General features: G+C 38.0%; 2 protein-coding genes, 2 long non-coding RNA genes and 2 pseudogenes across 8 annotated transcripts in view; 4 read left to right on the top strand and 2 right to left on the bottom strand.

The window, feature by feature from the left end:
- Positions 1-822, top strand: part of LOC306649184 (N-alpha-acetyltransferase 20-like) — a 3,337-nt pseudogene extending 2,515 nt beyond the window's left edge. The window contains exon 1 of the transcript in view: positions 1-822. This exon is cut by the window's left edge and continues 2,515 nt beyond it. The product of the transcript in view is annotated as an N-alpha-acetyltransferase 20-like (transcript).
- A 370-nt stretch (positions 823-1,192) lies between these two features.
- Positions 1,193-9,719, bottom strand: LOC306649201. The gene is made up of 3 exons (XR_013760603.1): positions 9,152-9,719; positions 5,929-6,014; positions 1,193-4,334 (listed from the first exon to the last, which is right to left on the bottom strand). It is a non-coding gene; the product is annotated as an uncharacterized lncRNA (long non-coding RNA).
- Positions 9,720-12,974: 3,255 nt separating this feature from the next.
- LOC306649188 (cytochrome c oxidase assembly protein COX20, mitochondrial-like) lies at positions 12,975-14,325 on the top strand. The gene has a single exon (XM_079119976.1). It carries the CDS (start codon positions 13,259-13,261, stop codon positions 13,619-13,621), a length of 363 nt encoding a protein of 120 aa, XP_078976102.1. The 5' UTR covers positions 12,975-13,258; the 3' UTR covers positions 13,622-14,325.
- Positions 14,326-24,009: 9,684 nt separating this feature from the next.
- LOC306649169 (uncharacterized protein) lies at positions 24,010-57,522 on the top strand. 3 transcript variants are annotated; one of them, XM_079119936.1, is made up of 6 exons: positions 24,010-25,003; positions 25,587-25,643; positions 40,961-41,038; positions 42,652-42,778; positions 44,054-44,149; positions 51,297-57,522. In XM_079119936.1, exons 3-6 carry the CDS (start codon positions 41,030-41,032, stop codon positions 53,072-53,074), a joined length of 2,010 nt encoding a protein of 669 aa, XP_078976062.1. In that variant the 5' UTR covers positions 24,010-25,003; positions 25,587-25,643; positions 40,961-41,029; the 3' UTR covers positions 53,075-57,522. The 3 variants fall into 3 exon arrangements, with proteins under 3 accessions (XP_078976062.1, XP_078976061.1, XP_078976063.1); XM_079119935.1 differs by having other exon boundaries at positions 25,590-25,643; XM_079119937.1 differs by lacking the exon at positions 25,587-25,643.
- Positions 25,650-34,668, bottom strand: LOC306649198. Its single transcript, XR_013760599.1, has 3 exons — positions 34,376-34,668; positions 27,594-27,674; positions 25,650-26,839 (listed from the first exon to the last, which is right to left on the bottom strand). It is a non-coding gene; the product is annotated as an uncharacterized lncRNA (long non-coding RNA).
- LOC306649182 (proteasome subunit alpha type-6-like) lies at positions 48,969-50,432 on the top strand (annotated as a pseudogene). The gene has a single exon. The product of its transcript is annotated as a proteasome subunit alpha type-6-like (transcript).
- Positions 57,523-61,195: the final 3,673 nt, after the last annotated feature.

The following is a 61,195-nucleotide window of genomic DNA, read 5'->3' on the forward strand; positions in this document are numbered from 1 at the left end:
AGGCTTTATTCATGACTCATTAATTCAGTCTATTAGTTTCTTCTTTAGAGAAACATCAGAAATATAATACAGGTCATACAGTACATCCAACATCAGAGAATACATCATGCAATCTATATTAATTTAGGAAATAATTTGCTTATTATCATCAGTTAAATTCTACTTATCATGGTTATATACTATGAATGACATCATAGTATGAATTCTTTTTTTTTTTTTTTTTTTCCTTGGTACTGGGGATTGAACTTTACCATTGAGCTACATCTTCAGTCCTTTTTATTTTTTGTTTTGAGACAGGATTTCACTAAGTTACTGGAACTGGCTTCAAATTTGCTTCCTGCCTCAGCCTCCTGAATCTCTGGGAGTGCATTGATTTTGAATCATTCTCTAAACAGAGATGTGTGGCACAAAGAATTTATATTTAATTCATGTAGGAAATGGTCCATCACTGCCAGAATCCTGTTGCATTTCCCCAAACCTCATACAAAAGCTAAGGTTATACAATCAATTTGGAAAAGCCTTGTTATGTTATTCAGCTTATTTTGCATATCTTGGTTTCAACACATCCTGCCTCTATATTTGCTGGAAAGTAACTTCAATTGACCTGTTTGCTTTCTCATTTGATTACAAGTATTGGATGACCTTGAAACTTGATGACTTAATGACCACCATTAGTATTAGTACTGCCATTTCTACAAGTGGAGGACTATAAGGGCATAATGATAAGATAAATATGCTGTGTCTTATTATAGCACAATGTTAATTCTGAATGGACACCAGTAAATTATAATGAAAGCTAGAAAGCCTTGATCACTGTTAATTTCTTATCCCCAACACCACCAAAACCAAAAAAGAACCTGAATCTCATAGTGGAAGATTAAAACTATTTACCAAGAAAGTATGTAAGAACTGCCATGTCATGCCTTCAGATATAACAAATGGCTTTCTCAACTTTCAAAAGATAGAAGTAATCAGTTGGCTTTAGAAGCCAAAAGCATGCAACTCTAAATAAGTGATACATTTATTCTCTTCCCCATAATTTTACTTATTATCTTATTTTAACCAATTACCCTATCAATTACTAACATTTATAAAAATACCTCTTCCCCACACTATGTGAAGAATTATTTCGTATACTTTTGCCACAAGCCTTACTCCAACCCTAATTTCTTTTTAATTTTTTAGTTTTATTTTATTTATCTATTTTTTAAATTTGGTGCTGAGGATCAAACCCAGTGACTCATATGTACTAGGCAAGCACTACCACTGAGCCACAACCCCAGTTCCCCAACACTAATGTTTATTCATTCAAACCACAAAATAATTATTTCAAACTGAACCTGAATGTCTATTCAAACTTTATAATTAATGCTCAATTCAAGTTAGATTGCTTCTCAATAACATCTATACCAGTAGCACTTTTTGTTACATGATCTACTATGTTAGTTTCAATGTGATATATATTTGGATGTAGAAATTAATCAATTCTGTATGTGTGTGTATTACTGGGGATTGAACCCAGGGGTGCCCTACCATTGAACTACATCCCAAGTCCTTTTTACTTTTTTTTTTTTTTTTTTCTTTTTACTTTTTGAGACAGAGTCTAATTTGATAACCTTGTATCCTTCTGCCTTAGCCTCCTGATTAGCTTGGATTACAGGTACCACCATATCTGGCACTTCTAAAACATTTTAAAACTCTATTTGTATCTTTGAGAGTTCCACAAAAAAGGTCTTCAACACTTTAGCCTGGTGAACTAATTAGCCTGGTGAGCTAATTCACTGTCCCACACTATTATTACTGGCTCATTTCTTCTCTCTCTTTTTAATCCTCTGCAATCAGGCTTTTATTCTTCTTGTTTCAAAACCTACTTGTTAGGGTCACCCATATCCTTTGTCTTGCCAAATCCAATAACTAATTCTCAGCCTTAATCTTACTTGACCAATTGGCAGAATCTCTCTTATAGTTAACTAAATTCCTTTTTTTTTTGGGGGGGGGGGGTAAGCAAGTTTTGGGTAACCAAGAACTGCACCCAGGGGGATTTAACCAGGGATTAAACTCAGGCACTCAACCACTGAGCCACATCCCCAGTCCTATTTTGTATTTTATTTAGAGACAGTGTCTCACTGAATTGCTTTTGCTGAGGTTGGCTTTGAACTCATGATCCTTCTGCCTCAGCCTCCCAAGCCTCTGTGATTACAGGCTCATGCCACCATGCCTGGTCCATTTTCCTCCTTTTAACTGAATGTTGGAATGCCTATGGTTTAGTCCTTGCACTTTACTTTGCCTTCCACCTAAATCAAGTCCTCCATAATCACATCCAGTTCCATGATACAGAATTAATCCCATATTTATCTCGTTGGTCCTGAAGGCTTCTAAATGCTTATCTAACTTCTCCATATGGATGTCCAATAAGCATCTCAAGCACACAAGTTGACTTCCTTCTGCCAGGTTCTTAACCTTGATGCCTCTATTTCCAATCTTCAAAGTATTTGATTTTAAAAATATTAATTCTATTTTCAAAATATCACTAATTCTCATCTATTAAACCCCATTCTAAGCCACTACCTGCAATGTGGCATTCTGAACTAGTCCTCTGGTCTTCCTGTTTTCATTTTATTTTATTTCTTTAAATATTGTTAGGTGTAGATGGACACAATACCTTTATTTTCAAATTTTTTTATGTGGCGCTGAGCATCAAACCCAGTGCCTCATATGTGCATATCCATATCCACACAGCACCTTCAGTGACCTTTAAACAAAGATCCCTTACTCATTCGTGCAAAACCAGTCAGGGGCAGGTTTCTATACACAGGATAAAATTTCATTACTTGCAGTGGCCTAGAAGGCCCTACAAGATCAAATCTCTGTCCATTTCTGTGACTTCACCTCTCCTTTCTACCTCGCTCTCTCAGCTCTAACTGCCCTGACCTTCTTGCTAATCCTCAGATAAGCAAAGCTCAGTCTATCTCAGGGCCTTTGTACTTCTGCTCCCTCTGCCTGAATATATTTCCCTGATTTTTTTTTTTCATGGCTAACTTCATGCTGGTCTCAATTCAAAGATTACCTCCCCTGAGAGATTATCTCCTGGTTGGATACTTGTCCAAGTTTAAATATAAAAGAATATTGGTAAAAGAATATCTAGGAGAAAAAACAATTCAAAAAATAGATAAAACGATTTTTCCCTGAAAGAAACCAAAGGTAGTTTTCCTTTCTAAAATAAAAGGGGAAATAAGTGAGAAGAGTGATATACGTAAGTTAGGAGGATGGAACTTTAGAAACTCATTCTGATATAACCTGCCTGCTATCCCTAGATTTCAGACCTTCCTTTCTCAGGCCTTTAATGTGAGTTTCAAACAAACATCTCAAAGAGCTGCTACTTCACAGACCAACCATAATATCACCAGCAATAGAAGCTCTGGGGTGACTAACTCTTATTCCTTTGTCCAATAAGGAAGACTCCAGGCTTTGGCATCATACTTCCAGCTTAAAAGAAAGAGACAGAACATGATGATTCTATAGGAGTTGCAGAATCGAATCTGGTTCATTGGCCAACTATGAAGAGACAGTGACAGGGAGGTATCAGGATCTAAAGGATGAGGAATAAGAAAGTACACAGCGAAGCACTCCATTTCTACCTCTACAAACTGAAACCTTTCCTTAGAAATTCACAATAAAAGAGGCAGGAATTAATTACAGGAGAACAGATTCTGATTATTATGTAAGATCTCCTGAGTGAGGTCAGATTGCTATAGCTCTCCAACGTCACATCCCTGTCCCTCTGGGCAAGGTCCAGGCATTCCCATTCCTCCTGAGAGAAGTTGACAGCCACATTCCTGAAAGTCACCAGTCACTGGGACAACAAATGCATTATTTATGAAAATATGGTAATGATTCTGAGGTGAAATGAGAAAGGATGAAGGAGGTCATGGAAGGAAGCAATAGGCCATGACTGATAATATTAATATTAGTGGTCATTGAAAAAAAATGGGTGCCTAAGCTGTAGTAGCAACATGATTCTCAAGTACTCTCATTGCTACAAACCTTCTTATGTATAATAGAACAGTTTAATTAACCAGAAAGGACTGGAAATAAAAAAGGGAAGATGAGTACATGAAACACTGAATGCAGTCAGAACATTAAGCTTTCTCATTCTAATAAACAATGAATTCTTTTTCTTTAGTTGTGGAGGGACACAATACCTTTATTTTTATGAGGTGCTGAGGATCGAACCCAGTGCTTCACATGTGCAAGGAAAGTGCTCTACCACTGAGCCACAACCCCAGCCCAACGACAAATTCTTTATGAAGACAAGTTCTTCCCTTCTCTTCTCCCTTTAAAGAAAAAGATAAACAAAATTGACAGACTCTTACCAAACAACTTTTACCAAATATCTAGACTAAGAAATAGAATTTGAAGTTCTGGAAAGCTTGGATTCATTATTAAGTTACAAAATTATATCACTGAGTATAATGGATATAGGAAATTTCCATTTTACATATGAAATGATTTACTTATTTGTGAGTATTTAACTAGACAAATTCTCTAATGTCTTTGAGCTCTCAGAATCTATAATTCTCAAGAGAGTATACATCAGACATATTTTATTTGTTCTACTTTCCATTTTCCTAGGTTACAGCAAGATGATAATGCTACTCCAGATGCACAGATAATAGCTCTGGACTGGCACATTCTGGCCATCTCCAACGCAAACCTCACTGATGACCATCCTTGCTCAATCATTCTTGGGCAAGATGGGTATGATAAGTAGAATAATGTCCCCCTCCACCATCCCCGGTGTCCACATCCTAGTCCTTCAAACTTGTGACTATGCTACCTTATATAGCAAAAGGGACCTGATGTGATAAAGGATGTGATGAAGGATCCTGAGATATGGGAAATTAGCCTACATTACCTGGTTGGGCCTAATGTAATCACAATCACAATCATAAGTGATTGAGGAGGCAGGGAAGTCAAAGAAGTAGATATTATGATAAAAGTAGAAGTCAGAATGATAGGATTCCTGATTTTGAGAATGTAAAGGAGCCACAAGCAAAGGACTATGGGCATTCTCTAGAACCTAGAAAATATAAGGAAACAGATTCACCTCTAGAACCTCCAGAAAGAACACAACTTGGCTGATACCCTGATTGAAGTCTGAACCATTTCAGACATCTGACCTCCTTGGTACTGGGCGTGAACTCAGAGGTACTTTACCACATGCTATATCCCCAGCCCTTTATATTTTTAAATTTTGAGTCAGGATCTCACTAAGTTGAAGAGGATGGCCTTGAACTTGTGATCCTCCTGCCTCTGGAGTAGCTGGGATTACAGGCATGAGTCCCCGGGTCCAATAATTTGTTGTTGTTTTTAGACAAATTTGTTGTTTTAAATCACTAAGCTTGTATTAATTTGTTACTGCAGTAACAGGAAGCTATACAAGGGTCAAGATCCCTTTCTTCACAGGACTCAGTTCTCACCCAATTTTAAAAGTTTCACAGAAAATCTTGCCATACACTGAGATAACATGCAAAGAAAAATACTGTGACTTCCAAGTGGAAAACCTGTGTTTGTAGAGAAGATCAAGGCTTGTTATGTGCCCCTGATTCATCTCTACCTCATCAAACCATGTATTAATACTGCTCTTAAGAGGAGGTGTTTCTGCTCCCTCAGTGCTCCTGGAAAAAGACTGTGCATATGAAAAATGTAGGCAGATCTGATGAATAAATACTAAACACTGGACAGAAGGAAAATGTCTAGAGAAGTCTGTGATTTTTTTCTACTATCACTTATTGGAATGGAAAATGTCTGGGACCAGTTCTAAAGGGAAACAAAAAAGGCCGAAAATTTTGGGATATGTAAAGTCCAATGTTCACATCACAATGAAATGATTGTCCTTCAAGAAGGAAAGACAGAACAATGACTCACACGTGCCCTAGTACTTAAAATTGTCAGAACACACCAATTTTCTGGGTTCCTCTCCTGGAAATGTGCTGAGTTCAGAGACACCAGTGCTGGAGAAAGAAAAGAAGTCATGATATCAGACTTGCCTCAGAGCTCACAAAATGAGCAACTCTGAACTACTTAACTTCCCATCTTTGAGGGAATTTGGAGACAGCTCAGCCCTCCCACAAATCCAATGAAAACCAGTTATAGCAGAAGGGATTCAGTATAAAATTTTCCTTAATCCCATGATGGTGAACAGAATCTTACAAGATGCTACTTTCCTAGGGTATAGTCACCACAAAGCATGCCCAGGAAACCCCACATCCAGGGTCTTGTGCATGGTAGGCAAATACCCTACCAGATTTACATCCCCAACCACAGAGGCTGGCTTTATAGATAAGGGCTGAAAAAAGTGGAAACAGAGCACATCAAACAGATTCATCATTTCAAAGTCCTGTAAAGTGGGAATAGGGAGAGAGAACAAAAGAAAAATGATTGGTTAACATTAGATTACTTCATATTTTTTTTCTTAGTTGTAAATTTTATTTTTATGTGGTGCTGAGGATCAAACCCAGTGTCTCACACATGCCTATCTCTCCTGATTTCTCTGACGATCAGATGACAACTTGTTTTTGGTTTGGAGGCAGGGAACCTCAGCTTGAGTGACTCCATTTTGATATTTAGTATGGTATACAACAGTCTAGTGAAGGAGGCTAGTCCAATACTATGGCCTCCTATAATTTTTATCTAATATCAGGAAGGCACTTTACTTATGCTTACCAATTTATTATAAAAAAGTACAACTCAGGAACTACAAAATGGAAAAGATGCATAGACAAGGTATGAGGGGAAAGAATTTTACCCAGTTTTCATGCCCTTCCCAGAAAAGCTACCATCTTAGGACCTCAACGTATTCTCCAACCCCAAAGACCTCCTGGATCTTGAGTCAGCGTGGTAACAACTCTCTGAACCAGTACTGCAGAGAACATCTCCAGAGCCACTGTCCACATACTCATCCCATTCCCTTGCATCCAGTTCTTTTTTGCCTGTTTGCTCTTTCCTATAAAAGAAAATTCCTTTCTGCCTGACCTCTGAGATGCTTGCAGATCTTATGGTTGTAGGGTTCTCCCAATTGTAGTAATCTCCTTCCCCTTATAGTAATGATCCTTTGAATAAAGTCTTTCTTTTCAATTTTTTACTCAACAGGTTGAATAACTTTTATAAAATAATAAAACTATTTTTATTAATTCACCAAGCTCAGGTCACATACAAAAAGCACTGAGGGTCAAATATGAACAAGATTCACAAGGCGACCAAAGTACACACAGCAGGCCACCTTTAGACTTCAAGACTGAAAAAGTGGGTTAGGGCTGTGGCTCAGTGGCACAGCACTTGCCTAGAATATGTGAGGCACTGGGTTTGATCCTTTCACCACATAAAAATAAACAAAGGTATACTGTCCATCTACAACTCCAAAGATAAGAAACAAGAAAACAAATTAATAAAAAAAAAGACTGAACAAGTAAAAGTTCTCAAGTTGCAGCCACCTGATTAAAATGTACAAAAGATTAAAAATGTACAAAAGAGCTGAATGTGATGGTGCATACCTGCAATTCCAGCTACTGGAGAGGTTGAGGTAGGAGGATCAAAAGTTTGAGGCCAGCCTGGGCAACTTAGCAAGACCTTTCATGGGCAGTACTCACTTTTTCCCCTCCATCGATAATGCATGCTTTAGAAGAAAGGAGAGGGAATTTTATAAAGGAAATATTAAGCAGACAGCACTTGTTTAAGTGCTAATGGATATGACATCACTAGAAGTGGGACACCACACTTTAAGAACCTCATCATGTGATGCAACAGGAAAAATACAGTACCAATGATGAACTACTTTTGCCTAAAAATGTGATTTAGGTAAAATCTGATCTGCATCTAGATCTAACTACCCTTTTGCAGAAATATGGGGGTTCTAATAAGAAATTTTATAACACTACAAGGAAGTTATTAGCCAAAAGCAAGAAGTGGAACAGGCTACAGGACAAATTATATAGGTTTCGTAAAAATCAGTAGCACCAATTAAATGAAGACAAAAGTAAAAAAACAGGAGGTAAACTGTCACGGATTAAAGAAGGTTTAAAGTTTAGCAACAAAACACAGTGTGTGGAATCTACCTGGATTAACTATAAAAATCTATGAAACTTGGGAAATTTGATCATGGACTGGTTATATGATAGTATGAAACTACTGTTAGTTGGTATAACAGTATGGTGGTTATTTTTAAATGTCCTTTTAGTAATATATGCATAGAGAAGGTTAAAATAATATAATTTTGAAATACTATGGGAAGAAAAGGAGGAAAGATTGATACAAGGTATGTTTTTAATTACAGCTATATTGTTAGACACATTGAGGTTCATACTTTCTATTGTGCTTGAAATTCCAATAAAGTTAAAAATTAAAAGGTCTTCAATTTTCCCTCCAGAAACAATTACTTTTATCAAAATCTGAGCCCAGAAAGGACTGACACGTAACTGGGAAGAAAGGAGAGGTCTAGTGTAGCCACGGAGTACAACTATGCTCTCAGTGGATGGCTGCTTCCTCCTCTATGTTGTAGGACATAGAAAATGAAATTCGAGGGGAGAAAGAAAATGGTCACTTACTTTATGCAAGACTTCCAAATGTGTAAATCTTCCCTGTGTACCTCTCTTGGAAAAAGCAGAACAAAGAAAAACAGAATCAAAGGACACAATAGTTTTGTGGATTCCACAAAACTATTTAGACCACTTCTACACCAACCTCAGGCAAGAAAGATGTCTTCCCGACAGGGTTCTCAGGGGACATCTTCCTTTTCCTAGCGTCTTCCTTTGACGCTTTCAGTCTGAAAGGGTATCTTCAGCAGAGCCTCGTTCTCTGTAAAGCGAAAGAACCGCGGCAGCAGTACGATGCGATTCTCAGGTGGCTGAAACCCGTCCCTTTTACTCCAAGGGGCATTAGAGAGGTGCAGGAGGGACCAGCAGCTACAAGCATTAGCCTACCACAGGTGACCCTACACGCGGTCCTGCGAGCGCGCACACACAAGCATCCGGCTTAAAATACTAGTTACGCCCTCCCCTCCTCCGACCCGCTCCCCTTGCCAAGATAACGGTGCGGACTGTGCCCGAGGAGTCGCCAGCGGGTACACTCATCAATTCAGAGCGATGGAACACACCTCGTAGCACCCTGCCCTCGCCGCTCTCGGAACCGAAGTGACAGTGTCAATTTTCCTGGCGGAGAGAGACACCGCTACCCCACTCCGGCGAAGCCGACCTCCATAACTAGCCGGGAGCACTCAGACCTAGAAGAAAGGCAGCCCGGAGCCAGCGGGCTTCCTCTCCTGTCAGCGCCGAGCCCTAGCCAGTACTCCGCTTTCCCCCGCATTCTATGGGAGCCGTCCCGCGCTCCAACCCTAACAGGGTGCAGGCTTTAGTGAGGGTTTCGGTTCACGTACGGCTGTACACCGGATCCTAGCATCAAGACGTAAGGGCGTACGTGTGCGGAGTGGCGCGGCGACGCAGGGGCCTTCGGGAAACGTGGTTTCAAGCCGGGTTCAAGCCGGTGCAGTGTAATTGTGCGCCGCGTGATGGGCGTCCGGTTTGACCACCCGGCTGGAACTATGAATCCCATCTGAGCGGTTTAATTCAGTTGGCTCCCCAGAACTTCTGGACAATCTCAAACAGAAGAGGTTAGGTCTTCAAGGAAATGTAGTCCGTGACTGGAAAAACGGCAAAAGGCTGCGAGGTAGGGTCCGAATTTTTTTCAGATTTCTGAGTAGGACAGAGTTGCCACGGTAACCAGATTGCTGAGCTGGTTAGGGGGTGTGATGCCTGCTTCACAGCCGTGTGTGTGTGTCTCCATCCGTCCCGCTTTTTGGGGGGAAAAGGTGGGGGAAGGCTGTGGCTATCCTTTGTGAATGTGATCTGTATCAGCTTGTGTTTGAGACTGAGGGGGATGTTATTGATCCATTTGGGATTGTACATGAGAGGGTCTTTGGGGAAGGACAGATGAGCCTGGACACCCGAAGAATTTTCAGGAAGCAGGTTTGTTTAAGCTGAAACGGTCCAGAGGGGCTAATGCCTAAAAATCTTTGGACCACGAGTCTGGAAAATTCTTTTAGATTTATAATCAGTGGGGTTGGAGGTTCCCATAACATTTGCTCTCTGTCCCATATTCGTAGGCTGCATGGAGATTTCACGTTTTGTCTGCAAACGTGGCATTACAAGAAAGGGGACATTTCAAACCACACTAAGCTTTCTGCATAACTCCTGTGAAATCCTGTTGACACTCTTTGTAAAACTCTTTCCGACAAGAAAAGAAGCTGAATTATGGCAAGGGTCTTTTGGATGGGGGTTATCTGGTCAGCTTCAGGATGACTAAGATTGAGATTGTTATCTGCGATTAATCAGACTTAGACTGCCACCTAAATTTCTTATAACTTGTTAAGAAAATGATGTTTACATAGTTATGAATTTAGAATAGATTCTTATGGAATTTTATAAATTAAGTGAATGATACATTGAGAATTCACCTTTGGTAGTGACTTTGGAGAAAGAAGTATGTGAATATAGTATTGTGAGAGTGAGAAAAATTGGTAAGTACTATCATTAAAACTCTTAAACATCAGTTTCCTCACCTGTAAAATAAGTCTTGTGAGGTTTTGAAACACTGCTATCCAGTAGAAAAAAAAAAAAAAACTGGATCCCATTTTTAATATCTGTGCTGTTCAGTACTGTAGCTACTAATGACATCTGGCTATTGAGAACCTGAAAATGTGGCTAGTTTGGCTGAGTAACTGAATTTTTAATTTCATTTAATTGAGCATCAGTTTGCCTTAAAAGATTTGAAGGGGGTGAGTTTAATTCATCTAGCAAATATTTGAAAAATGAAATTTATATTGAAATGAGAAAGAGATGAAAAGGAAATTCAAATTGAGCTTTAGTCTTTTTTTAAATTGAGGAATAATTTATGTAAAGTTCATAAATATTTCATGTTCACCTCAACTATCCTTTACATGCACAGGCAACTGCCACACAACAGAGATCAAGAATGCTTCTGTGTGCTGGGCACAATGGTGCATGTCTGTAATCCCAGAGGACTGGAAGGCTGAGGCAAGAGGATCACAAGTTCAAATCCAGCCTCAGCAACTTAGCAAGCCCCTATGCAAGTTAGTGAGATCCTGTCTCTAAATAAAATATAAAAAAAAGGGCAGGGGCTCAGTGAGTTCACAGCCCCTGGGTTCAGTCCCCAGTGCCTTAAAAAAAAGAATGCTTCCTTGTGCCCCATCCAGATTCCACCCAGACATGACCATTATCTGGACTTCTGACACCCTATGTTAAGTTTTGGGGTCTTCTTTCTCTGTTTTTTGTTGTTGTTGTTTGTTTGTTCGTTCTGTGGTACGGGGTACTGAATCTGGGGTACTCTACTCTGAGCTACACCTCTAGCCATTGTGATTTTTTTTTTTTTATTTTGATACAGGGTCTTGCCAAGTTACCCAGGCTGGTGCTGAACTTGCGGTCCTCCTGCCTCAGTCTTCCAAGTAGCATGTTCCAAAGAGCCCAGCAATTTTGGGGTATTCTTGAACTTCATGTGAACGCACTCAGAGAAATGATGTCTGGCTTGTTGCCATCCACAGTATGACTCCAAAATGACTTTTCTATTGGGTGTAGCAATAATTCCTTCAACCAGCTATTAAATATTTTAGGTTAGGGAACTGATGGTCTCTGTGACATCTGTTTGACCCCTTTAAGTGGAATGAAGGTGGTCACAGACAATATATAAACAAATGATTATGACTGTATTCCAAATAAAGGTTATGGAGCATTGGAGTTGGTGACACACACTTGTAATCCCAGCTACTTGGGAGGCTGAGGCAGGAAAATCAAAAGCTTGAGACCAGCTTTGATAACTAAGCAAGGCCCTATCTCAAAATAAAATTTTGTAAAGGACTGGGGATGTAGTTCAGTGGTAGAGGACCTCTCTAGCATGGGTGATGCCCTGAGTTTAATACCCAATACTAAAAACAAAACAAAACAAAAAACTTTGTGGACATGGAAATTTGAATTTCATATAATTTTTACAGATCAGAAAATACTATTTTTTAACCATTTAAAACTGTAAAACTGTTGTTAGGTTACTGACCATGCAAAAATCCAGTGATGGGCTAACTTTAGTCTGCCAACTATAGTTGTCCAACCCATATATTTTGTATTGGTAGACACTTGTGTGTCTTCTAGTATTTTTGCTATTATGACTAAAGCTGCTTTTAACATTCTTAAAATATCTTTTGGTAGACTTAAGTTCATATCTGTTGAGAATCCAAAGTGTAAGGACTGGGACTTAAGTAGGCATATATTCAATGCTAATGTGTGTGTACATACATATATACATGTTTGTATATACTGGCAAAGTATCTATATACCTTCACATACTTTTACAAAGTGGTTGTGCCAATTTACATATCTATCAGTAAAGGGTTTCAGCTGCTCTTGTTAATCTTCCTAAATTTTGCAATATTAGTAGTGGTAATTCAGTGTGATTCTTTTTGGGGGGGAGTACGGGGGATTGAACTCGGGGACACTTGGCCTCTAAGCCACATCCCCAGCCCTATTTTGTATTTTTATTTAGAGACAGGGTCTGACTGAGTTGCTTTTCGCCTCACTTTTGCTGAGGCTGGCTTTGAATTCACGATCCTCCTGCCTCAGCCTCCCAAACCACTGAGGTTACAGACATGCCCACGGTGTCCAGCCCTCAGTGTGATTTTAATTTGTATTTTTCTGACATTTGGTGGCCATTTAAATATGTTAGCTATTTGAGTATACCCTGTGTTGAACTGACTCTTCAGCTCTTGACCATTTTATTAAAATCAATTTGTCTTTTCTCTGTTTATTTATAGGTACTTGCATATCCTGGCAACGAGTCCCTTACAGGACATATGTAATGATACATATTGCAGGTATTTTCCCCCAGGGTATCGATTGCCCTTTCACTCTGATAATGAAGTCTTTCTGAAGAAAATATGTTCTTAATTTGAATGAAATTTAGTTTATTAGTCTTATTTGTAGTTGATGGCTCATTGTTCAAAACTTTTACCTACCATAGCAGATAAAGTGCTATGTTTGAATGTTTTAGTCCCCTTCAAAATTCATGTTGAAACTTAATCCCTAATGTAGCAGTTTTGGGAGGTTGGACATAACTGGAGGTATCTAAATTATCAGGGCCCAGTCCTCATGAACATATTAATGCCACTATAAAAAGGACTTGCTGGAGCCAACTGGTCCCCATGGCGGCAGTACAGGAGCCAGGCAAGCCCAGGAAGGGGAAGCCCTTTAAGCTCCTAGGAATTTTAGATGTTGAAAACATTCCCTGTGCACGGGATTCGATATTATATGGTTCGCTGGGATCTGTTGTGGCTGGACTTGGACATTTTTTGTTAACTAGTAGAATTAGAAGATCATGTGATATTGGAGTAGGAGGATTTATCTTGGTGACTTTAGGATGCTGGTTTCCCTGTAGATATAATTATGCAAAGCAAAGAATCCAGGAAAGAATTGCCAGAGAAGGGATTAAAAATCAGATTTTATATGAAAGCTCCCACCTTGATCCTGAAAGAAAACAAATCAACAGCAGCAGCAGCAGCGATTGAACAACTCTGGCATAGAAATCCAAAACATCTCCCTCAAGTCAGTGTGAACACTGGGATCAACCATATAAAACATTATGTACAATAAAATCAAGTAAATGAAAAAAAAGGGGCTTGCTGGATTGGGTTTTCGTTCTCTCTTTTGCGCCTCTGCCATATGAGGACACAGCATTTGTCCCCACCTGCCCTTCTGCCTTTCCCTGTAGCAAGAAGGCCCTCACCACAAACAGGATGCCAGTGCCTAGATCTTGGACTTCTCTTCCTCTGAAAGTGTAAGGAAATAAATGTCTGTTCTTTGTAAATTACTCAGTCTCAGGTACTATTATACTAGCACAAAATGGACTAAAACATGAGGGTATTCTGTTTTTCTCTTAAAAGCACTATTGTTTTACCTTTCACATTTAGGACTGTAATCCATCCCAAATTTTTTTTGTTTGTTTTTATGTAGAGATCAAGATGTATATTTTTCTCATGTGTATAACTTGTTGCTCTGGCACTGTTTATTAAACTTCAGTGCTGGCTTTTTTAACAGATTTGTGATCTTATGTGTGTGGGTCAATTTCTATATTCTACTTTGTCTTATTAATTAATCACATTAATCTTTTACCAGTACCAAATTATCTTTAGAGTAAGTATTGAAATTTTATGATATAAATTTTATAAATTTTAAACTGTATTCTTTATCAACATTAAAATGGCACCTCTTAGTCCTAAGCATTTCCATATGTATTTCAAGAACCAACTGGTTGATTTACACAAAGAAAACTGGAATTTCCCTGGCTTTTCCTTGACTCTGTAAATATGGGATGAATTGACATCTTAACAAATACCAGACATATAAAAAAATGTTACAACTCAACAATAAAAATAAATAAATAAATAAATAAATAAAGGGCAAAAGATTCAAATAGCCATTTCTCCAAAGATAGAAAAATTACTAATAAGCATATGAAAAGATGATCAATTATATAGTCAGTGGATACCACTTCATATCTACTAGAATGGGTAGAATCAAAAAGACAAAAAAATAAATATTGTTGATGATGTGAAGAAATTAGAACCCTCAGACAATTCTGGTAGAATTTAAAATGGTATAACCACTGTAGGAAATAGGTTAGTTGTCTTCAAAAACAAAGCATAGAGTTATCACATAAGTCAGCAATTGTACTCCTAGATATGCAAGAGAATTGAAAACATTGTTTGAAAACTTGTGTTCACACAAGTTTGTACACAATGCTCCTAGAACGATTATTCATAATGACCAAAAAGTGAACTTAGTTATCTACCCATGCAACAGAATAATGTTCAGCAACAAAGGAATGACAGACTGACACTTGATACAGCATGAATTAACCTTGAAAACATGTCAAGTAAGAATCAGTCACATATACAAAATACGTATATTATATGATTCTATTCATATAACATTTCCAGAACAGGAAATTCTACAGAATAGAAGATTAGTAGTTGCTTGGACCTGGAGGGTTTGAGATCAATTGGGAATGATGGCTGATGGGCATAGAGTTTCTTTTTTAGGTGACAAAAATGTTCTAAAATGAAATTGTGAGAATGGTTGCATGACTGGGAATATTCTATAAATTAGTGACTATTTTAAATGGGAGCATTTCACATTAATTACATTTTCAATAAAACTTTTTCAACAAGGTGCAAAGCCTCTCCACTAAAATTTACAGAACAGGCTAGGGTTGTGGCTCAGTGGTAGAGTGCTTGCCTAGCAAGTGTGAGGCACTGGGTTCAATCCTTAGCACCCCATAAAAATAAATAAATAAAATAAAGGTAAAAGTCCATCTATGACTAAAAAATAAACTGTATAAAACATTAGTGATAGAAACTTAATAAAGACCTAAAGAAATGGAGAGACAGACACACTGTGTTTGTGAACTGGAAAACTTGGTATTTGCTAAGCTGTCCTTTACATTTTCATATGAATTTTAGAATCAGTGCATTTATCTCTGCCAGAAAGCCAGACTGAATTTTTACTGGGATGATGTTCGATCCCTAGCTCAATTTTGGAAGAATCACTATCTTAAAGTCTGTTTTCTTTCTGTTGACATAATAGAATACCATTAGGTCTTGAGGTCTGAGCCCTCAGGAATTTGATTAGCACCCTTAACAAAGAAACCCAAGAGAAACGCTTCACACCTCCACTACTCTGGGACACACCAAGAAGGCACCGCCTGTGAGGAAGCAGGCCTTCATCAGACAGTAAATCTGCAAACACCTTGATTTTGGACCTTTCAGTCTCCAGAACTGTGAGAAATTACTGTTGTTTATAACCCAACCAGTTTATGGTATTTTGTTATAGCAGCTCAGACAGAGTAAGACAATGCCCTTTATTAGGTTGAGGACGTTTTTCTCTATTCCAACCTCTTTGAGTATTCTTATCATGAAGAGATATTAAATGCTTCTTCCTGTGTCTTTGTGTTAATCAAGCTGATTTTCTCTTTATTTTATTAATGTGGTACATTACATTGATTTTTGCATGTTAATCCAAACTTGAATTCTTGGCTCTCCACTTATTTGTTCATGTCTATAGTCTGTTTTGTGTTGCTATAAGAAATACCCAAGACGAGGGACTTTAAAAAGAGGTTTATTTGAGTTTGGTGAACCTGGTGGTGTTTGGAATGTCCAAACAGTATGGTGCTGGTATCCTGGCAAGGGCCTCCTGGTGGTCTCATACCATGGTGGAGAAACAGTGAGAAATGGAAGTGATGACTTTCTGAGGTAACCTAGAGGGATTCAGGGATCAGGCTTGCTGTTTTTATAACAATCTATTTTCCTCTTGGGTCCCATGGGAACTACATTAATCCCTTCTGAGTATAGCACCCCCAGTGACCTAACCATCTTCCACAAGGTCCCACCTCTTAAAGGTTCCCCCATCTCAATACCACCACTAGGGACCAAGCTTCCCAGCACATGAACCTTGAGACAAACCATAGTACATAGTATATGAGGATTTTTGTGCCTGTTAGTTTTTGTGGGGTTTTGTTGTTGTTGTGTCAGGGACTGAACCCAGGGGTGCTTAACCACTAACCCACATCCCCAGCTCTTGTTTATATTTTTATCTAGAGACAGGGTGTCACTTAAGTTGTTCAGGGTCTCAGTAAATTGCTGAGGCTGGCTTTGAACTAGCAATCCTCCTGCCTCAGCCTCCCACAGCCTCCACAGGTGTGCACCATTGCGCACACCTTTTTAATTACTTGATATTAACACGTAGATATATCATTTGTTTTTATGTTTGTTTGCATCTAGTGATCATACTAAGTGTTCAAATAACTTTAGAATTCCTTTGAATTTTCTGCACATACAAACCATGTCATCTGCAAACATTTCTCTACATCATCTTTTTCAAGCTCTACATTTTTTCTTTTTCCTGTCTTTCTGTACTGGTTTGGGCCTCCAGTATGATCTCAAGTGTAAGTAGTTATAGAAGATTTCCTCATTTCATTCCCTCTAGTAAACCATCAAGTGTTACCTGAAGATTATTTTAAAATGCTCTTAATCAGATTGAGTTCATTTCCTTCTACACTAATTTTGTTGACAGTTTTTCTTTTTCTTTTTCTTTTTCTTTTTTTTTTGGAGGTATTGGGGATTGAACCCAGGCATGCACACTACCAACTGAACTATATCCCAAGCCATGTTGACAGTTTTTATGATGATAAATACTGGATTTTTCAAATGTACTACTGTCAAATATGACATGATCATATTTTTCTCCTTTATTCTGTTAAACTGATAAATTACATTGGTTTTTGAATGTTAAGCCATTTTACATTCCTGGAGTAAATTCCATTTGGTCAGCAGTTATTTTCTTTATTATTTGCTGAATTTGGTTAGCTATATTGTTTAATAGTTTGCATCTACAAGAAAGATACTAGCCTCTAATTTTCCTTTCCTGAAATGCCCACGGTTAGTTTAAAGTATTTTTAGCATTATAAGCTGGGAAGTAGTTCTTTTTCTGTTTGTTTGCAAGAATTTGTACTTGGTATTTTTAATTCCCTCAAACATTTAGAATTCATGAAGGAAAATATGTAGGTTGGGCAGGGGGCTGGGGCTCAGAGGTAGAGCATTTGTCTTGCACTGGGTTTGATCCTCAGTGTGAGGCACTGGGTTCGATCCTCAGCACCACATAAAAATAAAGGTATTGCGTCTATTTACAACTAAAATATTTTAAAATAAAAAAAAATATGTAGGTCTACTTGAATCACAGAGTTATAACTTATTTTAAAGTAGTTTTCTTTGTAGTAAAGTGATATGCTGTGTGTGTGTGTGTGTGTGTTACTAGGGATCAAACCTAGGGGTCTTGCACATGCTAAGTGCTCTGCCACTGGTCCACATCCCCAGTGGTCTGTTTTTAAGTCTTACCTGCAGTCACCTTCTTTGTGTGTGGGAGGTGGGCAGTGGGTAGGTGTGTTGGGGAACAGCCTAGAGATTTAACCCAGAGGCGCTGAACCCTGAGCTAAATCCTCAGCACTTTTTGGGGGTGGGGGAGCAACCAGGGATTGAACTCAGGGGCACTCAACCATTGAGCCACATCCCCAGCCCTATTTTGTATTTTATTTAGAGACAGGGTCTCACCAAGTTGCTTAGCACCTCGCCATTGCTGAGGCTGGCTTTGAACTTGAGATCCTACAGTCTCAGCCTCCTGAGCCGCTGGGATTACAGGCATGCACCACCCAGCACTTTTCATTTTTTCATTTGAGACAGGGTCTCACTAAACTTGTAACTGAGACTGACCTTGAACTTGTGATCCTCCTATTTCAGCCTCCCAAGCTGCAGGGATTACAGGTGTGAGTAACCGTGCCAGCTTGCAACCACCTTCTGCCCGGAGAGGTGAGAAACGAACTCACTTTTCTGTGCCCCCTTGATAACAAGGCTGTGTGCTGAGTAACAATGTCACTGATCAGCCTTCCAGAAATTGTTTTAAACCTTGCTCCTATCCAGATCTCTACTCTCAGTTTAAGGAATATGGATTTAAAATAATATTGAAGTTTGATCTCATATTCATAGATATAAATTTTCAATTAAAATTTCATACAAGTGATTAAAGAGACATATCTTAGTCCTTTTGTGCTCCTTTGACAGATCATAGGTAATTTATCAAGAACAGAAACTTACTGGCTTACTGCTCAAGAGTCTGGTAAGTCTAATATCAAGGCACTGGCAGGTGTGGCAATTCTGATTCTAAGATGGTACCTTTATTTTGTCCTTAGATGACCTAAGATAAAGTGGCAAAGAGACCAAAGAGGGCTAAATTCAACCTTTTATAAAAGCATTAATCCCACCTGTGAGGGCAGAGCCCTCAGCCTAATCATCTCTCAATCATTAGTACTGTTACAGTGGCAATTAAATTTCAATTTAAGTTTTAGTGGGACAGACATTCAAATGGTAGCAAGAAACAAGGCCTGGTAGAAGTTTAAATGATTTTCTAGAACTGGTTTATTTGAATCTCTGCAGAATTTTGTGGTAAGAAGATAGAGATATGGGTATGGGTCTTCCCCAGTATAATTATTGCTCGCTTTCCAGACAGAGCACAGCCCACTATTTGATCTACAACCTATAGCCCAATATCAGAGCCACCAGTGCCCTCTACTTCTATCTAAAAACTACAAAAATATTGGCTCACAGGGAAAACAGCACACTATTTTTAGAGTGGAAATTTGAAGCCCTTGAGCTGCAGGGCAAAGCAGAAGGCTAGCTGGGGCACAAAGCCAGGAAACTAGACTGACTGGTCTGTCCCAGAGGAGACTTACATCACATTCATTTAGAAGTTGCTTTTCTTTTCCAAACTGTTCTGTTGCCATGGTTTCATTTTCATTTTTTCCAGCTATGTTTATATACCCATGAAATAACTGACGTTTATATGTGACATTTAAAAAGTGAATTATTAATAATCTACATATGAATATTTGTTTTTTAATACTCTGGATTTTAATATTTGAATTGTTATGTAAGTATATATAATCTGGCACTGCAGATTATGGAAAATCAATTTATTATGAATATAAGTATTTTCAGTAATATTATCAGAATATCATAAGTTAACATAATGTTCAGAAAATTTGTTATCCATGTGGGAAAGACAATAGATTCTTACTTCCCATTAGTTGAAAAAAAATAACTCAGTAGGCTTAAGTATGGTAATATAAAAGAAAATTATTTAACTCTGTTAAGAAAACAAAATATCTTTACGACTTTATACTAGGAAAGAGTTTCTTAAACAGAATTTCTAATATTTAAAGGGATGATAAATATTTTTATTGGTCAAAAAGACACCATTAAGAAGGTAAAAGCCAAGTCATGAACTAGAATACCATTGCAAAACTATAAACCAAAGGTAAGTATCCAGAGGATAAAAAATAATTGACACAACTGTATAAGAAAATGACAAAATAGTAGCAAGAACAATAGCCAAAATATTTGAGGAGTGGAAATAGCAATAACCAATGAATATAAAGTTGCTCAACTTCATTAATCCAGGAAAGTAAATTATGACCAACATGACATATTTTGCTAACAGCTAATTGACACCCCCCCCCCAAAAAAAAAAAGGTGTTGTCAAGGACATGGAACAATTTTAAATCATGCTGGAACTAATGTTTAGTGTTTAAATGATTCTGGAAGGTATTTGATATCACCTAGAGAAGCTGTAGTGGCAGAGGCTCTAAAAGTAAATCCTGCTTTTAGGAATTATACTCTAGAGTTTTCCTAACACATACACACTTTTAAAGGCACACACAACTGTTCAAAGTAGCACCATTAGTGATGGGCTGGGGGCTGGGAACTAACTCAAATGTCCAAATAAAAATTAGCATATGCACACAGTAGAATACCACCCAGCAGCAAAAAAAAAAAAAAAAAAAAAAAAAAAAAAAAAAAAAGAACTAAGTAGATTTATGGAAAAAATACCCAGAACATAATCTTGGGTTTAAAAAACAGTGATAGACTAGGTATAGTGGTGCACAACTGTAATCCCACTGACTCAAGAGGCCAAGGCAGGAGGATCAAAAGTTTAAGGTCAGCCTTAGCAAGTTAGCAAGGCCCTGCACAACTTAGTGAGATCCTATCTCAAAATTTAAAACAAAAACAAAAACAAAAAAAAAAAAAAAAAAAAAAAAAAAAAACAGTGCTGGGCAGTGGTCCACACCTGTAATCCCAGTGGCTCAGGAGGCTGAGATAGAAGGATCATGAATCCAAAGCCAGCCTCAGCAATTTAGCAAGGCTCTAAGCAAGTGAGCAAGACCTTATCTCAAAATAAAATATAAAAAGGGTTGGGGATGTGGCTTAGTGGTTAAGCGAACCTGGGTTCAATCCCAGGTACCAAAAATAAAAAAGGTTGGGGGTACAGCGCTTGGTGGTAAAGCACCCTTGGGTTCAATCCCCAGTATCAAAAAAAAATGAAAACAGAAGTGACAGAATGCATAGAATGCCATTTCACAAAACTTCAAACACCTGCAAATGTGAACTATTTGGGGGGATATGGGAAGGTAAATATAAGGAGAAAATCAGAATGAGTAACACTAAGTTCAAATGATAGTTACCTTTGTGGTAATGAAAGACAGGACTGATTGGGAAAGAACATCTTAAGAGGCCTTAATGGAATTGACAATATTTTTCTTAACCTGGTTTATCAAGCAGGCATAGGCACAGACCTGTACAGTGTAATAATTTTATTCACTCAACTGCATTTGTGTTTATGTGTACATTTGTGTGCGGAATTTTAAGCTAGAGAGTGAGTTCAAAATGAAATGGGGAGAAAATAATGACAGCTGAAGAATCATTTTAGTTGGTTCAGGCCAAAAAATTCTCTTAAAACACACCTTAAAGAGTACAGCAGAACAAGAAGAGAAACCCTTAAAATATATTTAAGATAACTTGATGAAGATAAAACTAGAAAATAATATAAAATTAAAGAGCACAAGTAACTAGGACACAGTTATGAAAAAATGATCATTATCATAGAAAACAGCAAGACTTGTGTCTACAGTACTTTGTAATGACCCACACATTTATTTCCCATCACACTCCTCCAAAACAGCAATGAGAGCAAAAACAAATGAGAGAGGGATACTACAATGAATAAGAAAATTTGAGAAATTCTGGTACCAAAAGGACATGAGTGACATAAGAGGGGCAATTCACTGTGCAAAACCCAAGTCCCAGCTGAGCATGATGACACACACCTGTAATTCCAGCAACGGAGACAGGAGGATCCCAATTTAAAGGCCAGCCTCATCAACTTACTAAGACCCTGTCTGCAAAATTTAAAAAATAAAAACTGGGGGTGGGGCTCAGTGGTAAAGCACCCTGGGTTAAATCCCCAGTGCCAAGAAACAACAAGCCCAAGGTCCGGAATCCACAGAAAGGGCCTTTGGTGAGGTGCACGTGAGCTTGAAAGTTTATACCAACTTGTAGCCCTGCCTCTCCCACTTCACTCTGCTTCCTTACATAATCAAATATATTAGGTGGTTTGATCTTTGGATAAACTGATCTGGACAAGATACAGGGCCAACTGAGGCACACAGACAACAAATCACACTCAGAAGCCTTCTTGGTCTCTTTTCCCAGATACCAGCAACTCAACACTTAGCCCACACAGGTGGAAGTCCTCTAAGGAGAAATTAAATGGCAAAGAGATTACACCTCAGTGGATCTTGTAAAGAAAAGGCTATAGTAGAACTCTTGTCAGTTGACAAGCTCTAACTCATGATTAGAAAGAAAGACCACCATGTATTTGAGAAAAATTCCAATATGAAAGGAAGCGAATAATTCAAACAGGGAAAAGGAATTTAGTCATAAGAGTACATGGAGCCATGATAACTTCAAATAAATAATAGTAAATGTAATTATAAATTAGTAATTCATATGGTTATGAATCAAGCACTAAACATACTGGATAATATTTCAAAATATGTAATTATGTAAGGGAAAATACTGTATCCATACAGAAGAGAATGCTATGAAGATGGAAAAAGCAAAAACCAGAAAAGAGCTCTAGGAAAGTAACAATATGAATAATTTAAAAATTAAATACTATTGAAAGATAAGGTTAATAAAATTTCAAAATTTCTTGAGTTGAATAAAGAAGTAAAAGAAAATAGGAGAAAAATATTTAGAGGCTCAACCCATGAAGTTCTATCAAATAATATAAATCCAGCAAAAGAGAAGGAAGAATTCAGAAAATTTCTTTGCTCATGAATATGAGAATCTAGAGTGCTTGCCTAGTACCCAGCATAAAAACATTAAAAAAGAAAAAGATGTTCCACACACCCAGACACAAAATTATGAAATTTCAGTACACTGGGAATGTAACTGACACTTCCAGGAAGGCTGGGAACACAAGATTACACACAAATAGGGAACAGATGACAAGAGTCTTTTTATAAACATTAGCTACAAGATTATGAAGTAATGCCTTCAAATTCTGATTTGTAGAATTCTCATCCCAGCAAAAAATGCCCATGTAATAAAGATATTTTCACACAACTTCCAACTTAAAAATATTTACATCAATATCATGCATTTTAAGAGAGCTGTTGTAGAGAGGCAGTCAGTAGTAATGAAAAATATGCAAAATCAGCAACACTTAGGACACAGGAATCAAATTAGGAAAAGGGACAAATGAAACCTTAAAGCAATTCTATAATCCAGATGCAATATGAGATAAGGACTGTGAAAGAGATTCTGCAAGAACAAAAAAGTTACCGAATAAGATTTAAACTTTTAGAAAAAATATTGCTGAGTCTTACATATTTATTGTAATACCTGGAAAAGGGTAGCAATAGGAACACACACACACACACACACACACACACACACACACACACACGGGCAGGGGTTGTGGCTCAGTGGTAGAGCACTTGCCTAGCATGTGTGAGGTACTTGGTTTGATTCTCAGCACTGCATATAAATAAATGAATAAAATGAAGGTATATCAATATATATACTGTTCCTTAAAAAAATAGGAATGCACACATACAAAAACCAGCATATACATTCAAGTCAGTTAAATCCAGGAGAAGGAAAAAATATAATTGGCTCCAAGGCCAAAAAAATATGTAATCAGTTTATAAACATCAACTATTGCTTTAACCAATAATTATAATATAGCTGTATTTGAAGGTGGGTCTGGGAAAGAGAAGATTCAAAGTTCTTGTTTTAAATGAAGTCTGAAGTTTTCATCGTTAAATATGACGTCTTTTTTTTCAGTTGTAGATGGACATAATACCTTTATTTTATTTTTATGTGGTGCTGAAGATCCAACACAGTGCCTCCCACGTACGAGGCAAGCGCTCTACCACTGAGCTACAGCCCCAGCCTCAGCTTTTTTTTTTTTTTTTTTTTTTTTTTTAACCATTAAAATCTTTAAAGAGTTAAGATTTCTTATCTAAGAGTGACGCAGGAACTTGTTGGACTCATCTAAGTTTCCTATAGAATCCTGCTTGTTTCAACGTTTTGGTTTGAGGAGTGTACATTCTTATCCTAACACCTTGTAAGCGACGATAAACCTTACTTCCTCCTTTATAATTTTGCCTTAAATTGTTTTATTTCTCTAATTGCCAGTCTTGAAGGCAACCTAACCAACCTGGAGTTCATCAGAATGCCACACCCAGTAATCCACAAACAGTCCCCGTGGAAAACAACCAGAAGCACTAGCTGTCAAAACCATCCCATCTGGTGGGGCGCATTCTCAGATAAACAGTCTCAGGCTGCGACAAACCAAGTCACAACCGCAGAGACTCCTACATCTGCGTCAGAGTTGAGCTTAACTGCGCAACGTTCTCTGCGCAGTCATTGCAGTACATCATTCAAATCACGCAGCAGCCCCACGCATAGGGGGAAAATGCAGTCCAATCTTCACAAGCGCGGTTTGGCACACTGACACCCGATCTCACTACGGAACACTGACACCCGGACGACCCGCGGTCAGCTCCGTCGCCCGGATCGAGGCGAAGAACCCCGCCACTGCGGGAGGCGTGGGAGGCGTGGGAAGCGCGTGCACTGCCTTTTGCGCCTGTGCGCTCAACAGTGCACCTAGAATTCCCGGCAGTCTCCGCGGCACGGCCCTCGAGAACCTGGACGCGGAGCCTATGACTCTAAAGAATAGCCTTGGTCTACGACTTTTCTCGGCCTTGAACTACATTTCCCAGAGGCTTCGGGCCCCTATTATTTTCTGCAGCATCAGTCACGAGTTGATCTTGCAGGTCTGAGTCAGCCCGCGTCTTCGGTCGTCAGCCGCCCGCTCCCTGCGCTGAGGAGTCTCTGACGAGGCTCTGACGAGGCTCGGGGCTTGCACCTGAACTGAGACTGGCACGTCGCGGAGCTCCAGCACCGCTGTCCTGGAGCCCCCCACTGCTTGAGATGGTGAGCCCCGAATCCCCATGGCCGCGGATTTTCTGAGAGGAATGAATGCGGGCAGGGCAGGTGTGACTGTTGACTGGGAACGCGTAGGGGAGGGCTTGGGACTTGGCCTGGCTTGTGGGGATGGAGCCTCTGGCTCGTTGACGTTTCAAGTGGGTTCGAGCGTGTTGGCGCGGGTTGGCGCAAGGTTGAGCTCATGTGACAGTAATTTGATGCAGGGCCTTTTGTGGCGCAGCTCATATCCAAATGCGAGATTGATTCTTGACCTCAGCTCTGAAATCAGCTGCAGAAAAAATCCTAAGGGGGATGTTGAAGGTGGAACCCCAGAATGAGGGTCCTCAACGACACGTTGGGGCTTGGACTCAGGGCGGGCAGCTGGGGCTTTAAGGACACGTAGGGACAGTTCCATGGAAAAGGTTAAGGGCAGCTTTCAGCATGGCTAACCTCGGGACGCCAACAGGCTAGTCTTCCATTGCGCATGCGTGCGGGAGTCGTGCCGTGATGGTAGCAGAGACTGGGTTCAAAAAAGGTCAGATGGCTCACGCATCCATATTTTTCCCCCCGCCGGCCCTGCCATTCTCAAAAGAAGGCTGGTGAGGAGGAGAGGAGAATCATTGCTGCATATCTGAAAAATAAATTCAAGGTGAGGTTTGCTTACTTTTTGTTCCACAAATTGCATTTTGTTTTTCAGAACATGGAAACGTCTGGAATCCTTCTGAAATGTAACATGTCCATTAATCTAGTCCTAAGTTTTCTTTCTACAGTGAGTCAGGTTGTAGGGGTAGATGCCACTCTTCATTGCAACCACCATGTCCTTCAGGTTATTTATATATCCATTTTGCAAATCTCTGTTTTTCCTGTTGACTTTCTTATAGAAATACAGCTCCAGAAAATATTAGACCATTATTTTAGGCAGTGACTTGTTAAAGAAGAAAATATACCTACTTGGAAATACATACCACATAGTCTTAATTTTCTGCACAGTCTTGAGTTAGAAAGCAGTGTAAGCTAGTGACAAGGACTTTGCTTTGAGACTTTCAGAAGTAAGAATTTGGTGGTTTGGAGCTGGGGTTGTGGCTCAGTGGCAGAGTGCTTGCCTGGCACGTGTGAGTCATTGAGTGCTGATTCTCAGCACTACATATAAATAAATAAAATAAAGGTTCATCAATGACAAAAAATATTTTTTAAAAATATTTGGTGGTTTGAGCAGGTCTGTTTAAACAAGGGTAGGCATCCAGCCTACTCCAGCAGCAATCCATAGTGAGGTTTTTGTACTACTAATCAGGCAGTATGAGTTTGTTTTAGGATATACCTTTGTGTGGTGTATATATAAGCAGCAGTGTGGTAGTATGGCTAGGAGTATGGATGGAATACCTTGGGGAAACTCCTGGGTCTGAACACTTGCTAGATTCGTGAGGTGGAGTAGTAGTTTATTCAACCTCTCTTTGCCATAGTTTCTTAACTGTAAAAATGAGAATAATAATAATAATGGTACCTACCTCATAGAAATATGAGGTTTAGATGAGTTAATAGTGTAAACTCCTTCAGACAATGTCTGGTACATTCTAAATCCTCAGTAAACACTACCTGTTATTCTGATGTGGTGATTCTGGGTCATTCACCCTCAGCTTTCTGTACATCAAGAACAAAAACAATGTGAAATTAATTTTGTTGGCATCCACTGGTGAGAAAATGAAATGTTGAAGTCATATAGAAGAGCACTTAACTATAGGTCATTCCCTTTTATTTATATGTTTCCAGAAAACAACAACCCCTTGAAATTGTATACAGGAATTGTTGAATATATCTGTTGTGTATATTCATGTGTGAAACTTGTACCTGGTAATATGAAAATTGTTAATTTAATCAAAATGTTACAGAATAATATGCAGCTAATAAAAACCTTTAAAGATACAGTCATAGGAAATTTGTATGTAATGCTAAACCATATTAATAGTATGAATAAGAATTCTCAAGAAATTGTTAGATTAGTTGTGAGTCATTATTCATATTGTAATTTGAAGTAATTCTGTAAGAATTATATCTAAGCTGATTGTTTAATGGAGAAGAGATCATTTTTATTGGACATTGATTTTTGTACCAAACACACTGATGTTTCTCTTGCCTATATTTGCTTAACTATGAATGAAATTATCACCCACCTAAATTTCAAACATTCAAAGAATGTTTTGATATGGAAAGTGTCTCATTGGATTAATGTGATATAGCAAAAGGATGTTCAAGAACAGTTAGATGTTTACTTCAGTTCCTTGATTTCCTGTTGGAACCCATATGGGGTTGTTTCCTCAGTTCTCTCAATGAGCAAAATGCACATGGAACAAATTGTATCAATTAATTTAAAGGAGACAGAGGACTGCAAGTTAGTCACAGGTTTATTTTACCTCTGTGCATATAAAAAGAAAATACCCATAATGCTCATTTGATTTGACAAGCCTTCCAAATATTCAAAACCTTTAAAGATGATAGAGATGTCTATTGCCAAGATAGCAAATTAAATAGAACAGCCATCTGAATTGCTTAATGTTTTTGAGATTTCCAGTTACTCTCAAAAGCTAAGTGTGGTGGCACATACCTATAGTTCCAGTGACTTGGGAGGCTAAGGCAAGAGGATCACAAGTTCAAGGTCAGCCTGTGCAACTTAGTGAGGCCCTGACTGTAAATAAAATAAAATAAAATAAAAGGACTGAGGATACAGCTTAGTGAAAGTATTCCAGGTTCAATCCCTAATATAAAAGAAAAAAAAAATACTCTCAGATTTTAGCAATAATCTCTGAAATCCAAGTATCTTTCAAAAACTCTTATTGCTGGGGTTGTAGCTCAGTGGTAGAGTGCTTGCCTTGCATGTGAGGCACTAGGTTTAAATCTCAGTAACACATAAAAAAATAAAGATATTGTATCCACCTACAACTAAAAATATTTTTTAAAAAACTCTTACAGAAACAGTTCCAAGAAAAGATTCTTAATAGAAAAAAAGAATAAGATAGTAATAACTACAATTATTCATATACCCTGTATTGAACAGGGTAATAAGATTAAGCCTTTAGGTCGCGCACTATGGTGCATGTGGCCTGGGAAGCTGAGGCCAGAGGATTGCAAGTTCAAAGCAACCCTCAGGAGACCCTGTCTCAAAAAAATAAGAAGGCTTGGGGTGTGGCTTAGTGGTTAAGCACCTGGTACCAATAATAATAATAATAATAACAATAATAATAAGCCTTCATTAATGCTCTTGATGTACCATTTGATCGCATCAAAAAAATTTTTTTTCCCCCCTGAGGCTTGTCTTGCTGTTGCCCAGGCTGGCCCTGAACTCCTAACCTCAAGTAGTCCCCCTGCCTCAGCTTCCTAAGTAGGTGGGACTTCAAGAACTCACCACCATGCTGGGATCATATCAGAATTTTTGAGCCGGTTTTATGATGTAGAATATACCTCTTTCTTTGAAGTTGGGTAGGGGTTATCTTTTTTTATGAGAAACTTTTTTGCTAATGTCATTAAGAAATACATTCTTCAAACTTAACTCTAAAATTCATAAATTAGCATTTTTAGCCATGATTGTAAATAAAGAAAACCTCCAATAATACAAAAAGAACTCTTAGAATTAATAAGTGGGTTTAGCAGAAGCACAGGATACAAGCTCATATATAAAAGTTGTATACCATTATTAATATACCAGTATATACCATTATTAATGTATACCATTATATATACCATTAATGAACATTTAAAAGTTAAAGTTTGGGCTGGGGGTGTGGCTTAGTGGTACAGCACTTGCCTACATCTGAGGCCCTGGGTTCGATCCTCAACACCACATAAAAATAAATAACTAAAAAAAAGGCATTGTGTCCATCTACAACTAAAAAATATATTTTAAAAAAATAAAAGTTAAATTTTTTTAAATGTACCATTTTCAGCTGGGCATGGTGGTGCACACCTGTAATCCCAGCGACCTGGGAGGCTGAGGCAGGAGGATCTCGAGTTCAAAGCCAGCCTCAGCAACTTAGTGAGGCCCTAAGTAACTCAGCAAGACCCTGTCTCTAAATAAAATATAAAAAAGGCAGGCTGGGGAGATAGCTCAGCTGGTAGAGTGCTTGCCTTGCAAGCACAAGGCCCTGAGTTCGATCCCCAATACCACACAAAAAAAAAAAAAAAAAAAAAAAAAAAAAAAAATATATATATATATATATATATATGGCTGGGGATGCAATTCAGTGGTTAAGTGCCCCTGCGTTCAATCTCCAGTACCAAAAAAAAGTACCATTTTCAATAACAACCCAAAAAGTGAAGTATTTAGAGATAAATCTAACAAAATATGCATAGAATCTTTATGAGGAAAACTGCAAAACACTGATGAAAGAAATAAATATATTCATGTATTCACATGTAGATTTTTGTTCATGGATTAGACAATGTAATACTAATACACTGTCTTCTAATTTGATCTATATTCAAGTCAATCCCAATCAAAATGACAGCATTTTTGTAGATATCAACAAGCTGATTCTAACATTTTATGGAAAATCAAAAGAACCAAAATAGCTAACATAATTCTGAAAGGATTCTGGGAGCTTCACTTTATTTCAAGACAATATAAAGGTACAATAATCAAGTACTTTAGTTTTGATCTGGTTTGTCCCTCAAAGGCCCATGTGTGAAAGCCTTGGTCCAAAGCTTGGCGATATTGGGAGACAGTGGAAACTTAAAAGGTGGGAGATTTTATGTCATTGGGACTGTGCCCTCAAAGGGGACTGTGGAATTCCTAATCCCTTCCTCCTCTTTTTGCATCCTCCTCATGAGGGAGCAGCTTTGCTCTACCACGTTCCCCACCATGATGTGCCTCATCAGAGGCCCCGAAACAATGGGCCCAGTTGACCATGGACTGAAACCTCCCAAACTTGGAGCCAAAATAAGCATTTTATAAGTCAATTATTTGAGGTATTTGTTATCATGACAGAAAGCTAAACTATCAAGGTGATGTAGTATTGGTGAGAGAATAATTCCAGATTAGGCTGAACCCAGAAATAGACTCACATGTCATTTTTAACACTAATACAAAGGCAATTCAGTGGGAAAAGGACAGTCTTTTCAACAAGCAGTCCTGGAATAATGAAACATTCATATGCAAAAGGAGGGGAAGGAAAAGAAAAAAAACTTGGTACAGCCTTCACCCTTTACCAAAATAAAAACAACAAGCAACCTCAAAAGGGATTGTAGACTTAAATGTAAAACATAAAACTCTGAAACTTCTAGAAGGCAGGAAAAAATCCTGTATGAATTTTGTTTGGCATTAAGTCAGGTATTTTGTACAATATTCATTAGTTTGAATTTATCTAATATTTTTAATGCCTACATTAAAGTTCCAGATTTCAGAGGGCAGGACCCCATGGGTGATGTGCCTTGCCAGCAAATCCTATGAGGGTAGAAATGTCTTAGTTACTAATGGTAATTGATTTTTATGACTTGGTTTAGATAATGTCTACAGTTTTCCACCATAAAGTTACTACTTTCCCCTTTGTAATTAAAATACATTTGATAAGACACCCTTTGACTCTATACAGATACCTGTTTCTCATTGAGCTTTCATTATCTAATTTTAACATTCATTGGTGGTTTTTTTTTTTTTTTTTTTTTTTTTTTTTTTTGCGGTGCTGGGGATTTGAACCCAGGGCCTTGTGCTTGCAAGGCAAGCACAACCAACTGAGCAACCAGCCCAACTTTTTAAAAAAAATTTTTTTAAGTTGTAGTTGGAAACAGTACCTTTATTTTGCTTATTTATTTTTATGTGGTGTTGAGTCTTGGTTCCAGTGCCTCATACATTCTAAGCAAGTGGTCTACCACTGAGCTACAACCCCATCCTTGCCTGTAACAATTATTACTGGGATGCATTCATAATTATTTTCTCTCTTCCTCATTCCTTCTGCATTTATTAATTGCATTTCTTCTAAAAGAAACTTTGGTACCCTCCCCTCCATTCTTGCTTTATTCAATCATTTACATTTGTATAGATTCATAAATATTTCTTTATTATACTATATATAATCCAATACTATTATATATATAATCCAATATGGCTATTTATTTTGTTAGTCACGTTGTTCTGGCTGTGGCCATTGGGAGTTTTTTATATTAACTTCAATGTTCTTTTGACATAAGGATGCAAAAAATATTTTTAAAAGAGAATTTTAAAAAAAGGTATGATACTTAAAAGGAAAAATTTACTAGAGGTCTCAACAGCCAATTTGTAGAGAAAAGAACCAGAAAACTTTAGAATGAACCAGTATAGCCCACACTGAGGCCTATAAAGGAAAAAGAAATTTTAAGATGTCTCAGAGCCACATATGTGCGGAATACTATTAAGTGTACCATCATATATAATACAATGACCATACTAAGGAGAGGAGGGAGGAAAAAGGCTGAAAAAAATATATGAATAATGGCTGAAAACATTATAATTTTGATGAAAAACATTAATCTGCATATTTAAAAAGCTTAATGAATTCCAAGTAAGACAAACATTGTTTTGAAAGACAAACAGAAATATTTGAAAGCAACAATTTAAAAAAAAAGCTCAACCAGGCATGGTGTCACATACTTGTAGTTGGCTACTCTGAGGGTTGAGATAGGAGGATCATTTGCGTAACAGTGAAATCCTATCTCAGGGAAAACAAAACAAACTCATCACCTATAAGGGAAGCAGTGAGATTAAAGCTGTCCTCCTTTTTGAGTTGGGGTCTTGCTGCATTGCCCAGGCTGGCCTCTAACTTGCCATCCTCCTGCCTCAGGCTTCAGAGTAGCTGGAATTACAGGTGACTTCTTAACTGGAAGGCAGTGGGATGACATGTTAAAAGTGCTAAAGAAAAAACTCAACAAGGAGTTTTTAAAGCAAAACTGGAGACAACAAAGGCTGAGTGAATTACTAGCAAAACTGCCTAACAAGAAATACAAAAGGAAGTTTTTCAGGCTGAAAGGAAGTTAAAACAGTGCAATAGGATGAAAAAACTCCCCCAAGGAATATCCACCCTTGGAACATGTGAATGTTTACCTTAAATGGCAAATAGGCTTGTGGAAAGAAAAAGACCCAGGAAAGTAGAAAGAGCAAGAGAAAGGCAACCAGGTGAAACTGGAAGCAGAGGAGAACTGAAGTTGTGATATGAGACTATTAGCCAGGGAATGAGATGGTATCCAGAAGCTCAGAAAGGTGATGAAACATTCTTCTCCAGAACCTCCAGAGAGAAGCAGCCCGGTAACCTCTCGGTGTCACCCAGTGAGACCCATCAGAGACCAGGTCTTACAGAACTATAAGAGAATATTTCTGTTATTTTAATTTGTTATAGAATTTGTTATAGTAATAGTAAATCAATACAAGTAGTAATTCCGATGAACAACAAACAAGATGTGCCTATAAAGGTAATTATGTTGATAAATATAGAAGATACATTTTTCTCTTTTCCTTCAACTGAGTTTTAAAAATATATTGCACAAAATAATTATGAAAGTATATTCTGGTGCTTATAAAACAAAGATAACACACTAGAAAAAGAGCAAACTAAAGCAGAAAAAAGGAAATAATAACAATTAAAGCAAAAAAAAGTGACTCAGTAGGAAAAAAATTAGAGCAAAACTCTGGTTTCTTAAAAAGTCAATAAAACATACAAATGTTTAGCTCAATGTAACTTCCTAAAAATTTTGAGGATTTTTGTGTATATTCACAAGGGATATTAGGATATTAGCTAGATTGACCAAGGAAAAAAGCAAAGTACTAAAAACAGGACGGAGGGAACATCTCTACCTACCTTATAAAATAAAAAGGATTATAAGGGTATGTTATAAATGACTGCAAAGACATTAGACAACTATTAGATGGTGTTAATAAATTTCTAGGATACAAATTACCAAAACTGAAGAAATTAGTAAAAACATAAAATCTGAATGAACCTTTAATAAAGAGATGGATTTTTAATTTAAAACTTTTTCACTAAGATAACTTCAGACTTATATAGCTGCACTGTAGAATTTTACTGAGCATTTAAGAAATAATACTAATCCCTCAGACTTTTCTAGAAAATAGGGAACTAACCACTATCAAACCATCTACGAATCCATTATTACACAGCTACAAAAGCCAGATAAAGACAGTAGAAGAAAAGAATACCATAGACCAATATCTCTCATGAATATAGACACAAAAATCCTCAAATTTTTAGGAAGTTACATTGAGTAACACACACACAAAAATGACCAATGGGATTTATCCTTGAAATATAGGGTTGATTTAACACGGTAAAAATCAATTCTGTCAACATAAAAAGCAAAACCACATGATATCTCAGTAAACTGCCAAAAAGTATTTGGCATGAAGTTGACATTTACGCATAGGGGGAAAATCTCAGGTATGAATAAAAAGGGAAGTCCTTTAACATTATCAAGGGCACTTAAAAAAATAAAATAAAATAAAAAACTACAGCATTAATGGTAAAAGGAAAAAAAAAAAAAAAACTAAATGCTTTCCCTTTAGGATCAGGACTAAGAATGTTTGCTCTAACCACGTCTGTTTAGCATTTTGCAAAAAATATAAAAATCATCCAGATTGGAAAAAGAACTGAAATTGTCTATTTTTTTCTGGAGGCATTATCATGTATGTAGAAAATCTTGAAGGAGTATAGACCTACCTACTAGAAATAGTAAAAAAGTTCACCAACATCATATACAAGATCTATATATAAACACTAATTTTATTTCTATGTATTAGCAAGGAACAATGTGAAAATAAAATTAAGATCGTTTCACACACATATCTAAAAGAATTAAATGGGACTGAAATTAAATGCAAATGTGTAAACCAAGATACCACCAAAAAAGCTAGAATAAAATGAAATATCTAAATAAAATGTTTAGACAGCCCATATTCTGAATTAAAAGACTGAAAGACAATATTAAGATGGCAGTACTGTGCAAAATGATTTGAGAAGTAAACACCATTCCATCAAAATCCCAGCTGGCTTTTTTTTTTTTTTTTCTTCAGAAAATGGCAAGCTAACCCTAAAATCGTATGAATATGCAAAGGACCGAGATTAGGCAAAGCGGTTTTTTAAGAAAACACAGAGCTGCCTAGCATGCACAGGACCCTGAAGCTGATTCCCAGCACCCCACTCACCCACACACCCCCACACACAGAACAAAAGAGGATTCATACCTCTTGATTACAAAGCTTAATAGAGGGACTTAAATACCTACGACGTTGGCGCCTACATCACTTCCCGCGCGGCAGTGGGTCCCGCGGCAATTCCGTGGCCGTGGTTCCTGAAACCAAGAAGGAGCTGCCCACGGCGTCCCCCTGCACAGCACATGTAGGAAATCTACCTTTTAACACGGTTCACAGTGACACAGATGCTGTCTTTAAGGATCTCGGCATAGGGAGTGTGGCTTATCAGAGACACAAATTTAAAGGACTCTCCATGAAATTGGATGACCTGAGTCCCTGCCCTCATGTACCACGGCGCACACGCACTGTTGGGTGATCCGTCACTTCACGTGGACGCTGCAGAAGGCAGAAACAAAGATGGCTTTGGATTTTGGAAAGACGGACCAGAGGGCGGAGGAATGGGTGGCTGGGATTCCCGGGATGACATCAATTCCGGCTTCTGGGATGACGTGGGAGCAGGCCCTCCAATGGGGAGTCGCTTCAGAGGTGACTCTCCCCTCCAGGGTCCAACGTGGGTTTCAGAGAACCAACAGAAGAGGACAGGGCGCAGAGATTGCGATACCTCTCAATCTAAGTGACCAGTCACAACTGCACCATCGGGGCAGCTAGGCCCAGAGAGGAAGTCGTCCACAGCAATGAGCTCGCGGTCGGGAGGGAATGGGGCTCTGGGGCAGTCAGAGCAAGACCAGAGCCCGGTGGCCTGGACCAGCCGCCCTGCAGTCACCAATCTTGTGCCTGACATTGTCCTCCACGGAGCTTGTGGCTGCATGTCGGCTGTTAATGAGAGGTTTTAGGGCATCCTTGGCTTCGATCACTCTCGGGTGCCTGTTAGGTGCCCCCGCTTCCCATCTTCCTCCCTCCCCTTCTCCCAGCTCCTAGTGTTCAGCACACGGGGTCTGCAGGATGATGGCTGCGCCGTGTGTCCACCCAGCGGCCGTTTCACATTTTTCCTTCGCCTCCTCTTTTTTACTTTAGACACACCGGTCGGACTCCAGGCACTTCCTTTGATTTCCCTCAGTGCTTCTCTTCCGACCTGCAGGCTGGGTTCTAGGTTGCGTGACTTCCGGGACGAAGCGGAAGTTGTTGGCAGATTGATCAGCATCAAAAACAAAACAAAAATTGGCACCTTGTTTTAAAACAAGGGAAAATACTTGCGGATCCCTGCACATTCCTTCCTGCTCCTATTTAAAAGGGTCTTATCATCATCGCCCTTCCTAGGTGGACTGCCCTGGTCGTAGAGGCTCATCTCAAGGAAAGCCCAAAGAAGAGTAGCGAAGTCTGATGGGCGCCCAGGTGGTAGTGCTGTGTGCCTTCACGCGGTTTCGCCACCGTTCTTTCAAGACCGTGTCATAGTAATCCTTCCTGACCTTAGTGTAGCCGGCAGCCGCTAATGTGATTCCTGCAGGTGGAGGCGCTAAGCTGTGGCACTGTGCTGAGGTGGCTTTCCCCGCCTCCGCCTTGCCTGTTTACCCCTTCTCCGCGGTGTCCATCTGTTCCCTAGTAAAAGTAACATAATGAGAGACTGTGCTTCCCACCACCCTGTGAATTCATAGTGAAAAAGGACCTAGAATCCAGTACTTTATTTCACTTGCAGAATTGAATTTTTTTTTTTTTTTTTTTTTTTTACTATATATAGCTGTCAAAACCCGTAGTAGCTGTAGATAATCATAAATGTCTCGGTTTGCTGCCTAATGTTTGGGACGGTCTATTGTTGCAGTGTTCAGTGTTTAGCACTCTCCTGGAGGTAAGGTGTTAGGCAATAGCATTTGACCTTGAACATAGGCTTGTGAACAGATGGAACAGTTTTTAGCTTCTCCAGCCCTAGGGAAGAGAGAGTCTAGGAGGGCTGAGGGCCAAGCCGGGGTCTGGCCTTCACCTTTCTGTGCTTAGGTTTTGGTTCCCAGCTAGCTGTAGTCCTGAGTTACAAGATCTCAGCAATATACTGAACTTGTCTCCTTCCTTCTGCCTGTCATCTCTGCTTCTGAGATAGCCATTTGTGTAACACCAATTCTTAAGACATGCATTGTGTGGTTGTAATCAAACCTGATGCTTTCAGATGACCTAAACCCTCAAAGTGGAAAAGATAAAGAACAAAACAGTCATTAAATATAAGAAAAGAATGGAATTCCAAACAACACATTCAGCTATATGACGAAAGGTAAATCTATGGATACGGTATTTTGTGAATGATCTTTTAAATAAAATAAACCCTTACATAACAAAAAAAATACAAAGCCACAGTAATCTAAAAATAGTATTACCATAAGGAAAAATAGACTAATGGAACAGAATTGAGACTTCAGAAATAAACTTTGTGTTTATGGTCAATTGATTTTCTTTCTTGTGTGTGTGGGGGGCGGGGGGGTCAGTTGATTTTCAGGAAACTTGCCAGGACAATTCAATAGGGAAAGGATAATCCTTTCAACAAATTAAGATGGAACAATTGGACTACATATGTAAATGATGAACTTGAACTCTAACATACCATACACAGAAATTTACAAAATAGATCATAGGTGTAAATGTGAAAGCTAATTATAATGCCCTTGAAGAAAATATAGGAATATTCATGACTGGCATATATGAAGATTTACATATGACTGCAAAAGCACAGGTGATTTTTTTAAAGTGGTTAACTGATCATAAAGATTAAAATTTTTTATCCTTGGGAAAACACCAAACTGCTCGGAGTGTAGCTCAGTGGTAGAGCACTTACCTAGCATGCATGAGTCTCTGGGTTCAAGTCCTAGCACTGCAAAAACAAAAACAAAGAAAGAGTAAAGCCGTCATAGATCAAGAAAAAATTTTTGAAAAAATCATATATAATACATGGTTTGTGTCCAGAACATAAAAAGAAAACTTATAACTCAATAGGAAGATTGGTAACTCAGTTTTAAAGTGTGTAAATGATTTATTTATTTTTTTATTTATTTATGTATTTATTTTGGGGTACTAGAGATTTAACTCAGGGGCACTTGACCACTGAGCAACATATCCCCAGCTCTATTTTTGTATTTTATTTAGAGACAGAGTCTTACTGAGTTGCTTAGCACTTTGCTTTTGCTGAGGCTGGCTTTGAATTCTCAATCCTCCTGCCTCAGCCTCCCAAGTTGCTGGGATTATGGAATGTGCCACCGCCCCCAGCAATGATTTATTTTTTTAAAAATATTTTAACTTATAGATGGACACAATACCTTTATTTTATTTATTTTTATGTGGTGCTGAGGATCGAACCCAGTGCCTCACATGTATGAGGCAAGTGCTCCACCACTGAGCTACAACCCTCCACCACTGAGCTACAACCCTAGCCCATGAAGTGTGTAAATGATTTAAATAGACATTTCATCAAAGAGTGATAAAGGAATGAATGATATGCACATGAAAAGATGTTAAATATCATTAGTCATTAAGGAAATGTAAGATGAAATGACTCTGTGACTATTTCACACCCTCTTGAAGAGCTATAGTTAAGAAACAGTAAGGATGTGTAGGAACTGGAACCTTCGTGTGTGAGAGGGTGCGTGTGTGCGCGCACGGGAGCATGAATTTTTTTTTTTTTTTTCAGTTCTAGGAATTGAACCCAGGGGGTCTTTACCATGGAACTATATCCCAAGCCCCTTTTTTATGTTTTATTTTGAACCAGGGTCTTGCTAAGTAACTGAAGTTGGCCTTGAATTTGCTATCCTCCTGCCTCAGCCTCTCGAATCATTGGGATTACATACATGCACCACGGCACCTGGCTCCTTCATATAGTTTTGTGGAAAGGTAATGTGGTACAGATAATTTGAATGGAAATTTCTTAAAATGGTAAACATAGATTGACCATATTATCCAGCATTAACACTTCTAGTTATCTAGGCAACATACATTCACTCAAAAATCTGTTTGTACATATCAGCATCAACATTAATTATAATATCCCAAATGTGGAAACATCTCAAATATCCTATCAGTGGGTGACTAGACAAACAAATGTGGTATATTCATTGAGTGAATACTATTCAGTAATATAGAAGAGTGAAGTACTACCATATGCAACAGTATTGACAAACCTCAAAGCCATTATACCGAGTAATGAATGAAGGACACAAAAGGCTATCTATTGTGCAGTTCCATTTATGTGGAATATCCAGAAGAAACTAAGAAAGTAAATTGGTAATTGCTCGAAAGTGGAACTGAAAACAGGAGGTGACTATAAATGGTATGAGGTTTATTTTGTGGTAATGAAATATTTTAAAGTCAGATCATGGTAATGGTGACTTGATCTTTAAATTTTCTAAAAATCATTAATAATGCACTTAAGTGGGTAAATATTATGTAAGTCATATCTCCAGTAAACTGTATTTTTAAAAGACTTTTAGAAACAAACTCACATACCAGGAAGATATAAACAGGAACCTGCAGGAAGACCATTATCAATTGGTGTAAGATATCTTTTGGAAACTTTTGCCCTGTCTAGGTATGAAAAACATGCCTAGAAAATCAGATGTAGGAATTATAAAATTGGTTTACATTTTGGGAGCTGAAGAAAAGTACAAAAAGCAATTCATTAAAAGTTCAAGTATGAAGCAGGGTGTGGTGGCACATGCCTGTAATCCCAGAGACTCGGGAAGCTAAGGCAGAAAGATTGTAAGTTCAAGCCCAGCCTTAATAACTTAGCAGGTCCTAAGCAACTTAGTGAGACTCTGTCTCAAAAAAAAAAAAAAAAAAAAAAAAAAGCTGGGGATGTGGTTCAATGGTAGAGCACAAAGCTGGGAGTTCAATCTCCAGTACTGAAAAAAAAAAAAAATATATATATATATATATGCACACACACACTCACACACAAGCATGGTAATGGATGTATAACTTTCTATACATTTTGCTACCTATTGATGTCTCTGTGACTATTTGATATATATTATAATGTATATCATGTTTTATAAACTGATTTTATCCCTGACAAGATACACTGATTTTTTTTCCATATTCACAGTCAGTTCTGCAATTTAGCATTTAATAACTATGATCCATTATATGGATTTATTATAATGTATTGAACTAGCTAGCTGTTCTTCCGGGCCTATAAAGCTGAATTATTCCCAATTCCCAGACTGGGAATTTGTGTTTTTCTCTTTCAAACTAGGAACACTTAGGAATGTGGCATTGACTTCTACCAAGTAAAATACACATATAATATCACAATTGTGATATTATAGGTAGCTAATTTTTAAACCAGTTAGCTGTATTTTACTGATAAAAAAATATTTCCCACACCTGGCTGTATAACCCCTTTTTTAAAAAAAATTTTTTAGATGTTGATAGACCTTTATTTTGTTCATTTATTTATATACAGTGCTGATAATCCAGCCCAATGCCTGACACATGCTAGGCAAGCACTCTACCACTGATCCACAACCCTAGCCTGTATAATCCCTTTTATAAACATATACAGTAGACAAATCCATAGAGACAAAAAGTAGATTACCAGAAAATGGGGGAAGGAGGAATGGGTAATAATTATTTAATGGATAGTGTTGTATTTTTAGGGGGCAATGATAAAGTTTTGAAACTAGAGAGAGGTTATGGTTACACAATATTGGGAATACACCACTTAATTCTACACTTTTAAATAGCTAATTCTAAGTTATATGAATTTCACATCAGTTAAAAAGGACAATGGCAGGCTGGGGTTGTGGCTCAGTGGCAGAGCTGCTTGCCAAGCACATGCGAGGCACTGGCTTTGATCCTCAGGTCCACATTAAAAAATGAATAAAATTATTTTTAAAAGGGGTAGGCAATGGGCGGGGCATAGTGGCACAAGCCTGTAATCCCAGCGGCTTGAGAGGATGAGGCAGGAGGATTGCAAGCTCTGAGAATTCTGGTAGTTCAAGTTCAGGCGAGGGTAGGGATCCCAGAAGTATAATTTTGCAATAATATAGGCTGTCATGCATTGTCAATAAAGGACCAAATAGTAAATATTTTAGACTTTATAAGTCATACAGCTCTGTCAAATGGTTGCTGGGGCTTTCTGAAAATAGCCATAGACAAGAGTAAACAAATGGACATGACTGCTCCATTCAAATTTTATTTATATGTAGACCAGATTTGGTTCATGGGCCATAGTTTGCAGACTCCCAGGCTGTGTCTTTTGTCTTCAAGTCTAGGGAGGGCAGGAAAGGCTTAAAGCGGGGAAAACTGCCATCTGCTTTGGATTATGTGGTTCCTTTTTAGAATTGAGAATCAAGGGAGGAGAATCTAGTGAGGGCGGTTCTGAACATCCCAGTCTCAGTCCTAGATCGGCATCCTCATAATGGGGATTGCCCAGAACTTCCCTGCTGAAGGTACTGATCATGAGTTCTTTATGCATATATATTTTTAGTTGAGTTCTTTATACCTACGTGTGTGTGTGTGTGTGTGTGTGTGTGTTGTAGATGGACACAATACTGTTATTTTATTTATTTATTTTTATGCAGTGCTGAGGACCAAACCCTGTACCTCACATGTGCTAGGCAAGTGCTCTACCACTGGGCCACGACTCCAGCCCCATCATGAGTTCTAATGCAGGTGGGCCTCTGCTCTGTGCCCATCCTTATACAGTAGCCCAACTTCCTTGATAGGGAGAATATGGGGGGAGAAAGTGAGGGAAGTATGGGTGCAGGTGTTTACAAGCAAGAATGGAGAAGAAAAAATTATTTGCATCCTTTTGTTGCCTTTGAAACAAGCCTATTCTCATTGCTTCATTTTTTTCTCACCCAACTCAGGCTTCTCAGAACTTTGCTTCTCTAGAAGAACCCTGAGGACAACTGACCAGTTCTTGTGATTCTAAAACCATGGCTCATGTAAGCAGCTGTCTTTCCTTCTTGAGATCTCTTCTAGGATCATGGGAAAGAATTTTCATTCTTTATACTGAACCATCTTATTTAACTGAATTTCTTTCATCCTCCATTGCTCCCGTGCCTCTTATATGCCCCTGTCTTTAACCCATGTTCATCTGAGCACTGACTAAATCATCCAGCATGTGCTGTGCATTCGTTCTGTCTGCAGCACAAATGGGGTAGAAACGAAGTCTCCAGAGGGAAGTATTTGACCATTCCTCATCAGAGCTGAAGTGTAATCAAACGAAGGATAAGCTTCTCTGATGACACATGGGAAAACTAAAGTTTTCCAGGGATCTGTGTCTGTAGGCAAAATGCAGTTTAGTGTTGATTGGCCTCATTCTCACTATGTGGTTGGGTTCTACGTATGGAGCAATCAGGATCTTTCCTGGGAATCTCAGAGAGGTGAAAACCCATAAGAGGGGCCCTTTTGAGGTTGAATGGCATGAGCTAGTCTTGACATCTGTGTGATCCTGGCTTATTCTACAGCAAGATTCTGAATCTTGGGGCTGGGATTGTGGCTCAGTGGTGGAGCACTTGCCTAGCATGCATGAGGCACTGAGTTCAATCCTCAGCACCACATATGAAGCTAAATAACGTTTAAAAAAAAAGAAAAAGTGAAATTCTTTTAAAAGAGTAGTCTTTAAAAAATAAAAAAAAAGATTCTGAATCTCAGGAACAAAGAACGTGTACAGTATTTATAAGAAAATCACCCAGGGGCATAAATATTAGATCATTCTATTCTTCCATAATTAGAGAAACCTTAGAGATTATATTATCTAATATAAATATCTTAGTTTCTGGATTCTATGATTGAGTTTGGTATATTCATAAGATTGCATTTTTATTCTTATTAATTATTATTATTGTTATTTTGCAGTGCTAGGGATGGAAATCAGGGCCTTGAGCATGCTAGGCAAGTGCTCTACCACTGAGCTACAATTTCAGCCAGGTTGATTATTATATAGCTGGTTAAAATAATTTATAAGATGGGCACAGTGCCTGTAATCCTAGCTGCTCGGAGACAGAGATGGTTAGGATCACCTGAAGCCACAAAGTCCAGATCAGCCTAGTCAACATAGTGAGACTCTGTCTCAAATGAATGAATGAACAAAATTTATAATACAATTGTCCAAATAAGGAAAAAAATAGAATAGAATGACATAAAGATTAAGCTGAATATTTTAAAAATTCTTTAATTTTATACAAACCCATTATTCTAGGAGAGATTTTATACAGCATTTAAAAAAATCTATAAAATTTTAATTAAAGGAAAAAAGGATGGATTTGCTTATATCAGCTGTTTAATCGGGAAACATTTATTTGTTTTCAGAAATGTTTGAGTAATTAAAGATCCCATACTATATAGGAAATTTTGCATGCAGCAACTAGATTCTTCAGGAAAATAAGACCATTCTACTTGAGAACACCGTGTCATTCCTGTCTCCTACTTTGTCATAGGCTTTCAGCCCTAGCCTTTATTTCGTATAGTCCCCTACTTGCTGCAGTGAAATCTCTAATCTCCTCTTTTTCCTCAAGAATGCATTCACCAGTAACATGTTGGCTTCTGGTTTCAGAAACTAGTGAAGTTCAGTGATGTGTCTGTAGTCTTCTCTCAAAGAGAGTGGAAGTGCCTGAATGCTGCTCAGAGGGACTTGTACAGAGATGTGATGCTGGAGAATTATAGCAACTTGGTCTCACTGGGTAAGGCCATTTACCTCAAATAATTTAAACACAGCTCTCTGAAATAATAGCTTTCTCTTCAATGAATTCAGTACATTCGTTTGTGGTACTGAGGATTAAACTGAGGGCCTCATCCTACTAAACTCATACTTTACCACTAAGCTATACTGCTAGCCCTTTAGGACTGTTTTTTAAGAAAGCAACTGAATTTCTCCCCTGTTCCTCAAGGAATTAACTGTATTGGTTTGTAAATAGCATTTCACCATACTACAGCGATCTTCATGAACTATTTCCTTAATCCATCTTTTGTGATGACTAAGGGACTAGATTTGAATTATGGGATATTTATTCCAAAGTCAATTTCAAATAAATCAGGTTTCACATTGAATTTAAGCTTTGAATTGCTTATGGATGTTCCGTTTGGCAGGATAACAGTCCCACCCAGGGTCACAACTTTTATGTCATAAATTAATAAAATGTATTTGAAATTGAAGTGAATGCATTCTGTTTCTCACAACAAACACCTTGGGATTGAAAATTAAAATTTCCACTAACTTAGCACTTAGCTTTAAATATCTTATCAAGAACTTCAAATTAGGGGCTGGGGTTGTGGCTCAGTGGTGGAGCACTCAGCTAGCATGCTTTGAAGCCCTGAGTTTGATCCTCGGCACCACATAAAAATAAAATAAAGGTATTATGTCCACCTACAACTGAAACAAAATAGTAAAAAAAAAAAAAAAAAAAAAAAAAAAAAAAAAAAAAAAAAAAAAAAACTTCAAATTATTTGAGGAAGCTAGCTTTTTTTGCTCCAAATAATTTTGTATCAACAAAATACTAATAACTAACAGTGCTTACCATATACCAGATGCTGTTCTAAATATTAGCCATGAAATAGTACAACTTTTATTTTCATTTTACAATTGAGAAACCTAAGGCCCAGAGAATTTAAGCAATTTGCTTATAATCGTTGGTCAGTAGATGGCAGAGCAGAATCTGAACCCCCATAGTCTGGCTCCAGAGTCTGTGCTCAATCCCTAACTCTCAACAGAGTGAGCCTGCAGGAGTTTTAGTTCCAAAATGGGACTTTTTCCCTGCCCATCAAGTCTCTTTATGCTCTAGGATCCTGAGGTAACCCTAATTAGAATATTCTTTAATGTTAGTTTTCTCTGAAGTACTTATTGATATTATGTTGACTGATCCATCTTTTATTGTAAGTTTAATCAAGTCTTAAAATGTTTTTGAACTTGGCATATCATATCACTTTTGTATCTTGTTGTATTTCTTTCTCGTAATCAGGATATTCTGCCTCAAAGCCGGAAGTGATCACCTTACTGGAGCAAGGCAAAGAGCCATTCATCGTGTTGGGAGATGTGCAAGGAAGACGGTGTGCGGGTAAGTAAGGGCTCAGCCGGCGCAGGCCTACACAGGCCAGCTGTCAAGGCGCAGGTGCAGGTTTGCACGTTGTAAGGGCTAAGACGGGGAAGAAAACGGGTTTTCTTAGCCAAAAGAACTTTTAGTGCTTTCTCAGTTATCACTGTCTGTTTTTTTCTCTTCTCATTACCCTCTCGTTTCAATAAGGGATTGTCAAGAGGGAAGAAGGGAAGGAAAGAGGAAGTACTAGGAATTGAAACGGAGCAAACTCATATGCATTTCTGAATATGTCAAAATGAACCCCACTATTATGTATAACTATAAAGCAGTAATTTAAAAAATTCAAAAGCAAATTCGAATTGCACTCTTTCTCAGTGCAACCAGTTGTTTTCCATATTTCTTTTCCTGCGTTGATTCTTAAACTTGTTTCCAATTCCTAAAGTTCATTCCTTTACCTATTCCGTACATATTCACTGATTGCCTTCTCTGAGCCAGGCAGTGTGCCAACTATTATTTGTATTTTGTTGAACAAGCTAAAACCTCCCTACATTAATGAAGTTGACATTGTAGAATGGGAGACACGCAGTAAACTGTAAACCAGGGAACAGATAATATAACGCGAACTAACAATGCATGATATGAAGGGAAAGTGTGAAGGGTGGGGTGATGGAGTTGGGCCTGGGACACAGCGAAGTTTTTCTAAGGAGGGGATATTTGTGCAGAGACAAGTAATAAGGGCTCATGTCCTCTGAATTCTGGAAGAAAAATCATTTCATGTGGAAGGGGCAATGAGATTTGTGTGTTTGCTAAACAGCAAAAAGCTCAAAGCAGATTTAGAGGGGGAAGAATACTAAATAAGAGTTTAAAGTTGAGCATGAGCCAAATCTTAATTTTGGGTTTTTTTTTTTTTGCATTGCTTTTCACAGTGGGAAATTTGGATTTTTCTTTTCAAAGAATGATTGAATGCTATAATCTCATATATGTTTTTAAATGATGACAATAGATACTATGTGGAGAATACACTAAAGGGGGCAAGACTGGAAGTAGAAAGGTCAGTGAACAAACTGTTTCAGAGGTCACTAGTCATAGCAGTGATGGTAACTTGGATTAGGATGGTGGTGGTGAAGGGAGATGTATTCATCTTGTGCTTTGAAAGCAGAGCTAATAGACCTGCCATGAGGTATACGTAAAAAAAGATGACTAGGATCCAGCTGATCTGGGCAGACAGGAAAGGTGGTTTGGAGGATGGGAATAGGGTCCCGTTTTAGATATCCAGTCATCCCTCAGTGTCCATGGAGGATTGGTTAAAGGTTTTCCCACTGATCTCAAACTCTGTTCAAGTCCCTGTGTAGAACAGCACAGTATTTGCATATGATCTATACATATCTTCCCATACTTTAAGTCATCTCTAGATTACTTATAATACCTAACCCAATGTAAAATCCTACATAAATAATTCCTACATTGTATTGTTTAGGGAATAATGACAAGAAAAAAATGATCTCTATGTATTTGGTACGATTTTTTTTCAAATATTTTAGTCTGCATTTGCTTGAATCCATGGATACAGAACCCGCAGATACTGAAGGCAACTGTGTAATTATTAAGATGCCTATTTGTGGGTTGGGGATGTGGCTCAGTGGTAGAGCTCTTGCCTAGTATGTGTAAAGCCCTGGTTTCAATCTCCAGTAACACACACACACACATACACACACACACACACACACACACACACACAGATACACACAAAATGCCTATTTGTCATCAAGGATGAGATGTTACGCAGCCATCTGAAAAAGCAAGTTTAGCACTTAGGGAGAAGTTAGGATTAGTTATATAAATTTGGGTGTCCAACCATGGGACTAGATGAGATACTTAGGGCTGATATAACCTATCACCTGCTTTTATAAATAAGTATTATTGGAACATAGCCATGGCTATTTATTTACATATTGTCTATGGCAGATAAGAGTAGTTGAGGCCCACAGAGCCTGAAATTTTTACTGTTTGGCCCTTTACAGAAAAATCTACTGACCCCTCCCCTAGGGAATGAGTGCTCCCCTAGGGAATGAGTGCTAAAGGAGGCCAGGAGGCCAGAAGAGACAGAGAAGATGGAGGCCCTCTATTTAGAGAAGGAAGAAGAGGCAGAAGTAGATTGTGACCACATAGACCTGAAGAGAGTGGTGCTATGAAACAGATGAGGAAAATGTTTCAGGAGGGAACAGTCATCTACAGGTGGACTGAACTGAGAACCACCCACAGGGTGTGGCAGGAGGATAAGGTTTTAGTAGCACCTGAGGATGAAAATTTGCTAGGTATGACTCAGAACAGGAAGTGAGGCACGGGTGATGATGAGACAGAAAATTCATTTAATGGAGATTTTTGTCAGGAAAAGAACTAGAGGTAGGCTTAAAAGCTAGAAGGGATGTGGGGTATGATGAGTCAATTTTAAGATGAGGATGATTCTATAGAAAGAAAAACATATTGAGGCAGGAGGAAGGATTATGATGGAAACTGGGGAGGTGTAGGATCCAGTGCGTAAGAAGAATTAAGAGAATTATAAATACAATATGGATACAGGTGAGCTGATGTGACAGAGGGAAGGTTTTCCTTTTAATAAATACCTCTACTTTTATTCATTTATTTTTATGCAATGCTGAGGATTGAACAAAGTGCCTCACATGTGCTAGGCAAGCACTCTACCACTGAGCTACAACCCCAGCCCCCTGTTTTTATTAGAGTAAGAGAAATCATCAGCTAGGAATTGGGAAGGTGGAAAGAAGAGTTGTGTGTTTGAAGTAAAAAGGTGTTAAATATGTTTTTAATATTGGTATTCAGGTTACCTGAACTTCAATAGCTTGTTTACTTTTTATTTTCTGTTGACCAGCAATGGATCATAATAGCATTTTCCAGTTGTCAACTCTGGACCACATGTTGTTCAAAGCACTTAATCTACATAGCTCAGGCAGTTTTCATAACAGCTATAAGAAAAGTACTATTAGCTGAGTGGTACCAACTGTAATCCTGTTCCTGATTACAGAAACAGTGACATAGGCCTTAATTACAGTTAATTGAGAGGCTGAGGCAGGAGGATCACAAGTTTGAGGCCAGCCTTGGCAATTTAGTAAGACTAAAATTCACTGATATTCATTGATGAAATATGTTTCAGTAAATTATAATCTTCTCTTTAATTCCACTGTTGTCAGCCCAGCTCCTTAAGCTGTGACCTCTGTCCTTTTGCCGTTACTTACTAATATTTGCAGTCTTCCTTGCATGTTGACACAGAAATCCTGGAGTTACCTCACACCTCACACCTTCCCTCCTTCAGATCAGGAATCTGAGTTCTCCAGCAGGCCCAGGTTGATATTGGTGGGGAATAATCTTTAGAGACCACAACTTGGGAGTTAGGCATGTTCATTACTTTTAGCTTTTCTGAGAGATCATTCTCTGACAGCCTTCTCTCTCTCTCTCTCTCTCTCTCTCTTTTTTTTTTTTTTTTTTTTTTTTTTTTTTTTTTTTTTTTTTTTTGTGGTACTGGGGATCAAACTCAGGGCCTTGTGCTTGCAAGGCAAGTACTCTACCAGCTGAGCTATCTCCCCAGTCCCTTCTCTTATTTTTCTAGCAAAATTAATCTATTTAGATGTAATCTCATCTAGGGTTGGTTTTGAACAGTTCTTCTAGAAAACTGTTCATTTCATCTATTTTTATATTTATTTGCAAAACTATCTTCCTCAATTAAAAAAAAAAGTACTCTCTGGTTAGTTTTCCCTTTGTCATTTTTTTAACTTCTTTTTCTTTTTCTTTTTTTCTCCGCAATTAGGTAAGCTAGTATTTTGTTTCTGCTACTGATTTTTTTTTAATACCGTGAATTGAACCCAGGGCCACTACCATTGAGCTACAGTCTAGCCCTTTCATTTATTTTTATTTACATATTTTTCCAGCCATTTTATTTTATTTGAGACAGGGTCTGGCTGAGTTGCCCAGACTTGCCTCAGACTTAACTTGTGATCCTCCTTCCTCAGCCTCCCAAGGAGCTGAGTTTATGCCCAATGCACCACAACACCCAGCGCTTGCTGATTTTATTATCTTTTTTTAAGGATAAACTTTCTAGTTTGTGTATTCACTCCACCTTTCTGGGTTTCTTCTTTTTATCATTTCATTTTGCCTTTGTTCCTTTCTTTTGTTTTCCTCTGGTTGACTTTCTTCTTTTTCTGACTTTATGAGGACACTTAATTCATTTTTTCACTCTTACACTTATATTAATATAAGCTGTTACAGATATTCTAATATGGTCTTTTTATCATAAGACTTTTCTATAAATTCTGATATTTTAATTTGCACTTCCTTATTGAACCAACAGTTACTAAGTTAAGTACCTTGTATATAAGAACTTTTGATTTTTCTGCTGTTATCATTTATTCCAGTTTTTATTTCATTAATGTTCAGAGACAGTTATATTTTTCTTCTCCTCCTCCTCCTTCTTTTTCTCCTTCTCTCTCTCTCCCTCTCTCTCTTTCTCTCTCTTTTATATTTACCATACTCTAATCCCAGAAAATTCTTTCACCACTTTAGATTAAGCTTAACATCCAATATTTAGATTATTCTTAGACTTTTTTCTTATCTGGATTGCAATCAATGTATCTTTTTTAAAAAAATACTTTTTTAGTTGTCAATAGAACTTTATTTTATTTATTTATTTTTATGTGGTGCTGAGGCTTGATCCCAGTGCCTCACACATGCTAGGTAAGCGCTGTACCACTGAGCCACAACCACAGCCCAACATATCCTTTCTAATGGATATCTCTGATTTATAAAGGAAGTAAGGTAGGAAAGAGTGCATTAATCACTGTAGTGAAGTAGGAGAGATTAGAGGCAGGGAGAAATATTTGTAATCGTTTCAAAATTACAGAAAGTAAGTGATATTATGATATTTAGTGGTCTTACACAATGACTTATCTTGGTGATATTTACTTCAAGTATCATAATAATCTCCTTTCCTTAAGATAATGGTTAATTTATTCTACAGTTAATTATTTAATACCTGGTTTATATCTAGAGGCTGTTATTCAGTTAAATGAAATAGGATTACATCTTCCTTTGGGAAATTTTTGGGATCAGAAAATAAACAAAAGAGCAAAGAGAAAAAAATAAATTGGAGACTGTGTTTGAAGTAGTGGGTGCCCCAACATGTCTCATGGTTCCAGCGCTGGTTTTGACCAGCACACTACCATTTTTTTCCCAAGAGCCAACTTTACCAAGTAGAATATGCTTTTAAGGCTATAAACCAGAGTGGTCTTACATCAGAAGCTATCAGGGGGAAGGACTGTGCAGTGATGTCACACAGAAGAAAGTACCTGACAAATGATTGGATTCCAGTACAGTGACTCACTTATTCGAGATAACTGACAATGTTGGTCATGTGACAGCTGACAGCAGATCCTAGGTACAAAGGGCAGCGATGAGGCAGCTATTTGGAGATACAGTTTGGCTATGAGATTCCTATGGACATGGTGTGCAAAAGAATCGCTGATCTTTCTCGGGTCTACAAACAGAATGGCCATTTGGTTGTTGTATGACTCTAGTCGGTACAGATGAAGAACGAGGCCCTCAGGTGTAACAGGCGTGATCCTGAAGGTTACAACCTGAGTCAACCAGCTTCCTTGGGGAAATGAGTTGAAGAAGAAATGTGATTGGACATTTGAACAGAGAGTAGAAACTGCAGTTATGTGTCTGTCTACTGTTCTAGCAATTGATTTCAAACCTTTAGAAATAGAAGTTGGAGTTGTTATAGTTGAAAATCCTAAATTCAGGATTCTTATGGAAGCAGAGATTGATGCTCACCTTGTCGCTCTGGCAGAGAGAGACTAGACATTGTAATTAGTTTACAAAATCCATGATGCCACTTGTCTGTGTGTTTGGTAACAACAAACCAACATTATGGAGGCCCTGGATTGAAAAAGGAGCCTCTCCCACTCCTACTACTCAAGTGGTTAGGACTGTGTATGAATAAAAACAGTGCTTTTGGAAAATAAAAATAATAAATATTTAACATACATTTGAACATTGTGAAAGGAAGGAAAGAACATGATGCTGGAATTGAGAATAAAGAACATGAACTGACTGACAACCAGCAGGGCCAGCCTTTCTGAGATGTTTGAACTAAGACTGAAAAGTAGGGAGGAGTCAGCCTTTCATAGAGTCCAGCATGGATTTTTAGGAGATGCAATAGCTGTGGAAAGCTGTGTGAAATAGGAAAGATTATAGCATAATCTGGGAGCTGATTAGTAGAACCAAGTGTCATATAAGGGAGGTAAAGAGGATGTTATCTTTGAAAGAGGTCTTCAGATAAATCAAAGGCCTTATTATATTCAGTGGTAACATGTTTGGAATTTATTCTGAGAGAAAGAGAAAACAAAATTGTTAAATGGAGATTCTCAAACTTTATCTATATCAGAATCATCTAGTAGTGTTATTAAAAATTCACATAGCTGAGCATGGTAGCACATGCTGTAATCCCAGCAATTTGGGAAACTGAGGCATAAGAATCTCAAGTTCAAGGCCAGCCTCAGCAACTTAGTGAGACCCTGTCATGAAATGAAAAATAAAAAGGTCTGGAGGGATAGCTCAGTGGTAAAAGGCTCACAGGTTCAATCCCCTGAACTAAGGAAACAAAAAAATTCAAATAGCTAGCCTCTCCTGTAGATTTGATTCACAGCTTGGAGTGGTACCAGAATAGCAGTATTTGTAATAATTCCCTAGATGATCCTGATCCACACAGAAATCACATAACCATTGACGTCAACTATTTGCCACATCACCACAATTGTATATAATCTGTCATTCTTCAAACTCATATGGCCTGCTTTCAAATTAAAGAACTATACCATATTGTAAAGTTCTTAAGTCATTTACTTCTTTTTTAAAATGTTTAGTTGTAGATGGACACAGTATCTTTATTTTGTTTATTTAGGTGGTGCTGAGAATCAAACCCAGTGCCCCGTGCATGAGAGTCAAATGCTGCACTACTGAGCCACAACCCCAGTCCAAGCCATTTACTTCTAATGAGAATTACTTTTACGTGTGTCTACTATTTTGAAGATGGAAGCTTTTATGTTTTTCCGACTAGAGGGAAAAATAGTTTTTGTTTACTTTTTTTGTTTTCTTTCAGGTTTGTTCTCCAGATATAAGACCAAGAAATTACCTTCAGGAAAGGAAGCTGATGAAGCCAGTTCTTCCAAATCGGAGACGACGGAAAGAAGAAAAACCGCTGGTCCTAAAGGATCCACCTTGAGAAATGAGTCGCAGAGCAAAAGTGAGTTGAAGGGCCAACAGGGACCTCAAGAAAGGTTCCTCAGGCAAATGAAAAGCACCTATAAGAAAAGGCCAACAGAGAGAAAGCATCCATCTTCGAATCAGAAAACCTCTAGTAGTGGGAATACTAGTGAAGATAGGGAACAGGGGAAAAACCTTAGTTCTGGCGCTAATGTGGTTCAAAGTGAGAAAAATCATACTGAGGAAAAGCATGATTGTCCAGAGTGTGGGGAAACTTTGAGTAGTGTCTCCCAACTTAATCTACATCAGAAAATTCATAGTGGTGAAAAGGTCTATAAATGTAAACAATGTGGCAAGTACTTTGGTCATCATTATCAGCTTATTCTGCATCAGAAATTTCATAGTGGTGAGAAACCCTATGAATGTCAAGAATGTGGCCAAATCTTTACTCTTTTCTCACAATTCAGTCGACATCAGAAATTTCATACTGGTGAAAAACCCTATAGATGTAAGAAATGCAAGAAAAGATTTAGTAGTTGTTCAGAACTTTCTCAGCATGAGAAAGAGCATGCTGGTGAGAAGTGTTATGAATGTAAGGAATGTGGAAAGACTTTCAGACTTAATTTCTACCTTACAGAACATCAGAAAACCCACACAGGGGAGAAACCCTATAAATGTAAGGAATGTGGGAAAACTTTTACTGTATGTGGACAACTTACCCGTCATCAGAAAATTCATACCAGTTTAAAACCCTATGAATGTAAGGAATGTGGGAAGTCCTTTAGACTTAGTTTATACCTCACTGAACACAAAAAAATACATACTGGTAAGAAACCTCACGAATGTAAGCAATGTGGGAAAAGCTTTAATGTCCGTGGACAGCTTAATCGGCACGAAACGATTCACAGTGGTGTAAAACCCTTTGAATGTGAGGTGTGCGGGAAGGCTTTTGGTTATAATGGTGACCTTAGAGTACACCACAGAATTCATACGGGTGAGAAACCACATAAATGTAAGGACTGCGGGAAGGCCTTTATGCTCCGTTCAGCCCTTACTGAACATCAGAGAATTCATTCTGGCATAAAGCCCTATGAATGTAAGGAATGTGGGAAGACTTTCAGAGGGCGCTCTCAAGTGAGCCTCCATAAGAAATTTCATACTGACTTGAAACCCTACAAGTGTGTAAAATGTGGGAAGACCTTCAGATTTGGTTTCTACCTGAGTGAACATGAGAGAATTCATACTGGGGAAAAGCCCTATAAATGCAAAGAATGTGGAAAGGCTTTTATTCGTAGAGGAAATCTTAAAGAACATCTGAAAATTCATTCGGGTGTAAAACCCTATGAATGTAAAGAATGTGGGAAGTCTTTTAGTTGGCGTGGTCAGTACACTCAGCATCTGAAAATTCACACTGGTGTAAAACCCTTCAAATGTAAGGAATGTGAGAAGGCCTTTAGTCGCAGTGGAGACCTTAGAATACATCAGAGAATTCACACTGGTGAGAAACCCTATGGGTGTAAAGAATGTGGAAAAGCCTTCAGACTTAATTCGCACCTTATTGAACATCAGCGAATTCATACTGGTGAGAAACCCTATGAGTGTAAGGTGTGTAAGAAGGCCTTCAGACAGCGGTCACACCTTTATCAGCATCAGAGAACCCATAATGTAACTTAATTTAAGAATGCCTTTCCATGCATGCTCTGTTTATTAGAATATCAAAGATAGACAGAAATTCTGTCCGTGTGCCAATCTTTCTTTAGATGTGTTAACTTAATAAATATTTAAGAGCCTTCTAATACCTCTCAGTCCTTGTTCAACTTAAAGGAATTCGTACTAGAAAATAAACCTGTTGATGTGACAATTGTGGAAAAGTGTTTTTAGCAATGATGTACTATCATCATTGCCTCTCCACTACTCTAATACCTGTGTGATATCAAACAAAACATGTAGGTCTTGTTGCCTCTGTTGTAAAATGATACCTACCTAAAAATGTGGCTAGTGGTTTATACATCATCGATAATGGTTATACAGTATACTCTAACCTATGTGATACTGTGAAAATTGTCTGGCCCCAAGCTGTTTCCAATTAATACTGGATATTATCGTTGTTATTATTATCAGCATTACTCTTAGTGAATTTAATAGAAAGAAAAAGTGGAGAAAATAAACATAGAAAAATCATTCAACACTTGCTATGTTTTGGGAAGTCCATCTCTGATAAAAATCTGCTGTGGACTAAATCTTCAGAATCCACATAGGATATGTAATCCCAATGAGAAGGTGTGTGGAAGTGGGGCCTTTGTGGTAATTAGGTCATGAGGGTATAACCTTCACAAATGGGAGTATTTTCCTGATAAGAACATCCCCCAAAGCTAGATATTTCTCTTCCCTCTTCTTTCAACCATGGGAAGATACAGTGAGGAATTAGTGGGAAAAACAGTACATTCTGTTATGACACCCATTTCACCCACTGGCTAGATTTGAAAATCTGTGCTTTGCATATTTGCTATTTTTCCTGAGACACACATATATATAAACATACATTTTTTATTTATTTATTTTGGTACTGGGGATTGAACCTAGGCACACTTTACCACTGAACTACATCCCCAATCTTTTGTATTTTTTGAGACAAGGTCTCACTAAATTGCTTGGAGCCTTCTAAGTTACTGAGGTTGATCTTAAGCTTGCAGTCCTCCTGCCTCAGCCTCCTGGATCACTGGGATTACAGGTGTGTATCACCAAACTCAACTACACACACACACAGATGTAGCATATATGAGTGTGTTATAAACATCTTATCACTTTACTGCTAAATAATCAATATTTCCTAAAAGGGTATTAGGTGTAACCAAAATACTATAATCACAGCTTAAAAATTAATAATTCCATAGTATCTTGTAATATCCAGTCAATATTGAAATTTCCAGAATTGTTCCAAGAGAATATTTTGATAGACATTTAATAAGATTCATTCTCCAGGATGATGCATTTGATACATCTGCTCTTCCTGTCATTTTTAATCTGAATAGTTCCCCTCCCCATCCTATTTTCGTGATACTGGCTTTTTGAAGAGTCCCAGTTGTCTTAGAATATTCTGGGTTCTAGGTTTGTCTAATTTATTTCCTCATAATACTGTTCATCTTGTTCCTCTCTCTCCAAAATAGAACTTAAGTAGATGCTCAATTTTATTCTAGTTAAACATTTTTATCAAGAACAGTTCACAGGTATAGCATGGTTTATACGCACAGGAGGCATTTGGTGTCAGGCTATCCCTTTATTAATGATGCTAAATTTGATCACTGGCTAAGATAGTGATGTCCAGGTCTCTCTATTATTAGGGTACATTATTTTATTTGCAATAAGAAAGTAATTGGGTAGTTATTTGTACCTTCTCTTGAGAACTTACAATCACCTTTGTATGATATCAGTCATGAATTAAACTGAGGTCAAAATGTAAACTATACATCATTCAAAGAACTGGTAATGCCAGGCATGGTGCACATGTCTACAGTCCCAGCTATTCCAGAAGCCGAGGCAGAAGGATCACAGGTTCAAGGCCAGTCTGGGTAACTTAGCAAGAACCTTTCTCAAAATAAAAAGTAAAAAGGGATAGGAATAAGCTCAGTAGTAGAGTTCTTCTTGGTTCAGTCCTCAATACTGGGAGGTAGGGTGAGGAAGGAGTATTAATGAAATGTCTGGGTGTTAGAATTTTGGGGTGTAAACAAAACTCTGTTCAGTGAGAAGTTGATATCCCTTAATGCATACAGGAGATTACAACTGAAAGAGATACTTTGGGGAATAAGAGCTTTTAAAAGCTCCCAAATATTCCTAGGAATTTAGAAGTAAACATGAGTACGCAGGGCTGAGCATATACTTAGAAAAAAAATGAGATGGCCGTAACTTCTTACTCTGGACCTTCAGGTTCTGTACGAGCAGAAAGTAAAGGCTTAAGTCAGAATTTTAAACTGGTTGAGGATTGAAGGTATGCCCCAACACACAGCCTATCTGCAAAGACTGGGAGTTGTTTTTTTTTTAATGTATTTTTATATATTTTTTTTATGTGGTGCTGAGGATCAAACCCAGTGCCTCACATGCGTTAGGCAAGTGCTCTACCACTGAGCTATAATCCAAGCCCTGGAAGTTTTTGTTTTATTTTAGGCATTTAAGTTAGCCCTAGCTGAGCAGCAAGTTAATGGAACAGAGATTTCAGTGTTCACACACAACAAAGAATACAGACTCTGAACATTAGTTCAAAAAAGTCACTTAAACTACAACCAGCAATGCCAACAAACACTATGGGGATGGATGACTTAATTTCTATGGTTGCCATATAGTAATATTCAACATGTTCAATTTTATGTGCATGCAGCGTGCACACACACACACAAATTATCAGGCATGCAAGCAAGCATGTGTGAAATATTAATAGAAACTGAAAAAACACAGTAATTAGGCTTATTAGAAAAAAGGTTTTTTAAAGATTTTTTAGTTATAGATGGACACAATACCTTTATTTTATTTTATTTTTTTATGTGGTGCTGAGAATCAAACCCAGTACTTCACATGTGCTAGGCAAGTGCTCTACCATTGAGCTACAACCCAGCCCCCAGACAAAAGTTTTAAATCAGCTGTCTTAAATGTGTTCAGTGAGATCAAAGAAACCACGTATGAAAAAAACTAAAGACTGAGATTGATGACTCTGTCAATAGAGAATATCAATAAAGAGCTGGAAGATTTTAACAGGAACTGAGGAGTCTATAGTTGAAAAGTCCAATAACCAAAATGAAAAATTCTCTAGAGGGGTTCAACAGCAGATCTGAGCAGATGGAAGAAAAAAAATCAGCAAATTTGAAGACAGGACAACTGAAATCATCTAGTTTTAGAAGCAGGAAAAAAAAGTAAAAGTAAAAAACAGACCTTCAGAGACCTAATGGATATTATCAATCCTAAGAATATATACATATGTATTTGTTTTACGAATAGATAAAGGATACCCAGAAGCTTCTCAGACATAAAAAGGGGAGAAAGAATATTTGAAGAACTAATGACTAAAAAGTTCCAAAATTTGATAAAAAATGTGAACCTATATATAGGTTGCCCAAGAAACTCCTCAAATCCCAAATAGGATAAATTCAAGAGATCTACATTGAGACACATAATTCAACTCTTGGAAAAGAATCTTGTTTGTTTGTTTGTTTGTTTTGATGCTGGGCATTGAACTTAGGGCCTCATACATAGTAAGCATATGCTCTACCACTGAGCTACATCCCCAGCCTCAACAACTAAACAAGGCGCTAAGCAACTCAGTGAGACCCTGCTTCAAAGTAAAAAATAAAAGGGTCTGGATGTGGCTCAGTGATTAAGCACGCTTGGGTTCAACCTCTAGTACCAAAAAAAGAAATGAAAAATATACATCTAACACAATAAGGAGACAATAATGGAGGAATTATGGAACAAAAACAGTAAAACTTGGAAAACAAATACTAAAAGGATAGAAACACATTCTTCATTAGTAATTACATTAAATGTGAATGGATTAAACTTTCTAATTAAAAGGAAGAAAGTAGCAGAATGGATTTTAAAACAGATTTTTTAAATGATTCAACTATATGCCATCTATAAGAAACTTTCTTTAAATTAAAAGATACAAAATGAAAGCAAACAGATGCAAAAAGATATTCTATAAAAGAGTAGCCAAAAGAGAGTTGGGGTAGCTATGCATATCAAACAAAATAAACCTTCAATCATTATTTTCAAAGACAAAGAACATTACTTAAGGATCAAAGGGTCAATTCATGGAGAACAAATAACAATTATAAACCTATGCACTTAGCAATGGAGCCCCAAAGTACATGAAGCAAATACAAACAGAATTGAAGGCAAAATAGACAGTCCAACAGTAATTGAAGTCTTCAACACTCCACTTTCACTAATGGATACAGCAACTGGACAGAAAACCAGTAAGGGAATAGAGAACTTGAACAATACTACAAACCAGACCTAACAGACATCTATGGAATGTTCCACCCAACAATAGAATGCACATTCTTCTCAAGTATACATGGAATGTTCTCCAAGATAGATGATGTTAGGCCACAAAACAAGTCTCAATAAATTTTTTTTAAAAACCCTGTAAATCATACAAATATTTGGATACTACTCGGCATTAAAAAGGAACAAACTGTTGATACACATAGCAACTTAGATCTCAAGACCAGTATGTTGAAAGCCAATTTCAAAAGGTCACACACTGTCTGATTCCACTTAAGTAACATTCCTGAAATGACAAAACTATAGAGAGGTGGAACACATTAGTAGTTGCCAGGGATTGGGGAAGGGTACGGGTGTGATCATGAAGAGGTAGTGTGAGAGACAGCTTTGTGTTGATGGAACAGTTCTGGATCTGGATTGCAGTGATGGTTGCATGAATGTACATATGTAATAAAATGGCATATAACTACACACATTGTATCAATGTCAAATTCTGTGTTTTGATATTGTACTGTAATTATGTGAGATGTAGCCATTGGCAAAAACTGTGTATACAGGACTTCTGTGAACTATCTTTGCAACTTCCTGTGTATCTGTAATAACATAAAAATAAAGTTTACTTAAAAAAAAAGCTTCAATAAAGATGGACTGAAAATCAGAATGTACACAGCTGAATTATGAATTAGGAAGCCAGAAAGTTAACCCAGAAGGGACCAAATGAAATAAAGAGATGCCTAAAACAACTTGACATGAAAGACAGAAATAGAAGTTCCCAAACAGCATCCCAAGAAGAGAGTAGAATTGAGAGGTAATACTTGAAATAGTAACCAAGGAAAATTACCTCAGAATAAAGAAGTATATTAAGCCCTCTTTCAAATTACTTACCAAGTTAGTACAATTCTACATATCATTAATTCTGTCACATATTTTCCATCTGAGCATCTATGAAATTGGAATATCTTCTATCTGTGAAATGCCATATTTTAATTGACACTATTTTCAATGGTAAATAATTTATGGCTTTTAAAAAGTTAAGATAAATTATCTAGACACATTTACCAAAATTCCTTAAAAAAAAAAGGAATGAATATGTAAAATACCGAAAGCTCCAAGAAAGATTTTAAACTTCACCTACAAAGGAATTAGGAGCAGCTTAACATTAGCCCTTTATAAGTGTACTTATGTAAGAAGACAATGAAGCAGATCTTGAAAACCAGAAAGAGGCAGTTTTGTACCTACCTGCACTTTCAGACCATGCCAGACTCTCATTTAAGCACCAGCAAAATAAATTATCCATTTCAGAACCCTTCTTTGAATATATTCCTGGAAGCTATAACCAAAAATGAAGGCAAGTAAACAACATAAAGCAGGTGACATGAGAAAAAGTTGTAAAACAAATCAGTTTTTAAAAGAAATTAAGTTTAAACTGAAATTGACTACAAAAATGCAAGGCAACTGTTTCAAAATAAAATTCTATGTGATATCAAAATAGAAAATATGGGTAAGGAAAGGGAACTCCACATGGAAACAGAGTGTGGTGACTCTTTTATTCAACAGAAGTTCAGATAAGAGTTCCGTAGAATTTTTCTTTTTCTTTTCCTTTTTTTCTTTTCTTTGTGCGTGTGTGTGTGTGTGTGTGTACCAAGGATTGAACTCAGCTGTTCTTAACCACTGAGCCACAACCCCAGCCCTCAGTCTCCTGAGCTGCTGGGATTTACAGGCACGCACCACTGCACCCAGCAGAATCTCTCATTTAAAGAATTTTTTTTTCAATTTAAGCATAAACCTACAGCAAACATCCCATTTAATGAAGAGCATAGTAACACTCCCACTCATTAGGAACCAGGGCAAGAGGTGGGAATAAAATGGCTGACTAGAGGTGCCAGGCACACACCTCCACAAGAAAGGACCAAAATGGGGGGAAATCAATAGCTGTTTCTCTGGAGTGTTTGAAGCAGAGCATCAGATTGTCACAGGGATGTGGCAGAGACATTGCTGTGCATGGAGATACACGGTCACCTTATAAGAAGGGAACTAAACACAGCATGTACCACTCCCTGTCTCCAGAGGTCAAACCTGAACTAAGAGGGACATCACTTAGCAGGGGAAGAAGGGGAAGCAAGAAGCCCCAGGCATGCCTGTGATACCTGAGGCGTTCAGAGCTGGAGGGCTTTCACAGGCCCTGAGCCCACTTTGGGGAGTTGCTAGGCTACCCCACTGCTGCACTATGGGAGAAAGAGCCCAGGTCACATTGTGTCCTCCCCTACCCATCTTGAGTAAGTAGCTGAACAGAACTTTCTGGGTGGCTTGGCTCTCAGAGGCCTCCCAAGAAGCCACCAGGTAGGCCCACTGAGTCCCTGAGAAACAGATGCTAGGCCTCACCCTGGGCCCCAGGAAGCAGCTGGGCAGATTTCCCTGATCAGGTCAAGCCCCTAAAGGTCCCTGCAAAGCCACCTATGCAGCCCTCAGACACTGACGGGCTCCCTATCATGGTCACTCCTGCAGCCTGGTCCCTGTAGTCCTTAGACACTAATGAGCAGCCCCTGCTGCTTCTGGGTGTGTTGTGTGGCAACTACCTGGGTGAAATGCAGTGACCCCACCCTCACACTGTCACCCTAAGAGGATGAGGGGGACCTCAACTCGGGATGGGTGGGGTTCTTGACAAACATTGCAGAAGCAAATTTGAGGATGTATTCACACAACAGGGAATATACATACATTCAAGGGAGAGTGCCAACCATCTCAAGAGTGAGATGCTTTGGGGGCTCTTGGATTCTTTGAAAGGAAACTAGGTGAAGGGTGAGGATGGGCAGGAATTGGGGATGGCATCAGTGGTGATCACAAGATGGCTTATGGTGGTCTGGCAATTCTCAGGATCCTTAGGCTGATGTGTTTCTCATTATCTCACCAGGAGGGGATGTTGAAAAGTACCCTAGATGATGGCTTTCTTAAAATATCATATCTTTCTTTGCTTAATCTATTTATTACATAGGATAATTAATAATGTTCAAAGTAATTTTTATAAGTAAGTGAATTTCCAATAACTTTAAGATTATGAATATAGATTTTTCAGAAATTTAGTAGTGATGGGTCTGGGAGAAAGAACTGACTGAGGAGGAAATGTATGCTGAACTTTAGCATAAGCCTTTTAGGTTAAAGGAGTTCCTTTCGTCTCCTTTGTACCTCTCTCTCTCTCTCTCTCTCTCTCTCTCTCTCTCTCTCTCTCTTTGCAATTTTATTATTTTATTTTACTAATTGTAGAAAAATTAGAATTATCTAGTATCCCTCTCTCAAATACAATAACAAAAGAATATGTATATTTCCTTCTAGTCTTTTTACATTTATATAGCATTTTAAAACAAATCTATGGGCTGGGATTGTAGCTCAATGGTAGAGCACTTACCTAGCACATGTGAAGCACTGGGTTCAATCCTTGGCACCATGTAAAAATAAATAAATAAGATAAAGGTATTATATCCATCTACAACCAAAAAAATTTTAAAAATAAACAAATCCAGTGCAGTAAAATGCTTCCCTTTTTTTCCATTTCATAATATACATCTACCATTTCTTTAGAACATTAAATATTACATGAAAACATGATCTTTAGTTGCTTGCTTAACAATCTAATTATAACTAAACCATAATTGACCTTCAATTGTTGGAAATCCAGATTGTTCTGAATACTTGCTATCATAACAATAACTATTAAACATCTCTTTTCATATATAGTTTTTTAATGTATCTCCAACAATTTTTTCTTAAAGAGAAATTCTGGGAGTACCCAACAAAGGGCATGAG

The sequence above is a fragment of the Sciurus vulgaris genome (genome assembly GCF_902686455.1).
Source record: "Sciurus vulgaris genome assembly, chromosome: 17".
Classification (NCBI taxonomy): domain Eukaryota; kingdom Metazoa; phylum Chordata; class Mammalia; order Rodentia; family Sciuridae; genus Sciurus; species Sciurus vulgaris.

Excerpts from the sequence above, each read along its gene's own strand:
- LOC306649188 (XM_079119976.1), top strand. The coding sequence starts at position 13,259 with ATGGCGGCAGTACAGGAGCCAGGCAAGCCCAGGAAGGGGAAGCCCTTT.
- LOC306649169 (XM_079119936.1), top strand. Across the intron at positions 42,779-44,053 it reads TAGCAACTTGGTCTCACTGG|GATATTCTGCCTCAAAGCCG; the intron begins GTAAGGCCATTT and ends TCTCGTAATCAG. Across the intron at positions 44,150-51,296 it reads GCAAGGAAGACGGTGTGCGG|GTTTGTTCTCCAGATATAAG; the intron begins GTAAGTAAGGGC and ends GTTTTCTTTCAG.